The sequence below is a fragment of the Nicotiana tabacum genome, chromosome 12, assembly GCF_000715075.1.
Source record: "Nicotiana tabacum cultivar K326 chromosome 12, ASM71507v2, whole genome shotgun sequence".
NCBI classification, from domain to species: Eukaryota; Viridiplantae; Streptophyta; class Magnoliopsida; order Solanales; family Solanaceae; genus Nicotiana; species Nicotiana tabacum.
In genome coordinates this window covers 5,258,896-5,330,984 of record NC_134091.1, presented here as the reverse complement: position 1 = coordinate 5,330,984, position 72,089 = coordinate 5,258,896, and the positions used below count along the sequence as shown (strand labels likewise).

General features: G+C 38.0%; 4 protein-coding genes and 1 long non-coding RNA gene across 10 annotated transcripts; 3 read left to right on the top strand and 2 right to left on the bottom strand.

Moving 5' to 3' along the window:
• Window positions 1-21,690: 21,690 nt before the first annotated feature.
• LOC142166987 (uncharacterized) lies at window positions 21,691-23,122 on the top strand. The gene is made up of 3 exons (XM_075227134.1): window positions 21,691-22,179; window positions 22,269-22,461; window positions 22,548-23,122. Exons 1-3 carry the CDS (start codon window positions 21,691-21,693, stop codon window positions 23,120-23,122), a joined length of 1,257 nt encoding a protein of 418 aa, XP_075083235.1.
• Window positions 23,123-31,934: 8,812 nt separating this feature from the next.
• LOC107819877 (DEAD-box ATP-dependent RNA helicase 28) lies at window positions 31,935-40,027 on the top strand. Its single transcript, XM_016646053.2, has 19 exons — window positions 31,935-32,404; window positions 32,804-32,986; window positions 33,064-33,132; window positions 33,236-33,342; window positions 33,818-33,899; window positions 33,986-34,159; window positions 34,477-34,625; window positions 34,736-34,831; window positions 35,744-35,846; window positions 35,927-35,989; window positions 36,183-36,244; window positions 36,561-36,657; window positions 37,445-37,563; window positions 37,648-37,690; window positions 37,838-37,939; window positions 38,327-38,425; window positions 38,519-38,596; window positions 39,025-39,302; window positions 39,577-40,027. Exons 1-19 carry the CDS (start codon window positions 32,102-32,104, stop codon window positions 39,590-39,592), a joined length of 2,223 nt encoding a protein of 740 aa, XP_016501539.1. The 5' UTR covers window positions 31,935-32,101; the 3' UTR covers window positions 39,593-40,027.
• A 246-nt stretch (window positions 40,028-40,273) lies between these two features.
• Window positions 40,274-52,050, bottom strand: LOC107819885 (uncharacterized). 5 transcript variants are annotated; one of them, XM_075226065.1, is made up of 5 exons: window positions 51,915-52,024; window positions 51,731-51,820; window positions 51,195-51,274; window positions 44,868-44,952; window positions 40,274-43,681 (listed from the first exon to the last, which is right to left on the bottom strand). In XM_075226065.1, the coding sequence occupies exon 5, from the start codon at window positions 43,560-43,562 to the stop codon at window positions 40,590-40,592; it is 2,973 nt and encodes a 990-aa protein (XP_075082166.1). In that variant the 5' UTR covers window positions 43,563-43,681; window positions 44,868-44,952; window positions 51,195-51,274; window positions 51,731-51,820; window positions 51,915-52,024; the 3' UTR covers window positions 40,274-40,589. The 5 variants fall into 5 exon arrangements, with proteins under 5 accessions (XP_075082166.1, XP_075082163.1, XP_075082165.1 ...); XM_075226062.1 differs by lacking the exon at window positions 51,731-51,820 and having other exon boundaries at window positions 51,915-52,033; XM_075226064.1 differs by lacking the exon at window positions 44,868-44,952 and having other exon boundaries at window positions 51,731-51,840.
• LOC107817595 (uncharacterized) lies at window positions 46,067-46,957 on the top strand. The gene has a single exon (XM_016643446.2). It carries the CDS (start codon window positions 46,067-46,069, stop codon window positions 46,955-46,957), a length of 891 nt encoding a protein of 296 aa, XP_016498932.1.
• Window positions 52,051-61,372: 9,322 nt separating the features above from the next.
• Window positions 61,373-63,519, bottom strand: LOC107817594 (uncharacterized). Of its 2 annotated transcripts, none has more exons than XR_001655224.2 (4): window positions 63,247-63,519; window positions 62,973-63,069; window positions 62,582-62,654; window positions 61,373-61,662 (listed from the first exon to the last, which is right to left on the bottom strand). It is a non-coding gene; the product is annotated as an uncharacterized LOC107817594 (long non-coding RNA). The 2 variants fall into 2 exon arrangements; XR_001655222.2 differs by having other exon boundaries at window positions 62,973-63,066.
• Between the last annotated feature and the right edge of the window lie 8,570 nt (window positions 63,520-72,089).

Genomic DNA, 72,089 nt, shown 5'->3' with positions numbered 1-72,089 from the left:
ATATTAAAAGTAAGATAATTTTTTTTTAAAATATTAAGATTAGACCTAAAAGAAATATTTACACTAAACTAGTATAAAATTTGAGTGCGGTCAAAAATTAGGCGTTCACACACCATATGTGCCTATAACTGACAAATTAAAATACCTCGCAACACAGAAAGGTAACTCATAGACCTCCCCAGATTACTAATAAGCTCAATAACAATCGAATCAACACATCCCTCAACAATATAATTCAGAGCCAACCAAGCCGACTCAAGTTAGGACACACATCCACATTGGCCTGCCAACGAACTCCTTATCAAGGAAAATTGAAGTTGCTCCTTCCACTCCTATAACTCTGTCGGTGCCATACGATACGGTGCCCGTCATCAAATCAATACCGAAATCGACACCCTTGCCCGGTGGCATGCCCGGCCACAAGAAACACATCCGAAAGGTCCCTCACCACCGGAACTGAATCACTATGAGGAGCCTCTGCACTGACATCTATCACGAGAGCCCAAATAAGAAAAACAATACTTCCCAACCGTCCGCTGGGTCTTCGAAATATAAAACCACACCAATAGGACCTAATCCGTCAAACCTCGACACTCAATCCGTGGCATTTCCGGCATAGCCAACAGTGCCACCTTAGCGCAATAGTCCAAAATGACACAACATGGAGATAACCAGTCTGAACCCAATATCATATCCAAAATCTAACATACCAAGCATAAAATATCCGCTCGGGTCTCCAAACCCTGATAGTCACTAAACAGTGCCGATACACCTGACTCATAACCACCACATAGCCTGAATATGAGAACTCCCCATCTCCAACTCCATATGGCCCGTGAACCAACATACCTGATCCTAATTCCGTCGTCCAAATGCATACCACACCTCAAATGCCCAATCATTCCACAAGAGACAATCTAGAATTCCTCTGTGCCACCAAGCAAACTCGAATATCAGCAGTCGATCTAACAAGAAAATAACACAATATTACTGAAGTGCCATCAACTTAATCACATTGCCTTTTTCTGAGACATATACTCTCATCAAATCACTCCGATTAGCAATACCATTTCCTAAATCATCTGAAGATCATTTATCTAATTATCTGAAGCTCGTTCCTCTAATCATCTGAAACTGCCTGTGCTACCTCAGAATTTTATGACTTTCCATTTAGAACTGAACTGTAACCTCCCACACGCAAATCTTAATCCTCCACAACATACTACATATATCATACCATCTTAGGATAACATGAGAACTTCATCTTCCTTCCGAGCCACAAACATCTAAGTACTCAACTAGTTAAGTACTTTCCATTGGTCCCATCTAGAAGAAAATCACTACACATCCAATGCTCCTAATGCCCACAGAAAATATACATCTCCAACCGAGGTAGAAACTATCAAGAACTCTCTGAGTTCCCCTTGCACAAACCTAACCTGCCAGGACTGAATCCTTCTAACTCAACCAAGCTATGCAAGCCATCAAAACCTAAGAGCATTGCCGCGAAATACCTCCAGAGACTCATTACCCTGTAAGCATCCAGAGAGCTAATCATATCCTTACCATATCGATCCGACCCACTACCAAGCTACCCCATCTATCCGAGTTTCCTTCTGATTTACCTTCAACTTGATATTCCTTCTGGCTATATCATCATAATTCCTCAACCTAGACTTACCACACGGAACCCAAGCATAAAGCTACACCGTCTAAGGCTCATAAGTCGCTGAATACTTTCTCAGATATTCCCACGAGCACCATGCTCAATAATGCTTTACTCTGAAGAGATTTACTGCGAATCTAAATCCGTTACCTTTACCTTCCTGATACTGATACATAGAATCTCATAATTAACATAGAAAATACCACCAGTCTTGACATCTTCCAATGAAAACTCAGTTTCTAACCATATATACAACTTTAAAATACTCAATTGTTACAAGTAGAATCTTGAACACATTAGAACTATTCTCAAGAGTCATTCACTCTATTTAAACTGTAATAGCCTGACCAAACAAGCAGAATCACATGTGCCTCAATAGCACTCCGACACCGCTGAGTGTAACTTCATCCTAGAACAAACAAAGCCACTTCCTGCTCTATGCACCGAGCATCCATTACCAACAGCATCTCAAGACATTCCGTGATTCTCATACCCTATGAAGCATAATATAACCTTGGTCAAAATTTTCCTTTACTTGAGCCATCCTCGGTCTCAATTTCCACAAGCCATAACTGATTTACCCGCACACCTCAAACTGGAACCAACATAGCACCTAACCGTGCAATCGCCTAATTAATAGCAAACTCCCCCACTTGGATCGAAGTCATAGATCAAGATACACCCAATAACTCATAACACTTATACTTTATTGATGGTATAATACCATATCGAGATTAAACTCAAATCCTTTATAAGCTTGTGAAAACACAAATCATTTAGAATTTTAACTCTTCTGCAAATCTCGCATTCACTCTCGCAATAGTTACACCCACTCTCTAAGCGACCTAATTTACATTACAACACATATCTTTCACTTGCAAGTGAGATCTTCTAACAGACACATAAGGATCGCACAACCTCGAAACACTTTGCAGGAGATAACCCACCTGCTTTGCCTCCAACTAACATTTTTGTATACCTTCCACCATCATAAATTATACGCAGTCACTTAGTCTTCTTGATTCTGAACCCAAACCGCAACATGAAATTTACTTCACTCTCAATTGGGAAACATGAAAATATTCTTCATACGCCCATAACTTGGGCTATATCTCGATTCAAAATGGAATTCAAGCACCTAATAGTTCTTCTATCCTCCAGCAGACCCTTTTCATCGCTTCCAAATCATATGGATACATCTTGCAGTACTAACATACTCATCACATAGATATCCAGACGTCACTTCTCCTAATTAGGGGCACTATCGAATATATAAGTTCAATAACACGTGCCCACACAATCAGCACCTCGGTGCTCAAGCCATAGGCGAAGATCCGGCCTCAAGTCATTCGGACTGGCCCAACATCAACTCATAAAGATCACATCTCGCCCCTCAATTAGGGAATCACAAGCCATCAATGCACATCTGATACTGAGCACTCATGCGCACTTACGAACACGTGGAACGAATTTCAAAGAGTTACATTTCGAGCTGAATCAAGGACACATGATAAGAATTCAAGAATGTGAAGTTTTTCCTAAAGGTTCTGCAGCCTCTCGAGGATAAATACAGACATCTTCGTACCGATCCGCGAGACTCTACTAAACCTGCTCATGACTCGTGAGACCTATGTAACCTAGGCTCTGATTCTAACTTGTCACGACCCTAACCCCGAACCCGATCCTGATGGTGCCTCTCGTGAAGATAAGGCTAGCCAGTTTAACCCAATTCATCTTGTAAAGCAGTTAATCAACACAAAATAGTCTAGACATAATTTAATAATACTAAATAGCGGAAATATCGATAACAAGCGGAAATTCCAACCCGACACAACCTTAACCGGGGTGTCACAAGTCACGAGCATCTACTAGAGTATAAATACAATTGAAAGTCTGAAGTGTACAAATACAAACTAGTGAAATGAAGAGAGAGAAAAGCAGTGCTGCGAACGCCGGCAACTACCTTGTTAAACTCCGATGACTCTACCTCCGATCAGCCAAAACCCGCTATTGGGTGTATAAATACTTGAATCTGCACACAAGGTGTAGGGAGTAAAGTGAGTACTCCAACTCAGTGAGTAATAATCATAACTAAAGTATGAAAGGTAAGAAATCACGTAAAGCATATCAAGATGTTGTATAGAAGCAGTTCAAAACCAATAAGAAAGCAGTGAAGCTGAAAAAAATCTCTTAAAACATTTTTGCTCAGTTTAAACTTCTTTGAAAATGACTTTTTCAACAGTTACGCAAATGAATACAAAACAGTTAGTGCAGATAAGCACAGAAATCCACCCCAAGCACAAATACCATAGTTTAACAGGTAAAATGACAAGTAAATATGAAAGATAAACACATAGAGGTTCGCCCCTCGGGCACAGTGTCAATAACTCCGCCCCTCGGGCAATATCTTAGAACAATACTAGCCCCTCGGGCAATCACATAGAACGGTACCAGCCCCTCGGGCAATCACATAGAACAATACTAGCCCCTCGGGCTATTTCTCACATCACAATGGGTACCCGCGCTCACTATGGGTGTACAGACTCCGAGAGGGGCCCCTTACGGCCCAAGCGCAATATCAACCCATCTCGTGGTATCAAATATAGGCCCTCGACCTCATATCAATCAACAAGCCACCTCGTGGCGTACATATCTCAGGCCCTCGACCTCATAATCAAATCAGTATCTCACTGCTGTGGCGTGCAGCCCAATCCAAAAGTATCCTCACAATACAGGTCCTCGGCCTTACTCAGTCAAAATCACATAAGCCACTCGGGCAAACAGTAAAACATGACGCTCAGCCCAAAATATTATTTGAAATATCATTTCAATGTTAAAGCAAAATCAACTTGGCTGAGTTTTGAAAATAGTGGAAAATAACATGACTGAGTTCAAGTATAAAGTCAAAACAATGAGGAAATATCAACAAAAATCACCAAAGGGTTCACATAGCTGGCATTAGGCCCAAATATGGCATTCAGCCTAAATAATGATGATAGCAAATAGTTTTCAATCAAATACGCGGTAAAATTATCAAATTGGGACGGACCAAGTCACAATCCCCAATAGTGCACGACCCCACACTCGTCATTCAGCGTGTGCCTCACCTCAATATAGCACCACGATGTGCAATCCTGGGTTTCAAACCCTCAGAGCATCATTTACAATCATTACTCACTTCGAACCGGCTAAATCTCTAGCTCACAATGCCTTTGCCCCTCAAATTGGCCTCACCGCGCATCGAATCTATCCAAAATCAGAATGAGAACATCAAAATATACTAAGGGAACAAAGCCCAAGCGAAAATAATCAATAAAGGGCACAAATCCTGAAATTAGCAAAACCCGAGCCCCGGACCCGCTTCTCGAAACTCAGAAATTTTTACATCATTAGATTCCTTATCTCCCCACGAGTTCATACATATCAAAAGTACCAAAATCGGAGTTCAAATGGCCTCTCAAATCCTCAATTTAAGGCCTCTTAAACTTAAGCCCTAATCATCCATTTTTAGCCCTTTAATTCCTTTAATTTCAGTCTTAGTCTTTGAAATACTACTATAGAAATGTGTTTTAGGTCCAAAATCCTTACCTTAACGAAGCTCCCTTGAAATCCCTCCTCCAAATCGTCCAAAAGCTCTCAAGCCGAAGTCAAAAATGGTGGAATAACTCAAACTCGCGAAATGAAATAACTTATATGCTCTGCCCAGGCCTTTCCGCATCTGCGGTACCGCATATGTAGCCCAACCAACGCTTCTGCGGTCCTTCACTTAAAACAAAAAATCGCGTCTGCGATAGAACTTCCGCATCTGCGGCTTCGCAGATGCGGCCACTTGACCGCTTCTACGGTATCTGCACACATGACCAACTTTTCGCTTTTGCGGCCAACTATCCGCTTATGCGGCGCCGCACATGCGGTCCCCAAACCGCACGTGTGACAATACTAGAAGCAGCAATATCAGCTGCTGCAACACAATTCCAATTTCTCCGTTAACCATCCGACATCACCCCGAGGCCCCCGGGACCTCAATCAAAAGCACAAACATGACCCAATACCTTATTCAAACTTGTTTCAATCATCAAAATACCTCAAACGACACCAAATCTATCAAATCACATCGGATTCAAGTCTAAGTTTCTAAAATCTTCCGAATTACGCTTTTGATCAAAAACCCAACCAAACCACGTCCAAATGACCTAAAATTTTACACACACATCCCAAATGACATAATAGAACTACTGCAACTTCCGGAATTTCATTCCGACCTCTATATCAAAATTTCACCTATCGACCGGAAAACACCAAAATCTCATTTTCTCCAATTCAAGCCTAAACCTTCCACGGATTTCCAAAATTCATTCCGATCACGCTTCTAAGTCCCAAATCACCTAACGGAGCTAACCAAATCATAACAATTCTGATCCGAGATCATACGCAAACAAGTCAAATTTTGGTCAAACCATTCAAATTTTAAGCTTTAAACTGAGAACTGTTCTCCCAAATTCATTCTGATTACCCTGAAAACCAAAACCAACGATTTACAGAAGTCATAATACATCACACGGGGCATGTCATGCCTGAGAACTGGCGAGCCAAATGCAAAAGCTCAAAACGACCGGTCGGGTCGTTACAACATGGCATGTGAATGGGCCCATATTCACCTTTGATATTTCCAGCATTCATGGGATTCAGTCCCAATTTTAGTTGGTCTATTAATTAATACGAACAAGCAATGTAAGAGAATTCATAAAGAACTTTCTAGTTCTTTAATATTTACCTATGTGAATTCTCTATTATTTTTGCACATCATACTTAAATTGATATGGCTAACCCAAATGCCAACTGAATAAATTATCAATAATGATAAACTTCAAATTTACACCATGATGCGTGCAATTATCAATAAACTTCAAGTTTATTATGATATGAATTTTTATATCATAAAATTTCTACTTTATTATGGCATTCATTTATTTGTGTAGTACAAACTGGAGAATAAAGCAGGTAACTTTTCTCATAAATATTATCCCGCTACAAGTTGTAGTAATAGAAGATATTAAATCTTCCTTTATTTATAGTCTCAATATAACCAACTGCTTTCGCGAATACTTTAGAAACTCAATTAAGTTTCTTTGAGACTTACTACAACACAATAAATTGACATGATAATCAATTGTATTCCTCTAAAATAGTAATAATTGCTCTTCCAGAGCTCTCAATTAATTTGGTACTACCACATATTCATCAACATACATATGGTGAATATCTCTTTTAAAGAGAAAGTTATATCATTATAGTTATGGTCAAAATTATATGCAAGATCTGTTTCTTGCATTATCTCGTCTTTTAATAGTCACATCGCCAAAATATTTTGGCGTACAATAGGTATATGACCAATGACCATTCATGCCATAATAATGACATTATTTTCTTATTTCCCCTCAAACCTCATTCTAGAGGTGAGTGTGGTATATTTACTACCACTAGCACATTCATATTCTTTCAAGAATGAATATGTATTCATAAATCAGATATTTTCACATTCATATCATGAATGAACCATAGTCATCTGTATGCGCTTTACGAAATCTCATGTCAAATCGATGAAAAACATTAACTTCTCAGAGTGAAGGCTTATTTTGAGAATCCTTATTATTCTCATTACCACGATAATGATAATTATAATTTCGTCTATTACCACGTCCACATCCATTGATACCTTTACGGTAATAATTTTGTCTTCTTTCAGACTTATCACATACCGCTATCATATTCTCTTAAGGGAGTGAGAATGAAGCAAATTCAATAGGACGAGTTTCCACTTCTTCTGCCTATAATCATACATGGATTTGATCATGGCAAGACATAGAATTTTACCACTTCGGGTGGTTATAATTTCTCACAAATTCTACTAGAGTTATAATCAAAATTTATCGTCTTTGTTTGTATTTAAAATCAAATTATAGAATAAAAGAGAAAATACGGTAATACCTTAAATCCAGAATTTAATCATGAAGGAAGTTCATGGAACTATTGACATCATTATGCTCAATCCAAAGCTTCTACTCAATTGTTTAGAGTCTCGTGCTGATAACGTGTTATAAAATAATAAAAGAAGAAGAAGAGTATTGCAGAGCAAAGTAGAGAGAGGGAATTCTTATTGATATGGGATGAATTGCAATGAAATAGAACCCTCTATTTATAGAGAGAGGGTGACTTAGCCACCAAGTAATGAACCCTAGAATCTCTCTAAATATAGACATTCACCATAAATAAAATTTTATTTATAACATTAACAATATTTTTAAGTAGAATGAGAGAGAACTAGGAATGAATTAGAGGATCCGAACTGTAACTGAATGGAGTCAGTCGGCCAAAGCCCGGAAAATTCTCAACGGCCCAATTATTTTCTCACCACATTACCCGGCCCACCCAGAGAATTTGTTTTAAATTTCTCGCCCATATTGCGCTATATATTTATTTATTTAGTAAAATTTAGATGAAAAAATAGAATATACTAAAAGGCAGATGCAACTTGGTTTCTTCTGAAGACTAGAGCTTTTAAGTTTTACCAAAAGTTTCGTCAAGGCAAAATAAGACCTTTCATATCTGTTACACATGCAAATTATCGACAAAGCTCATAGACTAAACAGCGAAAATGCAAGAAAGACAAAATTCTTGAAGTTTATAGTAAATACGAACTAAACTACTCCTAAATTAAAACAAGCAGCTTAAAGTTAACTTTTTTTATAATGACGCATCAATTTCATTCAAAAGAGGTATGAGAGAAAGATATTATAACAAATAAAACCAGAAATTACACTTCTTATAATTTTTCATTACTCGTGATTGTATCTTAATGACAATTTACCTCCTAATTTTTCTCTCTCTTATGTAGTATCTTCATAGATAGCTCTCGGCCTTCTAGTAAAAAAATAACATCATAAAATGTAGGTGCAATATTCCATGTGTTATAAGAATCAGTACCTCTTCTCATGCGGTTGCGAGAAAATATAACAATCAACAAATCGCTAGCGGTTGAACGAGAGAGAGAGTTCAATGAAAAGAAAATTTTACATTAGAATAAAAAGAAAAAATTATGGATCATAAAATGAGTAAATTCAGGATTAATTATTGAGATACTTTTCAAATAAAAATATAATCAGAAAAAACCAATAAATACCTTGGTAGGATCTTGATAATGACAATATTTTTGTGCAGAAATGAAGTTTTGGGAAAAGGGGGAAAATGATACAAAGGCTATTAAAAAATAAGTGGTCTTAATTGCAGTCTGTTAATACTTCCGGTCCATTTTAATTGGTTTTTTGGTTGTTTCTGCGCATATTAAAAATTTATCTTTTAGCATTAATTAACAATAAAATTGATTATATTAACTTTAATTTATTTATTGAAAAATATAATAAATATTCCTAGGTTCTTTACTCCAAAAGAAACTTTGAAAAAAAAGAAGCTAATTGTTTCTTGATAGTTGAAAAAGGGAAAATGGCCAAAATTGTCCATCTGCTATTGAAAATTAATCACGTTTATACTCGTTTCTACTTTGCATCCAAAATCATACCTACAGTTAATATAGTATATAAGTTTGTCCCTAACCCTAACAGATAACCAACATGGCACCGGACCCCATAATAATTTGCCAACTAGGCAATTCTTGACCTATTCTTTGAGAAACCTGCCCCGCCCTTATAAAAACATGCCCCGCCCTTATAACCCGTTAGTTAGTCTCATTAAAATAGTTCCAAACCATTTTAATTGGCAAAACCTTTAATTGCAGATAGATAAAAGGAAAGAGCTCTCACCTACCCTCTTCACTGTAAGTTCGTCTTCATCGTTGGATGTATATGAAGGTACCAATTTTCATCTTAAAAATTGTAAATCGTCGTTCCTTTGCTTTGTTTTTGGTATCAACTGAAGCATACCGTCTCATTGTTTCAATTTAGAGCTAAACATAACATTGGATTTTCAATTTTTTGTTTCTTTGACTAGGGTTTTGAATGATTCATTTAGATATGTTTTTTTTAGTTACGAGATGTGTCTGTTTGTTGTTGTTTTTGTTTGCATGTGGTCTGTCCATACTCGATTTTAAACCCTAAATTTGTTTTTCTTCTTTTGATCTTTATTATTGGAGGTGGTTTGTGGGTTATGATTTCATAGTGGAATGATCCCTATCTGATATATTGATTTCTTATTTCGGTTTAGGGTTTCAATTTTGGTGGCCCGACATATATGGTCTTTAAAAAAAGGAGTCCTCTTTGTGTTGGACCTGTTTCTTTTGCTCTGATTTTTGGGTGTTTGGTCCCCTATTTTTTATACACATGCGCTGAGTTGAGAGATAAGTGGGTCAGAATTCAGTTATTTTTGTTTTGTTTATAGACTTGGGACTTTAGTTACTTTATTTTGGGGTCCCTCATCATCCCTTTGTTTATTGTAGTTTTGTCTTCACTGACTCCTTCATATGTGGCAGCCCATTTTTTTTGTTTCTTTAAGTGTCTTTGTCTTACCTTTATGTGGTTCTTTTGTCTTTATTCTATGGTGCAAATTTGGTTATTATCCTTGTTTATGGCTATCCATTTTGTTAGCATATTATATAGTTTGTATTGTTATTTTGTACTTGTGTTTGTACTTTTTATTTGTATAGTGCAATTACTTTTTGTCAATTCCTTTTCCATTGCTTATTCTGCAGCTAATATGCAATGGTCTTATTGGATCTGTCTTTCATTATGGTGGTGATTGGATATATATATAGTCCACAAGTGTTATACTCTAGGAAGTTTGTGCACATTGTTAACCAACTGTCTTACAACTATTTAGTAAATGAATTTACTTCTAAGCTGGGGGTTTTTGGAGTCCAACAAGTAACTGTGAATGGGCTTTCTGGTAGATATTATGAAATAGAGAGTGATCAAGGTGTTAGGAGTCTACTGTCTTTGATCAGTTTAATGTTCTTGACTTTTTTGTTGTAGGTGAATGTGAGTTAAGTGTTAATGTTCATAATATAGTCCAGCACATTGAGTCATACACATCAGAACTTGAGGCTGCTACGAACTGTAGATCAGATGACAATGAAGAACATGTCTGTCATTCTTCAGATTCTTTAGATTGTTCAGATAGTGATTTTGATTCATTAGAAATACTTCATACACAAAAAGAGAGGAAGATATCTGATAAGTTGACTGATCATAAGGAGTTACACAAGTCCATGACATTCAAAGACATTCCAGAAGCTAGAAAATTCATCAACATTTATTCTCTTGCTAATGGTTATGGGTTAAAACAACCTAAGAAGTCCCCCCAAAAGCTTAGGTACAGATGTTTAAATGAAGAATGACCCTTTGTTTGTCATATTTCTAAAGACTCTAAAGGTCATAGTGTTAAATTCAAGATTTTAAGGGAAGAACACAAGTGTAATACTGCATATAATAACCACAGGGTAGATGCAAAAACTATAGTTGCTTAATGATAATAGGCTAGATTTATGTAATTTGGTGACTATTGATGCCCCAGCTTGATTATGTTTCACTGTTATAATATAGTTAAATGATGATAAATTGGCTCTTATTGTGAATTTCACACGTTGCAGGAGTGAGTAGCATGTATGAGGACTTAAAACTGTGGTTGGAGCTAAATTGAAGCAAGAAAAGCCCCTAGGAGCTGAGTATGTGGGAAGACGAGAGAAAGAAAAGATGAAATGAAGACCTGGACTAGAGCGACCACTAGCGCGACTGCGCTAGCCCATAAAGTCGAGGCAGAATGATAGGCCATATGCGCAGTCATTAGCGCGTCCACTAGCGGGACCGCGCTAGCCCAGTTCCAGAAAAATAAACTTCAGGGGTAAACTTGGAAGTTCGAGGGTAAATCCACTTAACCTATAGAAGGTCCAGCTCGCCCAAGGGAAGATTATCAAGGTTTTCATAGCTTAGTTCAAGGCAAGGGGAGGCAAGAGGCAAGGAGAATAATTCAACATCGAGTTCTTCCTTTCTTCCTTTTGTTTTTTACTATTTATGATGAATTTGAATATTGTTATGATGAACACTAGTATGAGTAGCTAAATATTTAGTCTAAGGTTTTGATGGAACCTATTGAAGGATGAACTTCTTGTTATGTTAATATAGTTTTCCCAGTTTATTCATTATTTGTTCAACTATGTGCTTGTTGTAGTTAATTGACAGGATCCTCAATTAGCTGTGCCTATTTAGTATGCAAAACTTGGGAGAGAGTGCCTATGTAGGTAGTTGTTGAACAACACCACTCCCAAAGTATATGAAGGATCAATAACCGAGGGTTTAAAGGCGGGATTAGGGATAACGAAGCCTTGAGTGCAATCTAAAGTGAGTTGTAATAAATGAAGCCAGCTAGCGTAACTCGGGAAAGTGCGTTTAGTAAATAGTCGTGATTACTCAGGAGAGATTTACGGTAATAAGAGTGCTCATGATTGATAGAGAATATTTGGTGAATCTATGTGAAACATAACTGGAAAGGATTCCATCAATAAGGGAAATCATAACCTTAGATCTTTCTCGTAATTGTTTACACTTAATCATAGTTAGTTTTCAGTTGCTTATTTACTTTCATTCTTAGTTAGTAGAAATACCCTCAATTGTTATTTACAACGTTTGGGAAGTTGATTCCGCAGAATTTAGTATGTCTAATGAGAATAATTGATAGGTTAATTCCTTGTGGGTTCAACTCTGGTCTAAATACTCAGATTATATTTGCAATGTCCGCATGTCCTTTTTATAAGGCATAGTTGGGTGTGATCATATTTTGGCATCATTGCCGGGGAATTAACGGTGTTATCAATTACAATTGAAAGAAGTACAAAATTCTTAGTGTAGTCAGTTTTCTCTATACCCAATCTATACATTGAAATTTTAATGTTTGTTGACTTGGTTGTATAGGTGCATGCCTAGAAACTCATCGAGAACTGGTGAAGTATTTGAAGCATTATCAGATCTAGAGAAAGTTTTCAAGGCCTTGAATCGGGCCAACCGAAAAAACAAACAACAACAAACATCTGAACAATTCGAACTATACATGGGGGATCACATAATAGACCCAGCTGCATCGATAGTGCTAGTGGCACCTCTTGTGCCAGAGGCTGCGCTATATGACTGGGCACAACCCACAACAGAGAACTTGGACGCAATGATTTTAGTCCCGCAAATACAGGCTGAGTCATCTCAAATCACGAAGAACATGCTGCACTTATTGCAAAACAAGGGACTATTTTCGGGGTCACAAATCGAAGATCCTCAACAGCACCTGAAGAACTTCCTGTCAATCTGCAAAACTCAGAGGCAGCCCAACGTAACTCAGGAAGCAATCAAGCTGTTATTATTTCCATTCTCAGTGATAAGAGCTGGCCAGACCTGGCTAAACTCACTCCCCATCAATTCCATAACAACTTGGGAGGAGTTAGTCAAGCAATTTGTGAACAAGTTTCATCCACCCAACAAGACTGCCCAACAAATTTATGAAATCTTGAGTTTCAAATAGAGACCAATGGAGACATTGCAAGAAACATGGGAACGATTCAAAGGGATGTTGGTTATATGTCCGCACCACGGGATTTTAGATCAGATGTTGGGGCAGCGGTTTTACATGGGTTTGGTAGATGGCGTGAAGGGTAATGTTGATGCTTCAGCTGGTGGAGCATTTTTGAGCAAAACATGGAGATAAAGCCAGAGTCTGCTTGATAAGATGACACAGAATTCGGGATGGACAACCAGGAATGCACCTATCACTCCAGTAGTTCACTCAGTGCCTTTAGATCCATCCAACACTCTTGCTGAAAATATGGCCAACTTAATGACACAGATGAGTATACTCACCAAAAAAGTGGAAGAGTCGGGGTAGAAATAGCAGGTACACATTGTTAATACTACCAATGAGGGCTTATGCACATCTTGCATTAGTCAGCCAATTGGTAACCAGTGGAATGCAGAACATAATCATCATCACTACCCTGAGGACATGAATTATGTGTCTAATTATGGAGGCCAGAGACAGGGTGGTCAGAATTGGGGCCAGCAAAATCAGCCGTACAGGCCAGTCCATCCACAGTTTAACAATGGAAACATGAGAGGTATGAAACCTCCTAATAATATGGCACCTTATCCAAGGCCGCAGGGATATAATAATCAAAATCAGCAACAAGGGTATCATCCCCCTCAGCAGCAGTATGGTGGATGACAGGAAGATGGGTTTGCTAGACTTGAGGCAATGATGCAGCAGGTTATTGGGTCAAATGCAAAAATCAGTGAAAGAGTAGATGCACATGATTCAGCTATCAAGAATATTGAAGTATAGATGGGTCAGATTTTGATGTCTCTAAACAATCGTCCTCATGGGACATTACCTGCAGACGCCCAAAAGATCAAGGGCCGAAGCAGCTGATGGCAGTGAGTCTACGTAATGGCAGAGATTTAGACGTGGAGCAAGAGAGGGCTCGAGAAAGCAGACAGGCTGAGACATTCATACCAGTGCCCATTGAGCTAGATGAGTCAACAAAACTGACAGAGGTGACAGTCCAGCCTGCCCAGGAAGAACATAACATTCAGATTGAGACTGAGAAAGAAGCTGAGACAGGCCAAGAACAAGTAGTTGAGGTGGCAGCTGATAAAGAGCAATCCCAAATCATTGGGAAGAATAGACCTCCCGCACCATTCCTTCAGAGGCTGGCCAAGTACCAAAAAGAGGAGCAATACAAGAAATTCTTGGAGATTCTGAAACAAATCCAGGTAAATATTGCATTGATAGATGCTTTGAAAGAGATGCCTAGTTATGCAAAAATGATGAAGGACTTAATGTCCCGAAAATTCGATTTCCAAGACTTGGCCACGGTGACTCATACTCAGACCTGTAGTGTAGTGGTGACTAGACCAATTACTGAGAAGTTATCTGACCCAGGGAGCTTTACAATTCCCTGCACTATTGGTAACTTCGCTTTCGCCAAAGCACTTTGTGATTTAGGGGCCAGCATAAATCTTATGCCCCTAGCGATTTATAAAAGGTTGGGGATTGGAAAAGCTAGACCCACCTCTATGTTGTTGCAGTTGGATGACAGGACTGTAAAAAGACCCTCAGGTATCCTGGATGATGTGTTGATTCAGGTAGGGAAATTTGTGTTCCCTGCAAATTTTGTGATCTTAGACAGCAAGGTGGATGAAGAAATTCCCATAATTTTGGGAAGGCCGTTCTTGGCCACTGGAGAGCTCTCATTGATTGTGAGACTGGGGAGCTCAAGATGAGATTGAACGATGAAGAGATAACATTCAATGTGCAAAAATCTATGAGGCGACCAAGTGAATTCGCCAATTGCTCCCTTATTGATGTCGTGGATGTAATTGTAGAAACTGATGATGAGATGTTGACTATTGAGGACCATCTTGTTGCATGTCTGATGAATTTAGATGAGGTGAATGGAGAAGAACTGGCAGAATGTGTATTGGCGTTAGAGGGCAGAGGGTTCTGGGATAGAACTCTTGAATTTGAGCCCTTGCACTTGGAAAATAGAGAAACTTCTCCAGCCAATCCATCCATTGAAGAACCGCCAAAGCTGGAATTGAAGCCACTGCCCGCCCATCTCAGGTATGAGTTCCTTGGACCTGACTCTACATTACCTGTTATTATCTCATCTAGTTTATTAGATGTGCAGGCATAACAACTCTTGCAGGTACTTAAGGAGTGTAAGACTGCCATTGGATGGACCATGGCAGACATTAAGGGGATCTGCCCCGCCTACTTATGCATAAGATTCTACTAGAATAGGGACACAAACCTTCCAGGGAACACCAAAGAAGGCCGAACCCCAACATGAAGGAAGTGGTAAAGAAAGAAGTGATAAAGTGGTTAGATGCGAGAATCATTTTCCCAATCTCTGACAGCAGCTCGGTTAGCCTGGTACAATGTGTGCCTAAGAAGGGTGGCATGACGGTAATCAAAAACGACAACTATGAACTGATCTCAACACGAACTATCACAGGCTGGATAATCTGCATGGACTACAGAAAGTTAAATCTAGCCACCCAGAAAGACCACTTCCTACTTACCTTCATTGATCAGATGCAAGACAGATTGGTAGGGAGGTCACACTTCATGGGACCCTTCGTCAGCTCCTTTGGCAATAAGTACATACTTGTTGTTGTGGATTACGTGTCCAAATGGGTAGAACATGCAGTGTTGCCCACTAATGATGCAAGAGTGGTGGTGGGATTTTTGAAGAAGAACACATTCACCCTTTTTGGGACTCTGAGAGCGATTATCAGTAATGGAGGCACCCACTTCTGTAATCGAGCCTTCGAGAAGTTGCTAGCGAAGTATGATGTACGCTACAAGGTGGCAACACCGTATCACCAGCAGACTAGTGGACAGGTGGAAGTGTCTAATAGAGAGATAAAGAGTGTATTGACCAAGACTATAAATGCCACAAGAACTGATTGGGCGAAAAAGCTAGATGATGCACTTTGGGCTTATAGAACTGCTCTTAAAACACCAATTGGTATGTCACCATATAAGTTGGTGTTCGTAAAGGCCTACCACTTGCCAGTGGAACTTGAACATAAAGCTTGGTGGGCATCAAAACAGCTAAACCTAGACATTGAAGCTGCGGGCTCAACGAGAATCACTGAATTGCATGAGCTCGACGAGTTCTGAATCTTGCTTTTGAGAGCACAAGGTTGTACAAGGAAAAAATGCAAAGGTTGCATGACTAGAACATTGTCGACGACATTTCAAACCCGAGGACATGATATTCCTCTATAACTCAAGATTACAGTTATTCCCTAGTAAGCTTAATTCACGATGGTCTGGTCCTTTTCGAGTGGTCGAAGTATTCCCTTTAGGGGCTGTAGAGATCGCCTTAGAGAAAGACTCTCACACGTTTAGAGTCAATGGGCAGAGATTGAAGCTATATGTAGGCATGAAGGAACCAAAGGAAGTGTCAGAGATCCACCTGACGGAACCTCAGAGGTCGAGCAAGCCTTAAATGCGCTTGTTTGGGTCGTGCCGCGACGTTAAATCAGGTGCTACATGGGAGGCAACCCATTGAATTGTTGTAATCGTCGTGCCATAATATTAACTAAGGCGCTAGTTGGGAGGCAACCCAACGATAGTAGTAGTTGTTAATTGTGAGTTTTGAGAAGTACTAACCAATGCAGGTGATAATGGGCGAGTGATGAGGCCATCGAGAGTGGTAAGAATAGGTGAAAAGTATGAAAAAAAAATGTGCCCAGGAGCGCGCCCGTGATACAGGTCGCGCATATGGGCAAGTGTTCTGCCTCAGCCCAAAAATACTAGCGCGACCGCGCTGATGAACGCATATATGAACGCGCTACTAGCGCGACCGCGCTAGTGGATGCGCATATCGTCTAGTGTTCTGCCTGGACTAGCGCGGACACACTCGTACCGCGCTATGACCGCGCTAGTCCCGCCCAAGTCTGATGCGTTTTGTTTGTTCTTTAAATTTTTTTTATGTTAACTCTTTTACTTAGTCTAATTACCCCCCCATCTAATAACCCCACCTCATCTAATAACCCCTCTCTTCAATCCCAAATCCCCCCCGCCCCCACAGTTACAAACATTTCCAAACAAACTCTCCAACCCTAACCCCCCTTCTTCCTCAAAGAAGGGGCGTATTGTAGTGGTGTTGATGTTCTAACATGTGTGAAATGGGGTGTGAGTGCCAAATGCCCACCAGGTGTTTGCAGAAAGGCCTCAGTGAATGTAATTATGTAGTTGTGACCACTTATGCGTGTGAAGTCTGAGTAACCGCATTGCGTCACAATTTTGTGATTGGGTTGTGCTAATGTTCTCCCGTTTTCCAGGTACTATGGCTCCATCTTGGAAACGCCGCACCATAGGTGCCTCTTCTAGCAGCCAAGCTGGTTTGTCCAAGGCGCGCAGGTCCGCCCCTACTCGTCCCTTTGATAGCGGCAGGTTTGTCTCTGCTAAGGCTCAGGACCGCTTTGTGGATAAGGCCACAAAAAAATTGATTCCGGAAAGGGGAATTGACATAGGATCGGTCCAGCTTGGCTGCCCTCACATGTATACTGAGCTGACGAGAATTTTATGCTAATGTGAAGGAGCATGTCAATGGTATAGTCACTGTGCGCGGAAAATCGGTGGATGCCTCTGTTGAGGCTATACGGACGATGTACTAGCTGCCCCTTCCTGTGGACCCATATGAAGACTTTTATGAGATGTATGGTAGAAGATACACGTAGTGGGCGATGTTCTTCAAAACGATCTATGTACCCGGAAATGAGGTTGTCTAGATGAAGTATGGTTAGAAGTTTCACTCCTCGGCGCTAACCTTTGAAGGGAAGTGCTGGTTGTATATTATCAACAACCGTCTGATCCCGTCCTCCAATACGACAGAGGTAAATGGCCCCCGAGCGGCCTTGATTTGGTGTTTCATCAATGGTCACAACTTCGACGTGGCCAAAGTAATTCATGAGGAGATGTTCATCCGTTGTCCAGTTAAAAGGTATGGATTATTTTTCCTTTCTTTGGTTACTAAACATTGCAGAGAAGCTCGGGTGCCGAAAAATCTGGTGGTGGATGGGCTAGTACCAAAAGACCGCAAGTTTCGGGCTGACAAGGTCATCACTGGTAAGGAGCCGGTCGTAGCGGGTGGTGAGGATAATAGTGACTCTGATGACTCACAGGATGAGGAGGCTGAGCAGGAGGACGTGGGGGCCGAACCACAGGCCCATGAGCAATTTGCTGCATCTACAACACCATCTGGGACTACAACACCTTCTAGAGCTGCTCGAGTTTCCCGTCTCACCGCGTTGGAGCAGGACGTGGTGGGGTTGAGTACCTCAGTCACTAATTTGGGTGCTCATGTTGACGCGGTGGCCGACCGGTAGGTGAAATCAGAGAAGAAAATCTTAGGTTGGTTGAGAGCTCTGGGTAGTGCATGCTATTTGAACCCAGACACTATCTCCGATCAGGAGTGATCCTTCAGGGAAGTTCCTTTACCTCACCATTCCTTAATTTTTTATGCCATGAGGATATAGATATCTTTTAAGTGTAGGGTGAGGGATACTTCAATGTATGTATGTACATGTAAAAATTTGATTGTTTGATGTTTCTTCTTCTTGATTGTTTTTTTTGTGGTTTAAGTAATAGTTAATTTAGGTAAGTTTAAAGTAGGTAAGTTGGCTTGTCCCGATGACAGATCTCTTTCGGCGGGGTTCTTGAGGGACTAAGTCTATGTAAAAAGGAATATGGAGACTCTTCCTGATGACGGATCTTTTAGACAGTTTTCTTGAGGGAAGTAAGTCTAGAATTTTTTTTTATTTTTAGGTAGTGTAATAACTCCCCCTTGATTTTTCTTTGGGTCACGATTCTTTTTCAAGGGTTTAGCTTGAACCGGGTGTAGGTAGTTTTTGTCTATCTTGTTTTTTTAGTGTTTAGTTAGTATTGATGGGCTACGAGCTGAAATCGAAAGAAAAACCCTTGGCGTTGATACACCTGAACACAACAGACACTAGTGTGTAACGCTTAGTCTCAGTGGTTGATTATTGCGAAAGTGCCTTAAATTGTATGTTTGTCACTGACTTGAATACTTAAACGAGAGTGTCTTGATAAACTAATCTGGAGTGAGTCATGTGTCATGTGTGTGTGAGTTATACTGTATTCTACGCTTTATATTTGATGCCTAGAACTTGCCTTGTGTGTTTGCAAAGCGAAATAGTAGTTTCATTCAGTCTTAGAAGTGATATAGGCATTTCTTTGTGAGCCAAACATATAAAGTAGACCCACCTAAATGTAATCCATCGTAGTCAACTCCGTTGAGCATATAAGCCTGTTTCTTTGGCAACCGCATTGTGAACCCTACCCAATTGTTTGAATGGACATCTGTTTGAACCCTTTACCTCCCATAAGCACTTGAAGGATATTGAAATTATGCAAAAGCAAAAGTGTGTGGTGGTGGTTTGGTTTTTGAGTGGAACCGTTGAAATAGAGAAGAGGTGCAGTGTTTGGAAAAGTAAAAGAATAAGCACCACTGAAAAGAAAAAATGAGTAAATGTAGTAATCGATAAGTGATGGTTTGTTACAATTGTACCTAATGGAGTTGGATGTTGTAAATAAAAAGTGGTGGATTGGTTGGTTGACATAAGTATAGTTTTGAAGGTTAATGTAATTATATTAAAAGTGCTTAGAGAGTTTAGTCATTATATCCAAATATATCCTACCCGTCCCTTAGCCTACATTACAACCAATTGAAGTCTTATTGATCTTAGACTGAGTGGGGTCGATTAGTAGAGTAGTACACTACAGGCAAGCCTATGGTGCATCTTTGTGGCATGTGAATGTTCTTTTTGAGAGTGCGCGAATTTTGTCTATCTAAGTTCCTAATTGTTCTAAATATCATTATATGTGGAACTACACTCTTGTGTAAGGTGAGGGCATGTGATTCACGAAAGAAGGGCAAGTCTTGACTTCTGTGTAGAGTAATTTGAGTAAGTATGAATATTGCATGGCACGTGAGAGTCAGCTTTTGAGGCAAAGATTGTTCACTACTAGGCGTAACTTATGTGATTTGTTCTTGGTGTGATGCGTTAGGGAATAATGCTTAGTGAAGGAACCTCTATAGAGTGTGGTGGATTGCTCGAGGACTAGCAATGATTTAAGTGTGGGTGTTGATAATAGGCTAGATTTATGTAATTTGGCAACTGTTGATGCCCCAGTTTGATTATGTTTCACTGTTATAATATAGTTAAATGATGATAAATTGGCTCTTATTATGAATTTCACACGTTGCAGGAGTGAGTAGCATGTATGAGGACTTAAAACTGTGGTTGGAGCTAAATTGAAGCAAGAAAAGCCCATAGGAGCTGAGTACGTAGGAAGACGAGAGAAAGAAGAGATGAAATGAAGACCTGGATTAGCACAGCCACTAGCGCGACCGCGCTAACCCAGAAAGTCGAGGCAGAATGATAGGCCATATGCGCGGTCATTAGGGCGTCCACTAGCGCGACCACACTAGCCCAATTCCGGAAAAATAAACTTCAGGGGTAAACTTGGAAGTTCGAGGGTAAATCCACTTAACCTATAGAAGGTCCAGCTCGCCCAAGGGACGATTATCAAGGTTTTCATAGCTTAGTTCAAGGCAAGGGGAGGCAAGAGGCAAGAAGGATAATTCAACATTGAGTTCTTCCTTTCTTCCTTTTGTTTTTTATTATTTGTGATGAATTTGAATATTGTTATGATGAACACTAGCATGAGTAGCTAAATATTTAGTCTAAGGTTTTGATGGAACCTATTGAAGGATGAACCTCATGTTATGTTAATATAGTTTGCCCAGTTTAATCTCTATTTGTTCAACTATGTGGTTGTTGTAGTTAATTGACAGGATCCTCAATTAGTTGTGCCTATTTAGTATGCATAACTCGGGAGAGAGTGCATATTTAGGTAATTGTAGAACAACACCACTCCCAAAGTATATGAGAGATCAATAACCGAGGGTTTAAAGGCGGGATTAGGGATAATAAAGCCTTGGGTGCAATCTAAAGTGGGCTGTAATAAATAAAGCCAGCTAGCGTAACTTGGGAGAGTGCGTTTAGTAAATTGTCATGATTACTCGAGAGAGATTTACAGTAATAAGAGTGCTCATGATTGATAGAGACTATTTGGTGAATCTATGTGAAACATAACTGGAAGGGATTCCATCAATAGGGAAAATTATAACCTTAGATCTTTCTCGTAATTGTTTACACTTAATCATAGTTAGTTTTCAATTGCTTATTTACTTTCATTCTTAGTTAGTAGAAATACCCTCAATTGTTATTTACAATATTTGGGAAGTTGAATTCGTAGAATTTAGCACGTCTAACGAGAGTAATTGATAGGTTAATTCTTTGTGGGTTCGACTCTGGGCTAAATACTTAGATTATATTTGCAACGTTCGCATGTCCTTTTTATAAGCATAGTTGGGCGTGATCACTTACTTTAAGAGAGGGTTGCAAGATAATCCTAAAATTAAAATTAAGAAGATGATGGCAAGTGTAAAATCTCCATTTAATATCAATGTTATTCATTCAAAGTGTAAGAGAGCCAAGAGAATGATCCTAGAGAAAATGGAGGATAGTTTTGCAGATGCTTACAACAAGCTTGAGGGTTATGCTAATGAATTAAGGTCTAGTAATCTAGGTACAGATGTGGTGATTAACATATCAAATGATGCACTTAGTGAAGGAAAAAGAAGATTTTTAAGAATGTATATATGTTTTCATGCATTGAAAATGGGGTTTAAAAGTGGGTTGAGACCATTTATTGGCTTGGATGGAACCTTTTTGAAACGGAAATGCAAGGGTCAACTGTTAGTAGTTGTTGCTCAAGACTCCATGAGGCACTTTTATCCCCTAGCTTGGGTTATTGTTGATAAAGAAACCAAAGTGACATGGAGTTGGTTCTTAAGACTGCTACAACATTCATTGAACCTCAAAATAGGAGAAGAGGTCACATTTATATTAGATATGCAGAAGGTATGAACCTAATAATTTAATTGATTCATATCTTTTACTAATGCATCGCTTTTTACTGATGCATCTCTTTTATGTTTTCTCATTTTCAGAATTTGATTGATTCAGCTCAGTTGGTTCTTCTTGAGGCACACCACAGATATTGTGTAAGACACATAGAGGCAAATTGGTGCAAAAGATGGGGAGGTGGGGAATATAATAAGTACCTCTGGTGGGCTGTATGGGGCATATATGAAGAATATTTTAAAGACCAATTAAGGAATATGGGAGAAGTGGATGAATATAGTAAGGATGTTGTTGAAGATTAGATGAAGTACCCACCCCAAGTTAGAGTAGAGCATACTTTGACACTTTTTGCAAGAACTACTTAGTGGACAACAACCTAATTGAGTCCTTCAATTCATGGATCAAGGAATCAAGATTCAAGCCAATTATCAAGATATTTGAGGGTATCAGAGTAAAGGCTATTAACATGCTAAGGGAACATGAATCTACTGTAATGTCATGGAGTAATGACTTCAGTCCCCAAACCATGCAACTGTATAGCCAATACTTGAATATTGAAAATAAGTGTCATGTTCATTACAATGGTCAAGAAGGGTATGAAGCGAGTGAGGATGGTGACAAACATACAGTGAATATGGTGGTGAAGAGATGCACATGTAGGACATGGGACCTTAATGGCATCACATGTCCTCATGCAATCAAAGCAATACAATATAACAAGATGAATCCCCTGACTGAAATACACCGGTGGTACACCAAAGAGGCTTATTTCCTAGCCTATTCACATAAGCTTCAACCAGTAAAGGGAGAAATTTTTTGGAAAGTAGAAGCATCTCATGCAATGGAACCACCAAAATTTGTGAAGATGGTTGGCAGGCCTAAAGTCAAAAGAACAAGAGAAAAAAATGAAACAGTCAACAAAGAAGGTGAATGGATGTAGTCCATGAAGGGGAGGATAATGAAGTGTTCCACATGTGGTCAGCCTGGACACAATGCTAGGGGCTGTGCAAGGGTAACATTCTTTATTTTTCAAATACCGTCTATTTTAATTTTTTACTGATTTACTCTAACTATGTCTATTCTATTTATTTTGTTAAATAACATTCTAAGGGAAAACAACCAATGACAAGTAAGAAAAAGGGCAAGTAGGCAAATAAACAAATATGTTTAAGAGATGAAGACAATAATGATGAATAACCCATGTCACTACTTGCTGCAAATATACTAGCTGAGGAGGAAATACAACTTTCAGCACCACATATCATTCAAGAAAGTCAGTCAAGTAATCCAATTCAAGATACAAACTTCTAGTTTATGCCAACTCCTGCAGTTGAAAGGAAACTTTCCAACATTTGTGTCCTTCTAGATTTTGAATTTCCTGATTTTGAATCAGATTCAACCCCAGATATTAGGCCAAGGAGTTTCTCTGAAGAAAGGACAAGACTACTTATGAGACATCAACGAACCATACCAGCTATAACAAAGACCATCAATTTTGTTGGTGACTCATCTGGTGTAAGAGTGCCCTCAAACCTACCATACTCAGCTAAGAATCCCACCTGGAATAGTAAGAAAGTTATAACATGAAATAAACTTGAAAAGATGGCCAAGATGAAGACAAGAAAGGGGTAATGGCAAGTCACAAACTAATGTGACTTGAACTAAAGGTGGAAAGTCAGTTAAGTGTGGACGTTTTTGCGAATTTTAAGTTTAGAAGGCTTGTAATTACTGCTATGATAGTATAATTGTTATTTTGCTGGTTGATATAATTACTACTATAATAGTACATTTAATTTTGTGATTGGTGGTGTGGACTTCTATGAAGTCCATTATGTGAATGTTATGACAGTTGGTGTTATGAAGTAGGTGTACTATGACAATTGAAGTTATGAATTTCCGTCAATGTTAGTAAATTCTGAACAGTTTGTGGTATGGATTTTCAAGTACGTCTTGTTCCCTTTATTCTGATGTACTATGACATTATTTTCTTGTTAATATAGATTGAACACATAAAGATATGGTAAAAGTATAACTGTTGCTATAACAGGTATTTGTGCAGATTAACACCTATTAATTCAAAGTGGAGAATGATAAAAATCGAAGCCTCATATTCATTTACCATTTCAGATAAAAAACAGAAGCATCATGCTATTACATCTCTAATTGGGAATACTCCAATTCGTAAGAGAATTCCCTACTTCACTGAGCAATACATGCCAATTCACTGCACAAAGAGATGACTGAACTAACACAATGATAATCAACTAAACAAGGAAAAACCATAATGAAATCTACTTCATTATCTAGTGGCAAAGAATCCAACAAACAGTGTCCAAAACCAATTATCACTGTCATTAATTATACAACTTTTTCTTTCAACTTCTTGACTTTAGTAGCTTCATATTTGTTCATGGCTTCCATGGCAATTACATTTTCCCTCAACTTGTCTCTTTCAATCGTAACTGCAATCAAAGACGACATTAATTCTCTTATTTCAAGCTGGGAACCATCCGCGGATATTTGATCTTCCCATTCGAAATAACCACATGAATTATTTTGCTAAAGAACCATTTAAAAGATTCAATTTTCAAATCAAAATAGCTTTATATAGTAGAAAGATTAAACAAATCCACATAAAATACTTATCTTAGGCCGTGTACATTGATAATATTTCCTACCGGAGTTAACTGGAGTGGTTGATGTGAAATGGTTGACAATAATGACACCTCAACACCTTCTTTGAGAGGAAGTACTACTCTGCGACATTTAATCTCACCTGAGAGGACAAAGTAGAGCAAACGAGAGGAAATGAAATTTTGTGCTTGAACCCTAATTTTTCATCGACTGAATAGGGTCCTATTTAATTGACGAAAGAGACTAACTAACAGGTTATAAGGGTGGGGCGGATTTCTAAAAGAATGGGTCAAGAATTTCCTAGTTGCCAAATTATTATGGGATCCCGGTGCCATGTTGGACATATGTTAGAGCTAGAGACAAACTTATATACTATATTAACGGTAGGTATGATTTTGGATGAAAAGTAGAAACATGTATAAACGTGACTAATTTTCAATAGTAGAGGGACAATTTTGGTCTTTTTCCCTTTGAAAAAGTCAAATATTATGGACCACGAAAAAGGGCCAAAAAATCAATTAAGTGTGCTGAAAGGAGGTTAAAGGGTAGTATTCAAAAGTTAGAGGGGTTTCTCCATGATTTAATGAAAACATAGTGGGAGAGTCGCGAGATTAATGAAATTAAGCAATGAAACATCATGTTTCGTTTTAATATCTAGAGAGAGAAGCTCCAGCTTCTCTCTAAGCTTTCCCCTTTGTGTCGATATTTCCAAGAAAAACAACGTTCCTATAACGGTCAATTTAGGGCATAATGCAACCAAGCTCTACCATCGGAAAGGTGCTAGGCCCATCGCCGATTCCGCTGGATCCATGTAACATGCAAATTAGTGATTTCCTTCCTCTAAATCTCGCAAATCCAACAACTTCCAAGACTAATCAGACCCCAAATTAGCTTCTGGTATATCTAAATGGACCTACTCCGGTCATTGGAACTTCAATGATAGGTGAAAATCAAAACAACTATGCATCAAGAATCGGAGGTTCCGGCACCCATAACAACACCTCTAAGAAAAAGATCCATCTCAAACACAAACCATACGAGATTGTCGAAGGAAAACCAGTGGTCAGTTTCACAAAAGAGGAAAATGATTTGTTGGCTGAAACATGTCGCCTCACCATTGTGGGTATATTTCCAAGAACTAGACCATCTATTGAGCGGATTCGAACTGAAATTCTTAGAACAGTACCAGTCAAAGGTGCCATCAAAATAGGAGCTTATAACCTCAAAAATATTTTCATCGATTTCGATTTGGAGGAAGACCACAACAATGTCTATGGCAGAACCAACTGATAATCGCCGGTATGTAAATGAAGCTGCAGAAATGGACTACGGATTTTAAGCATGGAATTGAGACTACTATGGCCCCAGTTTGGATAAATTTACCAAATCTCTGGTGGCATTTCTTTGAATGGGCGGCTCTATATCGTATTGCAGAGCCAATTGGTATTCCAATCATATGTGACAAAGCAACCTTATCAAAAATTAGACCTACTACGGCAAAAATTAAGGTTGAAACTGACATTACCAGGCCCCTCGTTAAAGAGGTCCTGATTGACATTGTCAATAAGGAAGGTCAGAAGGAAACTAGGATTCAAAAGGTTGAATATGAAACTATTCCCGAGTATTGTGGTCATTGCAAAATGCAGGGTCATAGTGATATAAACTGTGGTATTCTTCATCCTGAGTTGAGGCAATCTTCAGCAAAATATGGGAACCAAGTTAACAAAACTTCTATCCTAGAGAACAAGAGTATGGAAGCTACAGAGGGGAAGGTCAACAATAAAATGGAAATTGATAAAGGGTCTAGTTATAGTAGAGACAACAAGGAACATGGTTTAGCCACTATGGAGGTAGAGAATATGGATAAAGAGGAAGGGTGGACTACTGTGACAAATAACAAAGGAAAGAAGAAGGCAAAGAGTGATTCTAATAATCTTCAAGGCAAAAATATCTCAATTGCCAACTTAAATACTATAAAAGAGGCTCTGAAGGATACAATTGAAAGTAATATGTTTGTTTCTGGAGAAAACAATGCTACCAAGGAGTTGACATCAGTGAACGAGCAGCTCAAAATCACTTCATTGAGAGAACAAAATCAAGGGAATGGAGGGCGACATATGATACAACCTGAGAATATTAGGAAGATTAAAAGATCAAGAAAAACTTCTCTACTTGAAAAAGGCAGCTACACCTTATGCGAGGAACAAGCATCAACAAGATCCAACAAGTAGCAAAAGGGATAGCAAACCCAACAAGGAAGAATCATGGAAGTTGGATACAGAGCAAATTCAACAAGTTATGATGAATGATTCTCATACTCACAATTTACTCGATATGGCTGAGAGAATAAAGCCCCTGGAAGAGCCAGACATTGCTATGGAAAACATAGCAATAGAGTCAAATTCTCAAGAGGAAGATAATGAAGTGGATGAATATTCTCACTTCGAAACAGAATCAGAGGAAGAAGTTGAAGAGACTCAATTCCAAAAGAGCAATCTTCAATTTCTGATGGCGAAGCCTGCACCAAAGACAAGAAGGCTATAAATATGGAATGTGAAGCAATCAGGAGGTTAACTCATGACCAAAAGATAATTGTTGATATGAACAATCTTTCTCCAAGGGGTTCAGATGGCAATCAAAATGGGTGGCCTTCCACGCAGAAGACCAAAGCTATCAAGAAGTCAAACATAGTTCTTACTCCAATAGTCTCCAATGATTAACACTCTTTGTTGGAATATTAGGAGTATAAAAACTCAAAGTGCCTTTGAGAGAGTCAAAACTCTCAAACAACAATGTAATATTTTCCTCATTTTCTTACAAGAACATAAAGTCAAGGTGATTCGAATGAGTCAGTACATGAGTCAGCTTGGGATGTATAACTGTTACTCTAATATCAACAACAAAATATATATCTTTTGGTCAAATGATTTTGATATTGACATTATCAAGGACACTGATCAACTAGTTAATTGCAAGATTAACTATAAAGTTACTAATACTGAGTTTCACCTCATGTCTATGTATGCTAAATGTAGATCCATTTTGAGAAAACAATTGTGGGCTGATTTGGTTAATTTTACAGGCTCCCTCAATGGACCTTGGGTAGTTATAGGTGATTTTAATGTCATCTCTGAACCTGAGGAAAAAATAGGAGGCAATCCGACAAAAGCTTCGACTTTATAGAATGTTTGTCAGATTGCAGCTTACAAGATGCTGGTTTTCTTGGTAATATTGTTTCTTGGTGCAATAACAAAGGGTCTCCTGGTACAATATGAAAGAGGTTGGATAGGATGGTGTATAATTCTAAGTGGTTTAGTATATTCAATAGAACCACTGTTACTCATCTGGCCAATGCTTGTTCTGATCATGTCCCTCTTCTGATTCAGTTTAGCCATAATGAAGAAGCTCATGTCAAATATTTCAAATTTCTCAATTTTTGGACAGATCATGTCGACTTCCTTGATGTGGTTAAAAGTACCTAGCAAGAAGAGTGTAATAGCAATTCACTATGGATCCTTCATCAGAAGTTGAAAAAAACTATATTTAGACTTAGTTCCTGGTCGAGAGAGGCTTATGGAGATATTCATGAAGAACCTAAAAGATTGGAATTTGAAATCGCCAATCTTGAAGTTCTTAACATAAATGACAGCAGTGATGTCAATAGAACTAATTTGAATAAAACCAGAGCTGAGTATATTAGATACCTCAAGATCCAAGACTCTATTTTAAGGAAAAAAGCCAGAGTAAAATGGCTAAAGGATGGGGATTCTAACTCTGCCTATTTTCACAATGTCATTAAAGATAAGAGAAGGAGGTTGAATATCAATAAGATACAAAATGAGCATTACCAATGGGTTGAAGGGACTAAAGATATCTCAGAAGTGGCAGTGAGATATTTTCAAGGGCTCTTTTGTCAGAAAGATGAACAAAATGATTTCTCAGATTTGGATTTCATAAAACCTTCTATTTCTGAGGATGTAAACTCTAACTTGATTGCATTACCTACTGAGGAGGAATTGAAAGTTTGTGTCCTTTCTATGGACCTAGATAGTTCTCCTGGACCAGATGATTTTACAGCAAAAATTTTCAAAAATGCTCGTCCATTATTGCTTCAGATATTGTTAAAGCTTTTATTTTTATTTTTTGTGGAGCAAATTTACCTAAGTGGTTTACACATACCTGCATAGTCGTGCTTCCCAAGGTCCCCTCCCCCAACATATCAATGATATAAGACTCATTAGCCTATGTAATGTTATTAGTAAGCTGTTTTCTAAGTTACTTAATTCCAGGCTGAGCATTATTTTACCAGATTTGATCAGTTGGAACCAAAGTGATTTTGTGAAAGGTAAAGCTATTACTAAAAATATTTTACTTGCTCAGGAAATCATCCTAAGATATTGGAAAAACAAATGAGAAAAGAAATGTTGCATTAAAACTAGATATGGCTAAGGCATATGATAGAGTGTCGTGGTCTTATCTATGTGTTCTAATGAGAAATTTAGGTTTTAGTGAAACTTGGATTGACATCATTTTCAGGCATATCTCTAGCAATTGGTATTCTCTAATTGTTAATGGCACTAGGCAAGCCTTTTTCAAATCTGAGAGAGGTCTAAGACAGGGAGACCCTATTTCTTCTTCTCTGTTTGTTATTTGTGCTGAATTTCTTTCTAGAAAATTAAATCACATTGCTTCTCTTAATGCTTTTAAAGCTGTTCATATGAGTAAGAAAGGCCCTATTATTAATCATCTTGCTGTTGCTGATGATATCATTCTCTTTTCTAGTGGTTGCAGGAAATCATTAGGACTTCTTATGGAGGCTCTTACTGATTATGAAAGATTTTCAGGTAAACTGGTCAACAAGCAAAAATCTTGTTTTATTCTAAATCCAAATGCTCAACCAGAGGAAATTTCAAGGGTGGAAAGCATAATTGGGATGGAGCACAAAGCTTTACCTATAAAATATCTGGGATGTCTACTATATGTAGGGAGGAAAAAGATAGTTATATTCTCAGAAATGATAACCAAGGTCATCAACAAAATTTCAGGATGGCACACTAAATTTCTATCCTCTAGTGGCAGAGCAGTGTTGATCAGACATGTTCTTCTTGCATTACCAACTCATATTCTGGAAGATATTCACCCTCCCAAAGGTGTGCTTAATCAAATAGAAAGAATTTTTAACATATTCTCTTGGAGAGGGTCTGCGAAAAGAAGAAGATATCATTGGTCTTCCTGGGATAAACTTTGCTTTCCTTATGAAGAGGAGGGAACAAATTTCAGGAAACTTTAAGACATTTGCAATGCCTTCACAATAAAACAATAGTGGAATTTTAGGACTGGTCAGTCCCTATGGAAGAAGTTTCTTATGGCCAAATATTGTCAGAGGGTTCATCATGTTGTGAAGAGATGGTATTCAGGTCAATCTCAATCCGGGAATGCCATGTGTAAGATCAAAAAAGTGGTGAATAAACAAATTCTATGGAAGATCGGAAGAGGAGAAGTGTCTTTCTGGTTTGACAATTGGTCTGAGCTTGGTCCTCTTTATGACTGCCTCCCTCCTGGTCATAAACCAAATAATTTGAAGCTCGTGGATATGGTATTAAACAATCAAATCAATTGGAAAGGTTATGATCAACTTCTTCCTCAATAGATTGTCTTTAAAGTCAATAGTCTCCGGATCCAACTGAAATCATTTATTCTTGATAAAGCAATCTAGAGTGCGGATAATAATGGGTCATTTCCAGTGGCCTCTGCCTGTCATTTATTTAGAAAAAAATAGCATAAAACTTGGGTTAATACTATGAATTGGCAGAAAGGTATTCCTTTCAAGATGAACTTCATAGTGTGGAGGGATTTGAGGGACAAGATTCCAACTGATGCGAGAGTTACTAAGCTGGGTTATTCGATATCATCTAGATGTTGTTGTTGTGATTCCCCAGGAGTAGAAGATGTTGATCATTTATTCTACACTGGCTCATTTACAAAGAACATATGGAAAGTATTATGTGGACCTTTGGGAATTGCACACAGTGAGATACCTTTCAGACAACTTATGATGAATTGGTGGAGGTGCAAGGTAAATAATCCAGTTCATGCTTTCTTAATTAGGTGTTTGCCTGCCATTGCTTCTTGGGAAATCTGGAAAGCTAGGTGTAATGCCAAATATGATAATGTTAGAGCTAATGTGAGAAGATCAATTTCTTTGATTGCTTTCTCTGTTGCACAACTGGTGAACAATTAATTCCAGCAAGTACAGTTGTGCCCACATTGGAATGATATCAGTCAACTAATGAGGAGCTCAATCCACTTTGAAAAATCCATGGTGATTAAATGGATCAGACCTTTCATCCCCTTTCTCAAATTGAACTCTGATGGTAGTTGCAAACAAGGGAATTGTGGCGGTGGAGGTGTGATTAGGGATGAAAAGGGGTGCCTAATTTTTGCCGATTCCTTATCTCTAGGCACATATACTAGCAATTGGGCAGAAGTTTCTGCTCTTCATTATGGCATAAGATGATGCATGTTAAATGGAGTACAGAACATCAATGCTGAGAGTGATTCTAAATTGATTGTTGATTGTGTGAATGTGCAATGTACAATTCTAGAGGATATCTAAAGAAGTTGAGGAGCTTAAAGAATTCAAGATTCAGTCAAGCTATAATCTTAAGCATTATTACAGAGAGAGCAAACAACTTGCTGATAAACTTGCCAATTATAGCCACACGCTCGCTCATTCTAAAATTTTTCATGAATTTACTGAACTCCCTCCGCAAGTTAGAGGCCTGATGAACATGGATAGATGGTTTTTCCCTTCCTTTCGAAGGATCAAATTAAAGAAAGGCAACATTTTATTTCAGCCACCATGATCATCAAGTTTTTGTATTGTAGTAAGGTAGTTAGTACTAGAGGCAACTTTTGTATAGAATGGAGTATTTATGCATACTTCACAATGTTAATGGATTCCCAGTCCAAATGCATTTACCTCATCTCAAAATGTAAAAAGATAGGTTTGTCTATCTTTCAAGATGAACTAAGGAGGAGATGTTGGTACCCCTCAGCTCAATGTACTCTTTTGGAAAAGAATAAAATGCGTTGTTAAAAAAAAAAACGAACGAAATTAAGCGAATAAATAAAAAAGAAATAAAATACACCAGTGTCTAGGTTACAATTCTGGTCCAAACTCCAAACTCCAGACGACCAACTATAGTAAAACCCTGTAACTCAAAACAAATTCTAAAACCCTCACAAAAGCACGAACCAGCAGTCATCTTAGTACCGTATTCCAATGGCAGATTTTGTTTTCGAACAACCAAGTGACGAAGAAGTGGAGTACGAGGAGAATGACGATGAAGAAGAAGAACAAGAAGAAGCAGAAGATAACGAAGATGCCGACAACAAACCTAAGAAGAAGACACAATCTCCATGGGATTTCTCTTCTTATTCCGAATCCGTCGCCGATGAACACAATCGCCGTAGCACGACGTCTATTGATTTTAAAATATCAAAAGCCCGTCAACAATTGTCTGAACCTATAGCTAAACCAGTCGAAGAAGATTCTGATCCCGATGACTCAGAACCTCACCGCCAAGTAAAACTGTTCCCGTTTTCTCTATTTTTTTTAAATAGAAGTATCTTTTTTTGTTGTTGAAGTTTTCCGAAATAATTTTTGATACGTTTAGCTAGGAACAGAATGTATACACTTTTGTGTGACTATAAATTGAAATAGGAAGCTTAAAGGTAGCCTTTTTTCTCTTTAAATATAGATTAAATAGGAAAGTGTGCCCATAAAACGGGACAGAGTGAGTATCAACTAGTTGGGACTGAATTTTTAGTCCAGTTAGTGAATGTTAGTGTTAAGAGAACTTTTATTTGTGTCAGAAGTTAAAATTATTTATTACTGGAATGAATTGGGCCTACATAGATTGGAATGGATATGTTTAAGATTAGTTGATTAATTGGTTCGATTATATGTCTTGCATAATATTAGGAAGAGTATAGACCTGAGGATGGTGATGATGAAGTAGATACCAATGTTGGCGAAAAAAAACCATTTTTTGCCTCATCAGAAGGAGTTTCATTTCAAGCCAATTCGTTTATGGAGCTCCATATCTCAAGGCCGTTGCTTCGAGCTTGTGAAGCATTGGGTTACAGTAAGCCCACCCCGATTCAGGTGTTTCTCTTTGCCAGCTTCTGTTACCCCTGAATGTAGTCTCAACTTGTGTATTAATGTGCGTTACTCCGATGTAGGCTGCTTGCGTTCCGCTGGCCTTAACGGGCCGAGATATTTGTGGGAGTGCTATAACAGGATCTGGAAAGGTACAATTTTGCGATGTTAGATCTAATGTACTTATATTTAGCTAGTTGTGTTAGTTGGTTGTGTTTTGATTTGTGCTCCTTCTTCTATATTTTGCCTCTATAGACAGCTGCCTTTGCTTTACCGACACTGGAGAGACTGTTGTACCGTCCAAAAAATAGGCCTGCAATTAGGGTTCTTATTCTTACTCCAACAAGGGAGTTGGCTGTTCAGTACGTCTCCTTATCTTCTCTTTTATAAAAAATATGTGTACTAATTTTAAGTGCTGCTTTCTCAACCTTGTTCTGTTCTCATTCATTATATTTTCTGGTGCTTCCGCTACTCGTGTGCCAAAGCAGGTCCCCTTTTTGTGCAACTGAGGCTATTACTTATATTTGGCATCAGATATGCCTTCGATCAAATAAGAAACTATTGGGTTCCAAACTGCAAATACGTTTTCCCGCTACATGAAATTCCATCCAGGAATACAGATGACGTTAATTATCCAGCAATTATATAAGGCTTCAATGTCCAAAATCATAACTTTATTAAAAATTTAAAGATCAGAATTGTTTGCCCCTTGAATGAAAATTTAAATATTTTGCCTAATGTATATACAAACTACTATTGTTTTGTGTGGTATGTCGATTAATTCTTTTCAGGCTCTACTATGGATTGACTAGGTTATGTCTTAATTGTGTTATCCAGGGTTCATAGTATGATAGGTAAACTTGCGCAGTTTATGACAGATATCAGATGTTGTCTGGTTGTTGGTGGTCTGTCAACCAAGGTATGTTTAAAGCTTTTCTAGATCTTTCCTAGGAAAAGCTTGGCTACTGCTTCCAACAATTACGGGAATGTCGTGCTCTATTTCAGGTGCAAGAACAAGCCTTGAGATCAATGCCTGATATTGTCGTGGCAACTCCAGGACGTATGATAGATCATCTACGGAACTCCAAGTCAGTTGATTTGGATGATCTTGCAGTATTGATTCTTGATGAGGCCGATCGACTACTGGAGCTGGGTTTCAGTGCTGAAATTCATGAACTGGTATGCCTTCAACATCGTGGTTTCCTTTCCTATAGAGCTAAGATAGCTGTGTGAGAAATAATTATCTTATAACCATCCAAAAAAAAAGGATTACAACTATCTTATTTAAAACTTAACTGTAATTCATGTCAACAAACTTCGACTCTAATACAAAGCTATATCTTCAATCTGGAAGGACAAAGTTTTAGTACATTCGTTTACTATGGAGAACTTTCAAGGTATAGAATATAATTAACTGTTTACTCTATAGAAAAGGATGTCCTATGGGCATATACATGCTTCAGCTCTTGAAATGACATGTCCTGGGTTATACACAGGTTAGATTGTGTCCAAAGCGGAGACAGACCATGTTGTTTTCTGCGACAATGACTGAGGAAATTGATGAGCTTATCAAGCTATCTCTGAATAAACCTTTGCGCCTGTCAGCTGATCCATCAACGAAACGGCCAGCAACATTGACTGAAGAGTAAGACATCGGCAAGCTCTACATTGCAATTAATATTTGTTCTTTTCTCAGAAATGGAATTTCAATCATTAAGTTCTCAAGCGCGAAAGCTGATATAACCTTGTTTGCAGGGTAGTTAGAATACGGAGAATGCGTGAAGGAAATCAAGAAGCTGTTCTTCTTGCATTGTGCACCAAGAGCTTCACCTCCAAAGTGATTGTTTTCAGGTTTTTAGCTAACTGTACAGAAAGTTGCATTTTCTATTGTGTTATGGTACATCTTGCTGGGTACCAATTTTCATGCACTATAACATACAGTTTCTAGCCAGATAGACTTGGAAGTTATTCTTTTGTCTAGTCAAGCATTGGCAGGGCATATGAAATTTGGCCTAAAATGTATTTAATCTTTTATGAGGTTTACACCTTTATGCAGTTCTCGTTGGTTGAAGTTCCTTTGTAGTATGTTCACTTTTATGCTTGTGTTTTCATCAACCTGAAAGTTTAGGTTTCTAATGTGAGCATACTCAAAATACGTTCCAACCATGCAAATAGTTAGTCATTGTTTCGCTGTCCTTTTTTTTGATATAGTATAATAGTTCAGAAAGTCAATTTTGCATATTCCAATATGTTACCATTTCAAATTCCAAATGTGCTCATTAGTTTTTTCGTGGATGATGAAAAGCATTTTAGCACTTGATTTATTAATTTTACCAAGACAAACCAGAACTATCTAATTAAATTGGATGGTGTAGTACGCGTTATGAATTGGGCAAAGTTCAGTGGAAGATATTGAAATAATAACTGATGTAACGGTCCTAAATATTGACCATCAACAGAGGAAAGTGCTGTAAAATGCACTTTCCTTGTGACCCTTCGTTTGAACAAGTTGGACTGTTTCATATAATTTTGAAGATAAGTCTAACAAATGTGATTCTCTTCTCCTACTAAATACTTCTTTGAAAATCCTTCTAATGCTTTTCCATCATTTTAATAACCAGGACTCTTGATTGGCGTAGAGACTCCAATGTTCATTTTGATTTCGCCAAAATTTGACTTTATCACTTCTCTTATCTATCTTCTAGACCTCCACTTGGCTTATCTTTTGGTCAGCAAGGCTAAGTTTTGTGGTTATCTTGACAGTGGTACAAAGCAAGCAGCACATAGGTTGAAAATTATATTTGGTTTACTTGGCTTCAAAGCAGCTGAGCTGCATGGAAATCTTACGCAAGCGCAACGTCTAGATGTATGTTCCGTCAAATGTTTTGTCGGAAATCATATAAATAATCTGTCTAGATGCTTTCTTACCGATTGCTTTATCTGTAGGCTTTGGAAGTTTTCAGAAAACAGGAAGTGGATTTTCTGATTGCAACTGATGTTGCCGCTCGTGTAAGATGTTCCTATCCGATTGGTTTCATATGATCATTATAAGCATGAACTTGTAAAAGCATGTAGTCTTCCTCTTTTATGTCCTGCTGATATATCTGTATTCCTGCTGTTATCCTTGGAGCAGAATTAGAATTATGTTCTCTTATTATGTTCTAATATTTTACTGTTGACTGTATTTTTCTTCCTTTATCAGGGCCTTGACATTATTGGTGTTCAAACGGTTATAAATTATGCCTGTCCACGTGATCTTACTAGGTAAGTTCCAACTCTGGTTGCATATGCTGGTTTACTGACACTTAACAACTCACTTGCTTATAATGTTCTATTTTTCTTGATCTTTTCCTAGCTTGACGATTCCTTTTTTTAAAATACTTCTTTAGATGTTTTTCTTTTCATTATGCCTATTGCCGGTTTTAGTACCTATTGTCGGTTTATTACTAAAAACAGCAACAACCCACTTAAAATGGAGTGCGGATTGTAGAGTTCGTTTTTACCTTTTTCCATCTTCTAGTTCTTAATGAGTTAACTCCTTACGTACTTCATGTAGTCCTGATTTGCTTTTCCTTTGCAGTTATGTTCATCGAGTGGGCCGCACGGCTAGAGCTGGTAGAGAAGGGTATGCCGTTACATTTGTCACAGACAATGATAGGTCTCTTCTAAAAGCCATTGTGAGTTCATGCCCCCTCTGTTCAAACATCTTTTAGCTGTTCGGTCACTTAAGGAGTCCTACTCCATAAGTCCTCTTTTCGACTGTTAGGATATTCTATGATTAAAATCACTGATCAATTAGAGGTCTTTGGTGAATTTCTAATATCTTTTACTGTTTTAATCATATCTCTGACCATGCAGTACCTTTTTTCCTATGGAATTCTGTTTAGGATCAGCTTCATGGGATTATTCCTTTGCGACCATTTCTCTAATCAGGAAAATTGTATTTTGGGAACCATTGATTAGTTAGATGTATTCGGTGCTGCTAGTTCTAATATCTTGCCTTTTAGTTCTTTGACAAAAGCAACATATTGACGATTTTTCTTTTGCTTTTGGGGATAAGACCTTATTGATCATTCACTCGATGATTTATATAATCCTATTTGATTGGTCTTAAACATGACACAGCATTTGTGTGGCTATTAGACCTTTTGGAACTTGTGGTCTTCAAAATTCCATAACATTTGTGTGGCTATAAAAAAATGTCATTAAGGGTAAAATGGAATGTTTAAGCTAAATTATTTTCAAATTTAGAAAGTAGTCATTCTTTTTTAAATTGAGCTACAAAAGAAGTAGGTTCACATAAATTGAAACGAAGGTAGCACTATTTATGGTTTAAAATAAAAATAATCATTTTGATGACTATGCACTATCTGGTATAAGAACCATATAGACCCACAAACTGCAACTTTTTCTATGCCACCCTGAAATAAAGATGTGCATGGAGGCTAAAAAGTTATGTTACAGGTTAAACGAGCTGGTTCAAGGCTGAGGAGTCGAATTGTAGCAGAGCAATCAATAGCTAAGTGGGCACAAGTAATTGAACAGCTGGAAGATCAAGTGGCTGCAATTATGCAAGAAGAGAGGTGTTACTTCATCACCTTAAATTTGTACTGAATTTGAGAATTAGAGCTTATTTATTAACTAACTTAAGTTTTCGTTTACTGCAGGGAAGAGATGGCACTAAGAAAAGCTGAGATGGAAGCAGCTAAGGTAATGTATCACAACAGAGTTTTGGGAACCCTACAATGGACAATTGCATGTAGTTTTAGACGTCTAAGACCCTTCTCCCTCCAAAAGAAGAAAATCATTAGATAAATGCTGCATAACATAGTTTGACGTGTTGTTTTAACGTTGCAGGCTGAGAATATGATTGCCCACAGGGATGAGATTTATTCACGCCCCAAAAGAACATGGTTTGTCACAGAAAAGGAGAAAAAGCTTGTCCAGAAGGCAGCAAAGGTGACCTTTTACTTTGTTGTTTATCTGGATTGCATGGATGTTTCTATAGGATTGCATGAAGTCCTAATTGGCATTTACTTATAGTGCTTGTTCTTTTTGTCCTTGTAAAACTAATTACTCCTACATCATTTTAGGATACACATTCGCATGGCTCATTGAATAAAAAAATTTAAATTCTTGGTTGGCCAATGTATCGATAGTAAAAATAAGGAATAACAAGCTTGAATCATAGTCTGAATTGACCAGGTGTATTGAGAAGGTCATGAGCAAGAAATGCGAGGACAGTATGTTGCAGTTTAGCCCGTGCAATTATTCCTTTATATTATACTTGAAACAATACAGTACTGGTTGATTAAAAGTTTTGCTGAAATGCAAATGATATTCCAGGAATCATCAGCTAAAGAAAATGGTTCCGAAAGCAAGGTGATGAGTGCCGAACAAGCGGAAGACCTGAAGATGAAGGAGAAGAGGAAGCGAGAGCGGGAGGTTCTAGTCATCTTTGTGCTTTTTGTTAATTTGAGTACAAATTTTTGTTCGACCTGTCATTCATCGTTCTCATTGTTTATCTGATTGTTATAGAAAAATCTGCCGAGGAAGAAAAGGAGGAAGCTGGAGGCTGCCCGAGAGCAATTAGAAGATGAAGATGATTTAGATGAAGTAAGCTTCTCCTCTTCACTTCACTCTTGTTGCATATTTCATTGTCGTCTCTAGCAATCTATAAATGCCAGTTTTTTAATATGAAACCTGGAAGATATGCTGATTTTCCGATGATATTATGGTATTATTCCATATTTCTATATATCGCATCTTTGGATTTTGGTTCGTTTCTGTAAATGTTTTCCAACATCTTCAATTGTTGAAGGATATTTTAAATGAATCTCTATCTCTTGAAAATACTTTCGAGAAAATGGGAGCTATTGGACTGAGAAAAAATCAGTTGAGAATGAGGGCTGTTGCAAACATAATAATCTATGTGGTCCCGAATTCATGAACTAAGCAATTTGAATACGTACTTTGCTTGCTATTTAACATATTAATATTGTTCTTTGGTAGTGTTACCTATCTTGCTCCTTCAACCATTTCAGGGCAAAGGGAAAACAAAGAAAGACAAAGAGAAATCTGGGATTTCCCTAGTTGATCTTGCTTATCGTCGTGCAAAAGCAGTCAAGGCTGTGAACAAGGCAGTTGATGCTGGCAAGATTGTTAGAAAGACGGGGAAAAAATTGAAACCAAAAACCAGAGTATCTGAATCAAGGAGAGATGAAATGCAGGATCTTTTTCAAAATGATATGAGTGAGAAAAAACAAAGGAAACCACATCATGGGGGTATGAAGAAGAAGTCTTCATTCAAGAGCAAGTCACGGTATGACTATATTAAAAACTTCTCTCATTCTTAAGCTCAGATGGATATGTATGCGAATCTGTCAAGAGTATAACTTGCATTTTACTATTTTCCTTGAAAAATTATGAACTTGATTTAATTTGATAAATTATTAAATTTATTTTCGAAAAGTAGCTAAATACTTAAATAGGCCACGGTGATGTAGACTCGAGACTGGAGTCTCAGTTCTCCGAGCATGGTTTTAACGTACTTCATGTTTATGTACGAGATTTTCTCAAGGGATTTGAATGTGCAGGTACAAGAGGAGGTAACACTAGCAATACAGCGGTGATGAACTGAAAATCAGATAACTGGAGCAAGGTAGGCTCATCGGACATGACTATCGTTTCCTAACGAAGGAATGCCCTTTTGGTGCTGACATGAATTAAGATACCATCCTGCTGCAAGTAGTTTCTGAAAGTGTTGCTGACATTGGCCTTGTATCGATATTTCTGAGAAGCTTGTACGAGGGAATCGTACATGTTAGTTTATGAGTAGGTCCTCGGTTGTTCTTAGTTTCATTTTTTGGAGTGTATTTATCTCATATTTTCTTTTTGGACTTGCGCATTTACTAGATGTAAAGCATGTATCTGTACGTGTATTCAATTTTGATAACACACCGTTGATTATCTTAAATTTAACTTCATTGTCCTGTAGTATATGAGTTAATTACTTTTGACTCTAAGCTGTATGATTATGCACCAAAATATCCATCTCACCCTTACTTTTGATTATAAGCTGTCAATAGTCAATTACTCTTTGTGCCAAATTAGCCAATTTAAGTTATCTCAGATTTAATGAACTTTCTCTATGCTTGTCATTACTCGCTAAAATCTTACGTGGAAACTTTCTATTACTCTAAATTTACCTCTTTTCGAGCTAAAATTTAAGTTCTTCAACACTTAGTTATCGAATTTAGGGGACACTTTGATTATGAATAAGAGAACATAATAGAGACAAGAAACATTCTTCTAAATTTCTTTGATGTAAATGAGAAATTACAGCTACATGTTCTCTGTGCTGGCAGAGACCCTAAATGAAACGCTAAGTAAATAACAAAGTTAAAATTACACTTTTGAGACAATTAAACCTAGCACCTTCTCTATGCCAAGTAATGTCAAGAATCATATCACATTCAGAAATTGAGTCTTTATTCAGCTATATAATGGCCCCCCACTAAATCACTAGTCTCTCCTACCTGGGATTCACCTATTGCTATAAACACTGGCCTGTTAACCGAGCCCGCGAGGAAAACCAGATAAATTAAGTCTACTTCCAAGGTGGAGGATGAAGTTTAAAAGGGAAAGGTTCCCAACCATCATCTGGTTCTTTGCGTTTCCCACCGATACTTGAACTGGTTGAGGGTCCTGAGGTGGTCCTAAAGTGGTCGTCCATTGACCTGGTCGGTCCTTGATCAAAAAGCTGCATTGTACCTCTGTGGTTTCTAGTTCCTCCCTCAAGTATTGAGCCGGTATTGAGATCTAGACTTCTCCTTGGTGGCATCACCCCACTAGAAACAGGTGCACCAGTCATGCTTATAACAAATGGTTGGTGGTAGAAGGATGGTGGTATTGCTGAAGCAGAGCCCAAAATGTGAGGCACAAAAGGTGCCCCCCGGGAATCCACCATGTAAGGGACGGAACCACCGGATCCATACATCGCCGAGGGAAAAGGCATGGCAGGAGCCGGTGTGATGCCATTGTATCCAGTGGCAGGAGAATGGGTATACGGAAATGGAGATCCCATTCCCAAGAAACCACTTCTTGCAGTACTAAGATCAACTGCATTTTCCACTATCCTGCCATTTGGTAACATAACAGACCGAGAAACAGGATCTTTATGGTTGACGTCTACCTTCATGCCCATGATGGATACTACAGAATCACCTGAATTAATAGCTCCAGAGGTGTTTGTATACTGAGACGGCTTCTTGAAGAAAGGTAGATCTGAAGAATCATGGAGAAAAGTCGGCTGGTCATTTAGATCAAAGTTTCTTAATGATGGTTGTTTTGATGATGACGACGATGATGGAGAGTGACTCCAATCGCCCCTATCCGGGAAGAGTCTTCTTTCCACCCGCCAATTTGTTGGTGCTTCACCCTCCTCACTAGCACAGTTCAGATCTAACTCGAGCCTAGCCAATTTTTTGGGGCTAGCTTCAACAGAAGATTCCCCTGAAGGAAGAGTAGATGATACTGAGGCTTGTTTTCCAGTAATTAGATCGGCGAGTCTATCATCCCCACCTTCAGCTACATTCAAATCAATATCAAGGCAACTTTGCTGTTGTTTTGAGATGCTGTCACTCCCACCAGATGAAACAGCCTTGTCACTTTCAGGAATCTTGCGAGGTGATGCTGGCCGAAATGCACTAGTTGCAGCAGATCCTTTCCATCCAAGAGTCCCTTCAAACTGCAAAGGAGGAACAGGGACTCCAGGAGCAGCTGCTGCCCTTGAAGCAGAAACAACAGAGATGGAGGTGGAGATTGGATTTCCTGGTCGATCTATGTCGTCTGAGCTAACCTCTAGATTCAAATCAAAATCACACCCTTTTTGGTCATTGGATTCAAGATCCAAAGCAGCATCAGTAATCTGAGAGGACTCTAGCTTCTCTGTGACATTAATTGGGCCAGCTTCTGAGTATGCAAGTGAAACCTCAGGCCGAACAGGCATTCCTTTTGGTATTTCCTCATTGGAGCCATTTGCGCTCCTAGAATCTGGGCTATCAGGCTCATGAACCTTACTCTCCCGTGTTTTCTCAGAAGAACTGCAACTCTCTTGGACTTCTCTCTCAACTTCTATTGCAACTTGTCGAGCAACTTCTAAAGGATCTATGATGCCATAGTCTAATTCAATATCACCTTTCTTTTCAAGCACATTACATATTGTAATACCTCTTTGTGGTACTTCAAATTCAGTGTCAGTTTCCAGATCATCCTCACTTTTATTACTAACACATTTTTCATCCCCACCAACATCCACTTTCATCAAAGCAATACTCAAATCCTTGGGATGCTCCACATTATGCTTGTTGGGAGAATCTTGCAGTATGTCAATGTCGTACTTTCTCTCTTTTTTAGCTCCAAGCACTGTATTGCCTCTGTCATGAGTTGCAAAGACACTGTTTTTTGGTATTTTTCCCTTCGAACTGGCCACTGATACATTATCAACAGAAAATATCTCTTTACCGTCATCTACATTTTTGGCATCATTTTGTCTTTGTAAATCTTGACCAGAGACAGCCTCTGAATCTTCTCTGGCATCAGGACCTGAAGAGAAGGTTTTGTTATCTAATGGTTTAGGCACTGCTGAGTCTAATTTTTCTGGACTGCCGACTTCTTGCACGTGGTTTAAACAATTAACAGACTCTGAAACAGGAATATCTTTCTGCTTATCAAGACTACAGTGTCTCTCCACTGCAGAAGTGGATGTATCAATAGCAGTGGCGCTACTCTCTGCATGATAAGTCAGGTATTTTTCCTCGTCTTCACTAGCAGATTTTGCCAAAGACGGAGAATTTGGAGACCCATCTTCCAACATTGTATGCTGCAAATTTCTGTCCAATGCCTCAGTATAATTAACTATGGACGGATGAATGTCACCGGACCTTGAAGATAGCAGTTTATTCTCATTGATGTGTTCCTCGCTCTTCTCTTCTCTGGATCCAGAAGGAGAAACGCCCCCGAGAGAAGGTTCTGAATTTACAACTTCCCCCACAACATTTGTGATCACTCTTGTCTTGTCATCAATGGATGCCTGTACTTTTTCCTCGCCCACTGAAACTGCATCCTCATCTGTTTCTTTTTCCCAACTATCAAACAATACTTTAGACCTCTCTTGTATCTTAGAACTTTTGTGGCCAAGGAGATTCTTCACAGTCATCATGATTCCAGAGGAAACTGATTTCTCCTTGTCGACATGCAGTCTTTCAATCGCTCGTAGAAAATGAGTGATTGTCTCTTCGGCTACATTGTCACTTGTGTCACTGCCCAACTCCTGGGCATCCTTTAACCAACTGTTCGTAAAGTGAAGACCATCTAGCTGGATAAAGAGTTCAAGACACTCTTTATTCTCAGTTGCAGCTATTGTGCTTGCAACAGCCGTCCAATGTCTCATTATTTCAATAGTATTCTTGACACCACGCTCTTTTTCCTTCTGCATGATAGAGACTAGCTCCTGGACTCGAGCAGGCGCTGTAAGCCCATTACTCATCTCAGTCAAGGTAAAGAAGTCCTCGAGTGTCATGATGTATTATTGCCTCAAAGGATAGGACTTCCAAGAAGCAAAGTGATTTTCTTAACATGCTAACCCGTAATCTTTCATATCCGGCAAAAGAAAAGCAGAGGAATTTTCTCCAACCTTCCCTGCAGGAAAGAAGTTCCAAACATGATTTCAATAGGTTAGAGACAATGCTTTCATAACTTATCCCTCTGATCCAAAATGAAAAATAAAAATACTACTTCCCGTACAATTGAATATCTAATGATAACATTGTTGGCGCAAGAGATTATTCATTCTATTTTACATGTTAGATCAATTTCCATCCTTCAAACACAGGAGCGGAATATTCATAAGAGTATACATGTCGCTAACCCCAACTAATTTTGAGACTGAGGTGTAGTTAATTGATCCTTTTAGCATAGAGAAGTAGTAAAAGCATGCAAATTAGAAAGTTCAAGATTTCCTACAAGGTTGCAAACCTAAAAGTACTAGTCGAAGACCTCCTACATCACTAAACAGATTTGACTATGCTATAAATAGAGTACATACCTGTGCTCATTTTTCAAAAACTATAATGATTGACTATGAGATATTTTAACAGATAGAATATAAGTTTTTTGCATCAGCCGATAACAAATTCTGGTATAAACTGAGAGAGGAGGTCCCAGTTAGTCCACCACCACAATATGCATCTAAAACACATCATAGATGTATATATTAAAGGATCCAAATTGCCTCATGTTCCACCTAATGCAACTAAAATTTGGTGACAATCTGGACAAGAAAATCTACAATAAGCACCTACGACACGTGAAAAACTGCCTACATGAGAAGAGCAAAAACACGATGTTCCTAACACGATGGACCTACATGGTGCCAAGGGGGTTCAGCTGAATCCCCTTGGTCAGAAAATTTCTCAGTTCCTGTGGGTGAATTACATTTAACAATATATTATAATTGTTTGTATACACGATTGAATCTCCATGATGCAAGCAGAGTGAGCAGCGGTCAAAAAGGTTCAAAGAATTTATGAGGTTCCAAGTTCAAATCAGATACTCCAAGGGACGTCTTTTTTCTAGAAAAATAACTTATATAATTTAACTGGAAAATAAAACTTCAAGAGGAGTAAATGCTTACTGGCTAGAAAATAAGGTAGTGTTTAAGTGGATGGGAGATATGTCTGCAGAGGCGGATCCAGGATTTTTACACAATGGGGGCACTGTGTTCTGCTCAACTAGTGCCCCCTAAAGGCTTTTACTGTTCAGGGTGCCAAGTGCTTTAAATTAACTATTTTCAAGGTATATACATGTACATATACAAAAAATTTACCGAAGCTTACGGGGTCCGGTGACCCCTCATTGCAACATGTAGGTCCGCCTCTGTATGTCTGCACCAAACCTTTTGATCAGTGTGTCTGCGCAAAATTACACTCGTAACTATGTTGGGGTATGTACTTCTAATCGGTAATGATGCTCTAAGATTTTCATTTTTTTATATGAGAGAGATCAGCTATATGAATCATCACTATCCATTTCGATCAATTTATACCGGTGTCATCCCCATAGTCAATAAAAGAGAGATATTGAGTTTTCAAGGTATCATAATGAGAACAAACATAGATTAACTGTGCAATTTCCACACAAAAAGGAAATTTCTATGTAGTTCCTACTGGAAAAAAGATATTAACTCTATTAACTCCATCTGTAAATAAGTTTAAAGGCACGCTTGATCACAGTGCCATATTCAGCATTATACAGATAAAAAACAGCCTAAACAATAAATGAGCGTGTCAATGGAATATGATTTTTTTTTTTTGTTATTTGTGGTGGTGGGGGTGGGGTGGGGTGGGTGGGGGGGACAAAAATAGTATTTGAAGAAGAGGATCTTAAACCAATACAGATCAAAAACAGCCTTAACAGTAAAAAAGCATGCAAATGGCATCTGATTTTGAGGGGGAGGGGGGGGGAGAACAGTATTCCAAGAAGACGATCTTACACCTATGAGTTTGCAATTAGATGCAAAAATCATCAAGCACGTGTAGAAAAAGAAAGTCACATGCAGTAAGTGGTTGTAGCTTATCTTCTGAAGCATCCCAGAATAGAAATGGAGAATAATCATTTCAGCATGCAACATATCGCCTCAAATAATTATGCAAATATATGTAGAAATTCATGTCAGATTAGGAAAAGATTTGTTATAGCTGTACAACAGCTTTGGGGAAGATATATTTCTGTAAATAGCTGAGATATTTTTTCCATATTTATCCTAGGAAGATCAGATATGATATGTATCCCTGATTTGTAGAGATATCCCTAGCTGGCTTTATTTGTAATCTCTATATATAAACCCCTAGTTTGTACATTGTGAAGATGAGAAAGACAATACACCTTTTCCTTCTCCTTTTAACATGGTATCAGAGCCAAAAGCTCTTTCCTGAGAGAATTCCTTCTCGTTTCTCATCATTCTATTAGGATTGAAATTTTTTGTTTCCCTTTTGGACTTGTTGAAACCTGAAAGTCAAGGATAAAATGTCTGAAACAACTGAGACCAGTCCAGCTATCATCACAACCGGTGATTTGCAAAATGTCCAGGCAGCTTACCGGTTGAACGGACAAAATTTTCTGAAATGGTCACAGTTCGTTCGGACATTCCTGAGAGGCAAAGGGAAGCTAAGTCATCTGCTGGGTACAGGTCCGTCTAAGGAAGATCCCAAGTTTGAAGCCTGGGATGAGCAAGACTCAATGGTCATGTCTTGGCTCTGGAATTCAATGATTCCAGAAATAAGTGATACAGTGATGTTTCTTAGTACGGCTAAGGAGATATGGGAAGCAATCCAACAAACCTACTCAAAGGTAAATGATGCAGCCCGAATCTATGAACTCAAAACGAAGGTTACATCCATGAAGCAAGGGGCACGATCGGTCACTGAATATGCCAATCTCTTGCAGGGACTGTGGCAAGAGATTGATCACTACCAATGCATTCAGATGCGATGTCCAGAAGATGCAGTAACCTTGAAGCGCTTTATAGAAAGGGAACACACATATGACTTCCTTGCTGGACTTAATGTTGAACTTGATCGAGTAAGGGTACAAGTATTGGGAAAAGAGGAACTTCCATCACTGAATGAAGCAGTTTCAATAGTACGGGCTGAAGAAGGGCGTAGGAGTGTTATGCTTGACACTCAAGCTGGAGAAGGATCAGCACTTGTTGCAAAGGGGGCTGGGCAGAAGGAGAATGGCATGCTACAGTCATCAGACAATTCTACCAAGCCAACAAATGCTTCAAAACCGATCAATAGAGATTCTCTCTATTGCACCTACTGTAAGAAGCATCGCCACACAAGAGAGAGGTGCTGGAAGCTTAATGGCAAACCACAGAACAATAACCATACGGGCGAGACAGGCTTATGTTGCTAGCACTCCCCAAAATGACTTAGATAATTCTGCTAAGTCAAATCCGGAGATCAGTCAAGAAGATATTGAAAGGCTGAAAGGTTTGCTTAGTTCTTTAGACAAAAGTAATCCAGCCGAGACAGGTAAATATTCTCTAACATTCTCAGGTATCTCTTCTCTTTGTTGTACTGCTAATATCATGACAAGTAATTCCTTCCCGTGGATAGTTGATTCTGGAGCAACAGACCACATGACCTCTTCTTCTAAATACTTTTCGTCCTATACCCCTTGCCTAAGCCATAGAAAAATCACCATTGTTGATGGTTCTGTTGCTACTGTGACCAATATGGAAACGTTCGCTTAAATTCCCTATGCCTTAAAAATGTGCTTCATGTTCCAAAATTGTTTGCTAATCTTATTTCAATTCAAAAGGTTACTCAAGATTTTAATTGCCGAGTAATTTTTTTCCCTTCCTATTGTATTTTCCAGGAACAGGAAACCAAGAAGATGATTGGGCTTGCTAAGGCTAGAAACTGGCTCTATTACCTGGAAACCTGAACCTAAAGAATGAAGCTTTGAATTCTCTCCCTCGGTCCTTCATATCTGAGTCAGTCATGTCTAGTGAAGAAAGAATTTGGCTTTATCATCGGCGTTTGGGTCATCCTTCTTTTCAAATTGTCAAGATTATGTTTCCTCTATTGTTTAAGGGTTTAACAGTAGAGTCTTTTCATTGCAATGATTGTGAACTAGCCAAACATAGGCGAGTTTCTTTTTCTGTCAGTAATAAAAGAAGTATGTTTCCGTTTGATCTCATTCACAGTGACATTTGGGGGATCTACAGTTTCAAATATTTCTGGTACTAAATGGTTTGTGTCTTTTATTGATGATTGCACTCGGGTAACGTGGGTTTACCTATTGAAAAACAAATCCGATGTGAGCTATGTCTTCCCCAATTTTGCCAATATGATCAAGACCCAATTTAACACCCCTATCAAACGATTTCGTTCAGACAATGCCCGAGACTACTTTAACCAAATCATGTCTTCATTCTTCAAAAATGAGGGTATCATCCATGAGTCGTCTTGTGTCAACACACCCCAACAAAATGGGGTGGTTGAACGAAAAATGGGTCATCTTCTCAGTATAACCCGATCATTGTTGTTTCACAAGAATGTTCCTAAAAACTATTGGGGGGAAGCCATTCTAACTGCTACATATCTTAGCAATCGGGTTCCATCAAAGGTTCTAAGCCTGAAATCTCCCATCGACACCTTGAGAAGTTTCTTTTCTAACTTCAATGTCTCCGAGAACCTAACACCAAGAGTATTTGGTTGTGTTGCCTATGTCCATATCCATTCAAACAATAGAGGGAAGTTAGACCCACGTGCAACCAAGTCTGTTTTTATTGGCTACTCATCAACACAAAAGGGTTACAAATGTTATCACCCACAAACTAGAAAATTCTGTCTTAGCCGATGTCACTTTTGTAGAGTCCGAGTCCTTCTTTAGCACCTCCTATCTTCAGGGGGAGACTAAGAATAAAGATAGTCCCAAAAATGTGTTCTACTTAGATATTGCCGAGTCATCTAAAAATGAAGTATCAGTTGAGTCTCCAGGTCCCATTGAACCTTCAGTTGAGTCAGTTGAGACTCCAGACCCCATAGTTTCCAACAAATCATCAGAATGAAGAGAGAATTCAAAGTAACGGTCAACCACCTCTTCAGGTTTACTCCAGAAGAAAAGAGCGAGTACATCCACCAGCTCAAGCTCAATCATCGGATCTGGCTCTTGTTCCAAGTTTAGAATGTGTTCCAGAATCTTTAAACAATCAAGAACAACCCTCAGACCAAGTAGATGACCTAAACCTACCCATTGCTCTTAGAAAAGAAACCAGAAATTGTACAAAACATCCCTTCTCACTCATGACCTATCAAAATTTCTCACCGAGCCATAAAGCCTTCCTTAGTAACCTTCACTCAATACCTATTCCAAAAAACTTGTCAGAAGCATTAGCGGACAAGAAATGGAAGGATGCCATGAGAGTTGAAATGGAGGCACTAGAGAAAAACAGAACATGAGAGTTGGTTGATTTATCGAAAGGGAAAAAATTAGTAGGTTGTCGCTGGGTGTTCACAGTGAAGTACAATTCTGATGGATCCGTGGAGAGATACAAAGCAAGATTAGTTGCCAAAGGGTATACACAAAACTATGGCATAGACTATCTTGAAACATTTGCTCCGGTGGCAAAGATGAACACGGTAAGAATCATACTCTCACTAGCTGCCATTTTTGGATGGACTTTGCTGCAATTCGATGTGAAGAATGCTTTTCTCCATGGAGACTTGGAGGAGGAGATATATATGGAGGTCCCGCCGGGATTTGAGTCCAAGGCAGGAAAGGTATGCAGGCTTAAAAAGGCTTTCTATGGACTCAAACAATCGCCACGAGCGTGGTTTGGAAGATTTGCCAAGGTAATGATCACACTAGGGTATAGGCAGAGTCAACGGGATCATACTTTGTTCGTGAGACATTCAGGAAATGGAAAAACAACGGTCCTACTGGTATATGTAGATGATATCATAGTCACTAGAGATGATGAAGATGGTATACGATATCTAAAAGAATGTCTGCTTAAAGAGGTTGACATCAAGGAACTTGGGAAGTTAAAATACTTCCTAGGAATTGAGGTAGCCCTTTCTAAACAAGGCATATTTGTTTCACAGCAAAAATATGTCTATGATTTGCTAAAAGAGACTGGGAAATTGGGGAGTAAACCAGCAACTACACCTATTGAGTACAATCACAGGCTAACTGAAGCATCAGAAGATCTATCCGTGGATAAATGGTCATATCAGCGACTTGTTGGAAGGTTAATTTACCTATCCCACACTAGACCTGATATAGGCTATGCCGTGAGTGTGGTGAGCCGGTTTATGCACAATCCGAAGGAAGTCCACCTAAGAGCAGCACATAGAATATTAGAGTGTCTAAAAGGGACGCCCGGAAGAGGACTTTTATTCAAAAGGGGTGGCACCTTGACTCTAGAAGCTTATACAAATGCGGACTATGCTGGGTCGCTAGTTGACAGGAAGTCAACCTCAGGGTATTGCACTTTCTTGGGTGGTAATCTGGTGACATGGAGAAGTAAAAAACAAAATGTTGTAGCAAGGTCAAGTGCTGAATCAGAGTTCAGAGCTATGGCATTAGGTGTTTGTAAGCTATCGTGGCTAAAAATAATTCTTGAAAACCTGAAAGTAAAGTGGGAGGCACCTATGAAGCTATATTGTGATAACAAGTCAGCAATAAGTATAGCCCATAACCCAGTGCAGCATGATCAGACGAAGCACATTGAAGTTGATCGACACTTTATCAAAGAAAAATTGGATAGTGGGTTGATTTGCACTCCATTTGTGTCTTCTAAGGATCAACTAGCAGACATTCTCACAAAGGGACTACAAAACAGCACTTTTGAAGGACTTGTTACCAAGCTGGGAATGCAAGTTATCCATTCACCAGCTTGAGGGGAGTGTCAGATTAGGAAAAGATTTGTTATAGCTGTACAACAGCTTTGGGGAGGATATATTTCTGTAAATAGCCGAGATATTTGTTCCATATTTATCCTAGGAAGATCAGATATGATATGTATCCCTGATTTGTAGAGATATCCCTAGCTGGCTTTATTTGTAATCTCTATATATAAACCCCTAGTCTGTACATTGTGAAGATGAGAAAGACAATACACCTTTTCCTTCTCCTTTTCACAATTCAAAATAAAAAGAAAACAAGTAACATCTACTTATCAAAAAAAGTTAACATCCGCCTCTATCCCTTCCTATACAACTACGTCTGAATCTCAAATTAGTCAGGTTGGCTATACCATTCTTTGTTTCACCTGTATTAGGCACATTTCTTTCCAATACTAAATAATTACTCCTAGTACTTTGAGTCAAGTAGGGATTGCTTATAACATAGAGTTCTCTAAATCTCACAATTATCCCAGTTCACATCCCTAACCACTCTGAAAAGACTCCTCACAAACACCAAACCCAATGTAAGTCAACAAAAAACTAATCGCTAAACCTGGACTATGTGCAATTGCAATTTTGTGCTAAAATACAAAAATCTTACACATCAGATCACGCCATAGGCAACAGAGAAAATACCAACTAGAATGCCCCAAAACCTAATTTACAAATGTATTTGATTAAACCCATGCAATAGAGAAAAGTACAATCAACAGAACAAGGACACGAGAACTCACCAGACCCTCAAATGCCTTTTGGATCAAGCACGAAGATTATAAAAACTGAATCTTTCCGAGAACTTTTACTTCTTGTCAACCTGAAAAGAAAATTTTCAAACGAAGGGAAAAAAAATTAGTGTATAGCAAATGCAATAGTAGGACCAAAATCTTCACTATCCAAAACTAAAAGGAATTTTGGGTTTACAAATTCTTCATGAAAAGGAAAAAAATAAAAAGACTTAATTAGACAACTGGAAAAACAAAACTAAAGCTAAACCCTAGAACAATTTCAACCTAAAAAAGACCACAAAATAGGAAAATGAAAACCTAGTCAAGAATTGGACTACTGTAAGCCTAAAATGCGTAAAGTTCATATTTTTCTAACATATAAAACAAGAAATAGCACACAAAGGATTGAATTAAACACTATATTGCAATTAATGCAGCAAAACAATAGAGGAAAACACAATCACAATCACAGAAAGCAAAATATACTCAAATTAAATTTCAACAATAATTGCAGTAATTAATAACTTTAAAAAAATGAACTTTACCTTGATTAGTTGATCCCTTTAATTGGAAACCCCCCCCCCCCCCTAATTGAGAGCTTCACTTTGGAATCCCAAAAGCTCAAACTTTTGCTTCTGCTTACCAAAACAACTTGCTAATTACCAAAGCTCAAATTATTTTTTGATCTTCTTCGAATTATTAAAAAAAATTAAGTATTATTTTTCTCACCTTCCTCTTTGGTAATTTTCATAAAACCCTGCTTTGTCTCCCTTTGAAAACAGTGAGAAAAAAGAATGTTTCTTCTTCAGAAATGTCTTTTTTTTTTCTTTTTTTAGAGTGGGTCTTCCTTCATCCAATTTCTTTCATATTTTATATTTTAATTTTGAGTTTCTTATCACACGTGTCGGGTCCTACAGGCCCAAACCCGGATATTTCTCTATCAGAAGATACGAATCGGGTTGAGAAAGTGAGTGGACTGGTGTGGACTGGTCTTGATGGAAATTGTGGGTCCAGGTAGGATGTTTGGGCCTTGGGCTTCTCTATGAAAGGATGGTGCATAGCCATTTGCGTCTATACTCGTTTTTTGGGTCACGTTTTAATTTGTGTCGCTTTGAAAAAAATTTGCAAGCGTACCTATTTTTCGCGTAACTTCAGTATACGGGACTGAAGTAGCAAAGACAATCACGCAAAACTTTAGTATTCTAGTAGATGGGCCTGAAGTTGCAAGTGTGCTGAACCAAGTGTGCTGAAGTTTTTATTTGTAATTGCTGAACTTAAGCATAGTAGCTGAAGTTTTGTTCTCTATTTGTTGAAGTTTTTATTTGTAATTGCTGAACTTAAACATAGCAGCTGAAGTTTTGTTCTCTATTTGCTGAAGTTTTTGTTTGTAATTGCACTGATTAAGCTGAAGTTTGTTTTGTCCTGGATTCATTAGTTTTGTCATTAAGTTTTTTCAAAAATTTCAGCAGAAGATGCTGAAGTTATTTAGTTCATTTATAAAAACTTCAGCACTAAATAAGCTGAAGATTTTTTGTCCTGGACAAGCTTTTTCAAAAACTTCAGCAGAAGATGCTGAAGTTATTTATTTGTAAAACTTCAAAACTAAATGCTGAAATTTTTTTGTCCTGGATTCATTAGTTTTGTCATAAAAGCTTTTTCAAAAACTTCAGCAGAAGATGCCGAAGTTATTTAGTTCATTGATAAAAACTTCAGCACTATATAAGTTGAAGTTTTTGAAAAAGCTTTCTAACATACTAGATAAACAATCAGATTGTCAACAGTATCTAAATCGTAAATTTTGGAAACAATAAACGTGAAAAGAACAGAATTATCATTGTCTACTAACTTAGTATGTGAAAATATTCACAAATTATTGTCTACTAACTTACGTAATTATTTATAATTTATCTTTAAATAATCTGATAAACATGTTTATGGCAATCATCCCATGAACTGAAGTTTCATAGCAGCACCAACAGCAGCAAAAGAAAGAAGAAGAAGAAGAAGAAAAAGAAGGAAAAAAAACGAAGGAGGAGAAGGAGGAGGAGAAAGGGGTTGGAGTTGTTTGAAAAGTGGGTTTGGTGTTGGGAAAAAAACACGACCATATATGGTTTAGTTTGGTTTTAACTAAAAAAATCAAACTGAAACCAAACCAGACCGATATTATATGTATAGAAGTTTTAAATATATTTAATGCATAAAAATATTTATTGTAGTGTAGTTTATAAATATTTCATAAGATTTTTCATAGTTTTATCTTTTAACTTATTATTTCAAGCTTGAACTATAATTTTTGGATGCTCCAATAAGTTTTGTAACCCATAAATATTAGGAATTCAAATAAATCCTAAACCAAAATCAAATCAATACTAATACTAATAAAAAAATATTCAATTTAATTGTACTATGAATGCAAATAGGGTTGGATATCTATTTTTTTAGTTTTTCTATGGTTTAGATAAAATGAATAACTTGTTTTTCTTTTAGTGTTTAATCATGCAAATAATAGTACTAATTAGTCGTACTTATTTCAGCAACTTATTAGTAATTTTAAATTATGTTTGTTTTCATTATGGCTTATTAATAATATTTATTTTATGCGATTATATTATCTTTATTGTTGAATATTTTAGTATAATGCCGTGACTCATATCATATTTATGTTATTTTATTGAAACCCACCTTATATAGTTCTGTCTTACTATGACTAAAAAAATATTTGGAGTACAAATTCTATGTTTTGTGCTATAGAAACTTTATGACAATAAAAATCGAAAAATCCGAAAAACACGAGAAAACTTGAGATTAAAAAACCGACTTTTATTGGTTTTGTTTGGTCTTTAATTTTAATAACCCGATATAATTGATTTGGTTTGGTAATTAGAAAATTCGAACTAACCCGACTTATGTACACCCCTATTAACCAAGCATCCATCCTCCCCCATCCATACCTGTGTTACCCGCCCCACAAAATTTTCCTCTTTTTTCTCTTCCAAGTTGTCTTATTTTTATTTTTTTTATCTTTTCAGTTATATTTATATATGGCATTGCCAATCTAAAAGTTTCCATCGTTCTAGTTAGTAGGAATTGAACCAATAACCTTACACAAGTTTTGAACCCCTTGATCAACAAGCTATGCTTTTGAGTTCTGTCAAGATGATTCAAAGCATAGTATATTAATGTAAAAAATAGATTTTGCCTTATATATATACACTATAATTTTTTGCCGAAAGGAGTTCGGGCAAACTGCCTTCCGCCCCTAAATTCGCCTTTGGCCGTAACTAGGGAATAACTATAAATCCTACCGAATGCTATTAGTATGTCATTCTAATAATTCATATTGTACAATGTAGTGAGATCATATACAATATGCATGAACCTAGCTTAAAATAAATTAAATATATAGTTAAAAGTGAGATGTTGGAGCAGTAAATAAAATACATAAAACAAGTTGTTCTTTTTAGTGATGCAATTAGCAGAAGTATTTGTATTTATAATCAACTGAATAGACGTCCACTATGAATCGGTTTTTAAAAAAGTAAATCAATTTGAGACTACAATGATCCAATTCGTAGGAGAACAGAATTACAAGTCCAAAACTGGAAAACAAATAATTTTTGGTTGAATATTAGCGATCGATAGATGAAAAGTTGTAATTGTTTGAAAATTTGAAATCTTAACCTGCACAATTATGTTTAACTCGCACCGCCTTGCATATGTATAAACACGTACCGTCCCGCACCCACATCGCCTTATTTTCATCCCTAAATGGTGGAAAGATGAGAAAAATACTCACTAGTAGTCAATGTTTGTATCAAGCTACATTAACTTATCGTAATTTAATAATAAAAATATATATTAACGAACTAATCTTAATACTGTAAAAATTAAATGCAAACATTATCATGAACCCAAACTATTTAGGTTACATATGCTCATTCGCCTTTGATCTAGAATCGTTACTAATCATTGTGAGCACGTGATTTTTGCCTCACACGAATTACTCCAAAAGAATTCCCAAAATTAGGTCTTTCTTTAATTATGTGTTATTTTTTAGAAATTATTGTGTGATTTCCCTGATTGTTTGCATATATTTGTGTGCATGTTTAATTTTATTAATGCATTAAAAATACAAAAAATATAACGTTTGCATTTAAGATTTGATTTTTACATTTTTTTTTGAATTAATTAATAATTAGGTGTTTTACAAAAATAAAAATTCAAAAAAAATAATAACATATTTTTGAAATTTTAGTCAAATTGTGTGATTTTTCTTTTAATTTGGCATTTAGTTATTTGTGATAATTATTAGTTGGAGTTAATTAGTATTTTTAAGTTAATTTGGTGTTTTTATAATTTAATTTATGATTTTGGTTTTAATTTTTGAGAAAAAAAAAAGGGAAGAAAAGAAAAGGAAGAGAATTAAATCAGAATTGGGCCAAATTCAAGTTAATTTAAGAAGCCCAAAACCAAAACCCAGCCAAAAAACCAGCCCAGACCCGTCCCAACCCGGTCCGCCCTTACCAAAACCAAACGACGTCGTTTGGACACGCTTTGATCAGGGTCGTCAATTTTATTTGATCGAACAACCCAAAACCTTGCCCATCACCCATATCCGACCCATTTCATCTGAGACCGATCCGGTCTTCAGCTTACTCAAACGACGTCGCTTCATTTAGTCAGATGATCCAAGTCGTTGATCTCGTTTGATCGAACGGCCTGGATCCAATTCCACCCTTGTATATATACATCCAAACAAACCTCGCCCCCTCAGAACCCCCCCTCATCTCGTATATTGTCTCCCTCACCCCAAACCCTAGAGACCAGCCGCCACCATTCCCCACCGTCTTCCGGTGGTGGCGCCGGCTCCGTTCCCTTCCAAAATACACCCCAGAACCACCCCAACCCCCTCTTTCCAAATCCCCGATCTGTTTCCCTTGAATCACCCTAGTACTTCTCGAATCTTCAATCGAAGTTGTCCGGTCCCAAAAGCTCCGAACCCTAGCCTACCCAATCGACCCCAGTTTAACACCACACAACCCCCATGACTCCCTCATACCAAATCCATCAATGGTTTCCTTCGAATCAGACCAGAACTCGTCGAATTTTAAATCTAGGTTCAAACCTAAAAGTTCAAAATCAGTTTTCGTTGAGCCTGAGGACATGCAACGATCCAAGCCCCTAGTTTTGTGATTATAAGGTCGACTCACTACAAAACCGATGTTGTTCATTTGTTCTTGATAAAGAACAAATGATTAGCATCAGTTTGGGGTGAGTCACAGTGTCAAAGCCAAACCCAAGTTCGAGCATGTCCGGTGAGTTCTGTCTTAATCTTTGTTTGATTACATTAGTATTATTCTGATGTTCGTCTTCCTCATCTCTTTTTCTTTTCCTGGTCAATTTCAAATGAAATTCGATCAGTACTCTGCTATAGATTATTCTGTTCACTGTTTGTTTCCTTAAGATTGGTTTCGTAGATTTTGTTTCGTATAATTGGGATATCAGTGAACTTTGAAATCGTATTTCGTTTAATCACTTAGTTAGAGTAATTAGGATCAGTGCAATAATTTGGTTTAAAATTCTTGTTTAATTGTGTCGATAAGAACTGATTAATATAAGTAATTCAAGTGTTTACCTACTTAAGAAGTTTCTAGTGGATAGTAGGGTTAGGATTGCACTAATGGATTAAATAATTAAGTGGATAATTGAGTGGAGGATTAAAGAAAGGAAAAGTTAAATTGGTAATGGAAAATGCACTAATTGAATGCCCATTTAAGGGAGCTGAAATTCAGACAGAAGAGAGGGGAGAGAGTCTAGTACTTTGAAAAGAGAGAAATATACACTGAGAGAGATTGGAGGATTGACTCTGAGAGAGATTCAAAAGAGGAGATTTGGATACAGAGAGGAGTGAGAAGTGAGGAAAAACTGAAACTACTAAAAAAGCTACTACTGTTCCATTGAGTTTGTCTTTGACTTCTAAAATTTTTGATTTCTGAAGCACTTTCGGATTCATCTGGGTTTAGAATAAATGGAATTTTAGTTTGTAAGATCTTGGTTTGAAGTTCTGGTCGTGCTGTGTTGAGTATTGCATTTCATTTCTGGGGGTAAAGCAGATTTTCTTGGTTGTCTCTGCGGTTGAAACACTGCTTCTTGCTACTGTTCTGCTGCTGCCTCTTCATTTACTGTGTTGTTTCTTTCGAATTCCAGGTATTCTCTTGAAACTATGTTGGAAATGAAGCCTGATTAAGTTTGTGTAAAGATCTGAACCGAGCTGGAGTTTAAATGACAAACACTAAGTTCTTGTTGTAATTTCTGCTCGATGCTGTCATTTTATTGTTTATGCTTTCAGTTTAGTTTATTTTGGATATTTCATTCCTAGATGTATATTTGATTTAAATGTTGGGTGAACTTTGTTTGGATATAGGTGATTCAGAAATGTTGTAAACCTCGTATAATCATGTGTTAATTGAAGATTATGATCCTTAATTAATTAGTTAAGATTGGATGATTTGGATGTACGTTTCATGGGTGTGGTTCGAATTACAAGTTTAGACCCTTCATGTGGTTGGTCTAGTAAGCTTGGTTTGGATTTATTTCCCACTGTCCATTTTAGATTTGTTCCTATATAGCTTGAAATACAGCACAATGGTTTTAGAGTTGTCCTTGAGTTCTGTTGTTGCTCATGTATGGGAACTTTTTATCTAAAAATGGTTTTTGAATAGGGTTTGAGCTTGGTTTTTGACTTGAAACCTTTAGATTCAGATTAACCTTTCATATTTATTTTTTCTTTAGCAGGTTTCTATGACATGTGATATGTTTTAAATGTGTTATGCTTGAATCAGAATTTAATATAAACTGGGGGGGGGACCTTTGAGTTTTGTTAATTGGTGAATAATTTGTGTAAAGGTGTGTTGTTGCAATTAGGATTGTATCCTCATTTTGGAACCTATGTTAGCATAAAAATGTGTTTTGCATTTGATTCAAAGATTATCAGTATTTGTTCAATCCCAGAATTTCTTGAATGATGCAATTTACTTCAAACATATTTGTTGGGTCGTGTATTGGGCTGCCATCATTGGCCTAATTGCGATTGTCTTCCCCTTCCGCAACCAGGCTGCCAAACTGGGCTTCAAGTTGAGCCCAGTTATTTCACACGCTGAGCCTGCAGTAATGGGCAATCAAACATGGGTTTTTGACTAACTCGGCCTTTCCACAATCAAATGTGATGGTCTGCTACCAGTTCATTTTTTTAAATTATTAGCTTAAGCTTGGGCATAACATAAGTAGGAATCCCCCTACGTTCTTTGATGAATTAGTCACGTCCTTTTAATTAAAGTCGGGATGCGCCGTGCCAAATAAATATGACAAATGCGTGGCCCTCATATAATTATTTCTTTTAAAAAATACTTAAAATTTGAGGCGTGCCATTTAGCTAATTTTCAGGGCCCTCGCAAAGTTGATACCGCGTTAGTTGCTTTAGGCACGTTTAATATACTGTCGTGGTTGTGGACACGTTCGCGTGACATGATTACAATTCTAAAGACAATTCGAAGTATGCGTTCGCGCAACTTCGAACAAATCTTCTCAATAAAAATAGGTTTTCAGAGGTTATTAAATTAAATTAGCTCATATAGTCCGAGGCACGCCGCCTACCATTTAATCATACAAAAATGACAAATGTTCGTAGTTCGTTTTAAGCACGCGCAACTTTGTCCAAATTCATATTTATAATAAAAATGTTATTAATTCAATTGTGTACACGTTCGCGCGACACGATTACAATTTCTAAAAAATGAACACTCGTAGTTTGCTTTAGGCTCGATTTAGACTAGTGTTGTAATTACGTATACGTTTCGCGTAACATGATGTCAAATTTGATTCTAAATAGTGACTTGAGGGATGCGTTCGCGCAACTTCAACCAAATATTTCTTAATAAATCGACAAAAGCGTTATTAATCGAGGACACGTTCGCATGACATGATTTTGACGCGCCAAAAGTGTTATTAATTATGTACAATGCAAAAAATAAAACGAATATACGTACGCGTGATTCGTTTCAAGACAATTCTATAATTACAAATAACCAAGCTAAAAGCAGTTACAAAAGCTAAAAATACACGATAAATTTAAAACGTGTAATAAGTCAGATAATTAGGCCAAGTATAAATTGTTAAGCGACCGTGCTAGAATCACGGAACTCGGGAATGCCTAACACCTTCTCCCGGGTTAACAGAATTCCTTACCTGGATTTCGGGCTTGCGGACTGTAATAAAGAGTCAATATTTTCCTCGATTCGGGATTCTAACCGGTGACTCGGGACACCATAAATTATCCCAAGTGGCGACTCTGAATTTAATGTAAATTATCCCGTTTCGATTGTCCTTTAATTGGAAAAACTCCCTTATACACTCCTTCACGGGGGGTGTAGGTAAAAAGGAGGTATGACAATCATAGAAGAGTGTTTAGTCATTCAATTTATGTCAATACTCATTTTTTATATGATAATATAATGTTGGCACAAAAAGAATGAATGCCTAATATAGGACCGTGCACGGATCGGATTGGATCAGATTTAGCATATTTCGGATTCAGATTTCGAATTTCGGATTCTAAAAAGGGCAATCCGAATCCGATCCGAATTAACATTGGATTGGATCGGATTTTAAACTTTGGATCGGATAATTTTTCGGATTGTCGGATCGGATAGTCACAAAATTTTTCAACAATTTAAAGTTCATTCGGTGTCTCTATCTCATCTTCCATCTACAAAAACAAACAAAAAAATAAAAATAAAATCAAAAGTTGAAGAATAGAACATGAAATAGACATAAAAGACAGAAGAGAAGAGAAGAGAGGCGGAAGAAAGAGACATAAAATCTAAGTAAAATCGGAAGTTTGAGTCATTGAGACTCTTTTAGTCTTCACTGAAGAGAAGAGAGGTGCAAGAGAGGCGGAAAAATCTAAGTGAGTGAGGGGGTGTGTGAAAAATGAATAAGCATAACCCTAAAATTTTAGTGTGTATTTATATAAGTACATATAATTTTGGATATCGGATCGGATTAAAATCATACCAATCCGAATCCAATCCAAAAATCCGAAATTTCATAAAATACAATTTGTATCCAATCCGAAAATCCGAAATTTGAAATCCGAAAATCCGAAATAAAGTGGACGGATCGGATTTCGGATATCCGATCCAAATGCACAGCCCTAGCCGAATATAGTGACCATATAAGTGTATCGTTCTAAAAATATATGTCTCGTATTTATCGGTTTGACGAGGATGTGATTTGTTTCTTTGGAAGTGCACATCTTTGAAAAAGAGAGGAGCCTATTGGTGTCCCCACACAAACTAGGCTGGCAAATGCCATTTCCACTTTTAAGTTAAGAAGTAGGAATATGCCTAATACTACTATTGACTATTGAATTGAAATAAAGCCTTAGCTTTGTACCAAACATGTTAAATATACAGATTTTGACATCCTATTTCAATGATTTGGACGTTTGTCTTTATTTCCTGTGGGTGCAAGAAAAGTTTGGTAAGTCTTACATTAAATTTTACCGTTGACAAGCTAAGTGCAATTATGATTTTAAAAGTCTATCTCAAAATAGAACATAATTGAATGGGACAAATAGCGACATAATATAGACATAATTATTTAATCTGCTACTTGTTATTGTGTTAAGTGCTAAATTTCAACACTTAGCATAATCTATAACCTATTACTTGTATCGAAGGGAAGGAACTAATCATCCCCATATTTACTATTCCTTCCGGTCCACGCTAAGTGACTATTTTGTTTTTTTATTAAGGTCCAAAATAAATGTCCATTTATATAATAAAGAAAGAATTCAATTTATTTTTACAAAATTACCCTTATTTACATATCCCTAAGAAGTTTTCTTACTCCTCACATTAAATATTTAATTAAGGATAGTTTAGTCATACTAGGTATTTTTTTTTATAGAATTTCGTATTTTCTTAATGGGCGTGCCAAAAACAAATTGGTCACTTATTGTGGATGTCACGACCCGGATTTTTCGCCCTCGGGAGTCATGATGGCACCTACTCGTGGAAGCTAGGCAAGCCGAATTTTGCAAATTTATCTCCCTTTTTATTTAAACATACTAACCAATGTAAAATACTAAGTGGTTAAACAACAGAATAAGATTAAACAATCGGAAATGCGGAAGCCGAAACATAATATTCCAATCAAACACTGCTACATAATTTGGAGTACAATACTACCTAGAATTTGGTGTACAATACTACCCAGAATTTGGTGTCACAAGTTACGAACTATTTAAGAATACTACAAACAAAGTCTGAATGAAATACATAAGTCTGTCTCTGAATAAGTAAAAATAGAAAGAGGAGACGCCAAGGCCCGTGGACGTCTGCAGGACTACCTCGGGTCGCTTGTGTGGACTGAAGACAACACCCTCACTGCGGTCCAAATACTCCGGTATCAGTATCTGCACACAGTGCAGAGTGCAGTATCAGCACAACCGACCCCATGTGCTGGTAAGTGCCTAGCCTAACCTCGGCGAAGTAGTGACGAGGCTAGGACCAGACTACCAAATAACCTATGTAGTTAAATCATATACACCGAAAATAGAAGCAGACAATTACAACTAAAGTTGGGCGGGGGAAACATGCTGTGAGGAGTAACAAATAACAACAGAACAACAGTAGAGCAATATAAGGAATGCCATAAATTAATTACCAGCAAGGATAAGGAAATAGAAGAACATGTACACATGTAATACCGTTGCAGGAGTGCAACCCGATCCCATTTCATATGATATCGTTGCAGGCATGCAACCCGCTCCCATTTCATATACTATCGTTGCAGGCGTGCAACCCGCTCCTATTTCATATATTACCATTGCAGGCGTGCAACCCGCTCCCATTTCATAGATTACTGTTGTAGGCGTGCAACCCACTCCCATTTCATAGATTATCGTTGCAGGCATGCAACCCGCTCCCATTTCATTTATCAACACCAATCATAAAAGAATCCCGGCAAGGGAACAATAGCAATATAACAACATCCCCACAAGGGAACAATAATATTACAACAACATCTCGGCAAGGGAATAATAATATCAAAAAAACATCCCGGTAAAGGAACAATAATATGACAATAACATCCCGGCAAGGGAACAATAATGATAATAACATCCCGGCAATGGAACAATAATGATAATCCTCATATGAAGCGTAATAAACCACAACAAAGTCATAACAATTACAATACAAGACTCACAGGCATGCTTGACACCGACGTATAGATACTCGTCATGATGCCTATACGTCGTACTCCACAGTTAACACGTAGCAAATAAGACACGACTCATAATCCTTCAAGCTAAGGTTAGACCAAACACTTACCTCGATTCCACGGACAAAAATCAAGCCTCAATTACTGCTTTACCTCTCAGTCCCACCTCTAATCCGCTCGTATCTAGTCATAAATTATTTAATAACATCAATATAGGCTAAACAAACCAATTCTAATGCATGAATATAGATTTCCCAATATTTTTTCCAAAATTCAAAATTGACCCCGGGTCCGCTTGGTCCAAACTCGGGGTTCAGACCAAAATTCGTTTACCCATTCATAGTTGAATTATATTTAACAAGAACAATGAGCTGGTAAAGCAGTGTCGTCCATACTTTTCTAATATGCATGTTCTGTAATAATCAATGTCAAAGAAAATTACGTTTTTCTAAAAATTTAAAAGATGAGAATGTATGTTCCATTCTATGATCTTATGTGTACCTTGCACCGTTATAAAGATGTGATGAATTTGGATGTTTCCTTCTATCACTCCAATCAACTTCATGCTAGAAACCACATGTATTCTTATTTGCACCTACTAAACAACAACGTACAAAGAGTGACACAACTTTTTAAACTAATGCTCCAATATAAGTACAATTAATGGCTTGGCATAGTCATATGCAACACAGGAATAACATACAAGAAATATGAAAAACTTGATTCAGAACATGTGCTTATACCCATACTAATTAATGCGACAACAAGCACTGACCCGAAGAAAACAAGTACTTTAATTTGGATCCGAAAAAGTCACTGCAAACTCAAGCGCAGTAATATGGTGGCACACGAGATCTTATTTGAGGAAGAGGGTCTGAAGGTTCTGTGTTTTTCAGCTGTAGAAACTATTTGCTCCGTGATTTTAGCTGATGGGTTTGCCTCTAGTAGGAAGAAATTCTCAGAATCAGCGGAAACTTTCCAAGAATTTTGGATATTGTTTGTGGAGGAAATTAATGGTCGATGAAGAGGGCGCCGTTCTAGCCTTTTAGTAATTAGGAGTTATAAGATAGGGTAGGGCTTGGTTATAATTGGGTCTAAATATGGGTGTAAGAATTGACATGGGCCATTCGGTTGGAGGGGAATCAGCGGCTAAGATTAAATCTCAAAACTTTCAAAGTTTCAAATTTCACAAATACGGATCCAAATCACATCAAACGACCTCCGTTTCTTACCAAATTTTACAGACACAACTCAAACATCATATTGAACTTTTACTGGGATCCGAAACCAAAATACGAGCCCGATACCATAAGTTTCAAATGTAATCCAATTTCCAAAAACTCTTATATTTTCAGTAAAATAATTTCTTTCAAAAATTCATTTCTCGGGCTTGGGACCTCGAAATTCGATTTCGGGCATACGCCCAAGTCCCATATTTTTCCACGAACCCCTCGGGATCGTCAAATCACAGGTCCGAATCCGTTTACCCAAAATATTGACCGAAATCAACTTAAATTCAATTTTTAAAGGCCAAATTAACATTTTCAACATATTTCCACATAAAAGCATTCCAGATATACGCTCGGACCGCGCAAGCAAATCGAGGTGAGGAAAAAGGAGGCTTTTAAGGCCTCAGAACATAAAATTTCCTCACCTCTAAAACAATCGTTCATCCTCGAACGAACATAAGAAGGAAGTACCTGAGTCGGGGAAAAGATGGGGATAACGGCTCCACATATCGGACTCGGACTCCTAGGTCGATGCCTCAGCAGGCTGACCTCTCCACTGAACACGAACATAAGGGCAACTCTTCGATCTCAACTGATGAACCTGCCGGTCTAGAATAGCTACCGGCTCCTCCTCATATGACAAGTCCTTGTCTAACTGAACAGTGCTGAAATCTAACATGTGGGATGGATCGCCTTAATACTTCCGAAGCATGGACACGAAACACTGGATGCACAACTGATAAGCTCGGCGGTAACACAATTCTATAAGCCACCTCTCCCACTCGATCAAGAATCTCAAATGGGCCAATGAACCTAGGGCTAAGCTTGCCCTTCTTCCCAAATCTCATCACGCCCTTCATAGGCGACACTCGAAGCAATACCCGCTCACCGACCATGAAAGCCAAATCACGAACCGTATGGTCGGCATAACTTTTTTGCCTGGACTGAGCTGTGCGAAGCCTATCCTGAATAGTCCTAACCTTGTCCAAGGCATCCTGTACTAGATCTGTACCCAACAACCGAGCCTCTCCCGGCTCAAACCATCCAACCGGCGACCGACACCGCCTACCATACAAAGCTTCATAAGGAGCCATCTGGATACTCGACTGGTAGCTGTTGTTGTAGGCAAACTCTGTTAACGGCAAAAACTGATCCCACGAGCCTCCAAAGTCAATGACACAAGCTCGGAGCATATCCTTCAAAATCTGAATAGTCCGCTCGGACTGCCCGTCCGTCTGAGGGTGAAATGTTGTGCTCAACTCAACCCATATGCCCAACTCTCGCTGAACTGCTCTAAAAAAATGTGAGGTAAACTGCATACCTCGATCCGAAATGATAGACATGGGCACACCATGAAGGCGAACAACTTCCCGGATATAGATCTCAGCTAACCTCTCGGAAGAATATGAGATTGCCACAGGAATGAAATGTGCTGACTTGGTCAGCCTATCAACAATAACCCACATTGCATCGAACTTCCTCTGAGTCTGTGGGAGTCCAACAATGAAGTCCATAGTGATACGCTCCCACTTCCACTCAGGAATCTCAATCTTCTGGAATAAACCACCGGGCCTCTGATACTCGTACTTAACCTACTGACAGTTCAAACACCGAGCCACATAGGCAATAATGTCCTTCTTCATTCTCCACCACCAATAATGCTGCCGAAAATCCTGATACATCTTAGCGGCGCCCGGATGAATAGAGTACCGGGAACTATGGGCCTCCTCTAAAATCGACTCTCGAAGTCCATCCACATTAGGCACATGAACTCGACCCTGCAATCTCAGAACTCCATCATCTCCTAAGGTAACATGCTTGGCACCTCTATGCTGCACCGTGTCTCTAAGGACACACAAATGGGGATCATCATACTGTCGATCTCGGATACGCTTCAATAAAGAAGAATGAGCGACTGTGCAAGCTAACACATGGATGGGCACAGAAATATCCAACCTCACGAACTGATTGGCCAAATCATGAACATCCAAAGCAAGCGACCTCTCACCGACCGGAATATAAGCAAGACTACCTATACTGGCTGACTTCCTACTCAAGGCATCTGCCACTACATTGGCTTTTCTCGAATGATATAAGATGGTGCTATCACAGTCTTTCAACATCTCCAACCACCTTCTCTGCCTTAAGTTTATCTCCTTCTTCTTGAACAAGTACTGTAGACTCTTGTGATCCGTGAACACCTCACATGCCACGCCATGCAGATAATGCCTCCAAATCTTCAACGCGTGAACAATGACTGCTATCACACCTCCTTTTTGCGCGCCTACCTCGGAGGATAAATGCGTAGGGATTTTTTCCAATTTAAGTGACAATATTCGAAATGAGATTATTTATTTAATTCAGAGTCGCCACTTGTGAAAGGTTTGGCTTTTGGTGTCCCAAGTCACCGGTTTATCTTGAATCCCAATTTGAGGAAAATATTCGACTTTCCAAATGAAGTCTGAGAACCAGAAATTCTAAGTAAGGAATTCTGTTGACCCGAGGGAAGGTGTTAGGCACCCCCGAATCCCGTGGTTCTAGCATGGTCGCATAAATTGTTGTAATGGCTAAATATCTGATTTTATACATGTTATAACTTGTGTGCTTTTATTAAGTTTAAACCGCTTTTATTATTATTTTTAATAGAATTGCAATATCGTGAAAACGCGTCTCGAACCACGTCGCAATCAATGCACCCGTGGTTGTTGACACATTTTGACTCCGTTGAGACTTGGATTTGGGTCACATAAATGTGCACCCGGGTTTAGGGAGGTAATATTATTAAGAACGCGCCTAAAGAGGCTAGCGTATTATTATTTTGGGGGAAGGTCGTGAAATTCGCTAAACGGCCATTCCGAATTCTAAGTATTTTATTATGACCAATTATTGAGGGCCCCGCAATTTGCATTTTTATTTGGCGAGGCTCGTCTCATCATTTTTATTTAAAGACCAATCCTGGAGTGACTATGATTTTTCTAATTATTTGTCTTTAATAGCAACAGACAAGTTCTAATTAATTAATGTATTTGAAAAGACCCAATTTTCATGATTCAATTTCAGTTCAATTAATTCTAACAACATAATAAGTAACAAATAAAATACTTTTAGCAATTCGTTCTAGACAGCCCAAATTTATATTTCATGAAAGTGACTAGGCAGTTATAGGATCAGGCCCAGGCCCAAATAGATGTTGAAATCAAATTAGAGCCTGGGCCACTCATTATGTTACTAAGCCCAAAACCAACAAAGACAAGGTTGTATAGCCTGAAAATTTCTACAGGCTTGCACCAAATAGAATTTAAAGTTAACTAATGCCCAAACTTGTTCCAAAGCATTCCAATTATATCTACTGGTTTTTGAAATAGAGTAAAAAAATGTTCAACTCATTCCAATTAATAAAATACTAATCATTTGAATTCCAATTCCCTACTTACATGGTGGCTTCTGATGAGTTATTTGGACGTCACTAAAATAAATAAAAAAACTGGAGTGTGAACTTAACAACATTGATCATAAAATGCAGGCTTCATGTTTTAGGAAAGTTTGAACTAGTGTTACTGAATTGGTGCTCAAGTGGTTCATGACTTCAAAATTGGATTACTGAAAACGGTCTATTAAAACACCAAACTGTTTAACCTATTTTTTGGTAATTACTGAGAAACAAATTCATTTATCCTATATTGCACTATACTACACCAGTGATACAGCTCAATCAAATCAACGTTACCAACTCACAAAAGAGAATTCAATAGTTCACGAATTTAGACAGTCCAATCGATATACACATTTTTTAAAATTTCACATGAACATAAATAAAACTGTATGCAAGCTAAAGCAGGCAAGTAACTGCCACTTCAGTTTCTTTTTCAATTGGCTATATCAAGCTTGACATCACAAACATTAGTCACAGTCGAGCCAAGTACCTGGAAGTTGAAATACAAGTAAGAAGAAAGGAGGTCAGCTACAGATTGAGTAAATGGCACAACAGGTCACAACAACAGCCAATCAGATTCAAACCAACAGCAACACCAATTCCAAACCAGAAACACACTCCAACAAAGCCCGAAATGATATGTAAAACCCAACAGCAACAAACAACACCCAAAAAGACTCAACTGAACTTGAATTAAACCAAAACTGGACCAATAGATCTCAGAAGAAGTTCCAGCAAATTGAAATTAGGCTAGAAGATCAACATCAACTACTGAAACTCGAAACTGAACCAAAATTCAATGGAATAGTGTTTTTTTTGCTTTGGTTGTCCGACTATCTTTGGTTTTCAACCCTCTTTTAACTCTAAAAAAAAACTATCTAAAAACTCTCTTTTCCTCAAGCTCTCCCTCACCAAAACTAGTTCTCTCTTTTTCTTTTCTGTTTTCTGATGTTTCTTTTATATCCCAAAAACTGGCTTCATTTCCAGCTCTTAGGGCACTTAGTGAATTAAAAACTGATTCTCTCCCATGTTATTCCCTCTGTTTTTCCACTCAAGACTAAAAATTAGTGTCAGTTTCACCACTGATCTTTCCTTTCTTTACTAAATCACAGGGGGGATGGGCAGCCTATTTTCCTATTCACTTAAATATGGGCAACCTTTTTTTTTCTATTCATTTCCCTCAAACTTTGTAACATGGTGCCCATGTGATCTCCTTTTCTTTCTGACCTTAAAAGTGTTTTAAACAGTCAGACCTCACTATTGATTAAACAATTTTATTGGTTTAATTAGTACTTTAATACCCTACTGTCAGCCCACTAACACTAAATTATTTGTCAAACTTTGACACCCCAAATTACCCCTGAATCCACTGATTATTACTGTATTACCCTAAGTTTTAGAAATCTGAAGTTACAACCTATATAAACTTACACTAAACACTGATTTCAGGTTGAACTATCAGATTACTACAGCTATATCCAATTCTCAACTTAGGTTCAAACACATCATAACACAAAAGGGGTGTTAATCAAATGGCATGAGTTGGTCATATTGGGAACCAATCCTGACCAACTCAAAACCAAACTTGATCAACAAAGAGTTGATAATGCAAACTAAGGAATGAGGCAGTATCAATCAGGTCTTAGCACAGACAAGAGAAACATGCAAGTAATTACACTGACATGAGCAAGCTCATGCTTCTCTAGTTTTTCAGATGATTTTAGTTAACGACATTTATATAATCGACTATACGAGCTATAATAGATAGCAAACCATCGATAAACAAGCTAGACAAAATAGGTTACCATGAGGCTTCAGTGACTTTAGACATAATAGGGAAACTATATGAACTAACTATTCGACGACTCTGAACATGTTAAACACATAACTCACAACAGGTACAATTAACAAACAAACAGAAGGATCAAATAAAAAGGTCTTATGAAGTCAGGCAAAATTAATTAAAAAAAAAGAAAAATCATATAATCTAAACTAAACACGTAAAGAGATACAAATAGAATCACTAACAGAACAAAAGGAAAGGAAAAATTACCTTGGAAGCTTAAGAACAAAGAAGACCCAGACTCGAACTGGACTTGACTTCTTTAAGGTCGAACGGACTTCAATCGAAATGTTCTCAACTGAGAACACCTCGATTGAGGTCTATTAGACCCCAACTCCTCTTTTAATTGGACAAACCCCCAGGATCTTGAGTTCTAGGGTTCATACAGGCCGATTTGGGGCTCGAAGGGTTCTACCTAGATTCGAACGGAACCACCTAGGGCTGTTCATTCGGATCGGATATCCAAAATTCGAACCGATCCATTCAATTTTGAATTTCAGATTTCGGATTGGATCGAATTTCGGATTACGTTTATTAAAATTTCGGATTTCGGATCGAATTTCGGATTGGTATATTTTAATCCAATCCAATCTGAAATCCGAAATTATTAGGAAATGTATAAATACTACACTTTAATTTACATCAACCTCCAAGTTATTACCTTTACAATTGCTAAATTTAGCTATATTGGCACCATAGTACTCTCATAATTGCATAAACATGAATTTTTTTTAATGTATTGCCTCTTTTACAAAGAAAATATACATATTAGTTTAACTTTGAGGCATAATAAGACGATCCGATATCCGATCCGATCCAAACTTTAAAATCCGATCCGATATAATTCGGATCGGATTCGGATTACATTTTCTAGAATCCGAAATCCGAATCCGAAATATGCTAAATCCGATCCGTGCACAGCACTAGAACAACCGTTGATTAGGGTATGAGGGAGGTCAGGGGAGCAACTGGTGTGAATTTGGGGTCGGTTGGTGTAGGTTGAGGTTTGGTTCGAATCTTCAAATGAAGATTCGAGAAGCTAGGGATTGATTCGAGCCAAAAGGTTTGTGGATTCGGATTCAGGGTGGTTGAGTAGTCCTAGGATGTTAAGATGGTGGCCGGCGGCGTTGATGCCGCCGGGTTTCAAACGGAAGGGGACTAAGGCGGCTAAGGTTTAAACCTAGGTCCGTCTCTGAATGAGAGAGACAGAGGGACAGTGAGAGAAGGGGGGGGGGTGCTTGGTTTGGGGGCTGGGGTAGGCTTTAGATTTATATATGGGGTGGGTAGTTTGATCCCGACCGTCGAATGAAGTGTGGTTGACGGACATGATCTTTCGTTTAGGGGGAACAACGACGTTTGGTCTCAGAGGGGACTGGGTCGGGCTAATGAGGCGTGTTGGGGACCGTAGGATTGAACAAGATGGACAGCTTCGATTGAACATCCTATACGGCGTCGTTTGGTTTTAAAATGGGAGTTGAATTGGACCGTTAGATATGTTTGATCAACAGTCCAGATCCGATAGGCCTTAAACGACGTCGTTTGGTGAGGCCATAGAGACCAGGGAACCGGACTGGGTCATGAAATGAATTGGGCCTGGTCCTTGGTCTCAAATTTGAGCCCAAACCCGGGTTTCTTCAATTTAAACTCCTTTCTTTTCCTTTTTTAATTTCTAATTTAAACAAAATTCCCAACTAATTTGTAAAATAAAAAATAAAGCTATACAAATATTAATTAATACTTAAACAACAATTATCACACACATTAAACATTTAATTAAAATAAAATCACTCAATGACAACAACTAGAATAAAAGATGCATATGTTTTTTGTGATTTTTCCTTTTAAAACCAAATTATGGTTTGATTAATTCCTAATAGTAGAACGATATCCTAAACTTACACGCGACATATATTTTTTGTATTTTTATTTGACAAAACTAAACAATCACAGATAAAAACTACAAAAATGCCAAGCAAATTCACAAAATTATACACAAAGATAATTTATTATTATTTTTTCGATTTCTTTTGGAGTAATTGTCGTGTAAACAAAAATCACGTGCTCACAGCTGCCCCTCTTTGCTCGAAAACATGCGAGGTTTTCGTGCAAAGATAAAGTGAGTGGATATGAGCGATTGTTGCCCGTTGGACTACTCCGTGTGAAGCATATTTTGAAAGATTTGACCGAATCTTTGCTTTAAGGATTTCCTACATATCCTGGGCTAAACAGGAATCAGGTCAATGTAGTTCGGGAAACTTTGGTAGCTGGGACTACCATGGGATTGTAATGCTTGCTGTTACTGCTGTTGCTGTTGCCACTACTGCTTTACTGACTTCCTTATTACAACCAAAGGAAATTGAAAACTGAACTAACTACTTATGCCTGTCAACCGCTAGTTACAAGATTCCTATCTATAATTCTTTTGCCACTTGATCTTGGGTCTTAGCTGATTCTGCTTGTAGACTTCGATCTGAATCTTGATGCTCGCAAGTTATAGGTGCTTGTTTATTTCTGCAGTATTGAATGAAACGGGATTGGCGGAGCTCGGGAATTTGATCAAATTTTTGAGCGGTCTGCCCTTTGTTTGTTCCAATATTTGGGAACATCTTCTTTTTGTTCTTTTTCTTCTTTTCTTTATTCTGGATTGAGACTCAAACCGTAGGTCATCTCGATCCATGCGCCTTGAGGTCAGACCAGCTGAAACAACAAAACAAACGAACGAAATTTTCTTCCCCAGTTTCACTAGGAAAATTTCGTGAGTTAATTGCCATGAAAATTTACAGAATTGATGAGGGGATTGGAAAAACTCTAGTCTACAAAGCGCAACTCAGGGATTGGAGCCCTAATGTCGCAAAAGGTAAAATGCGCAACTCAGGGATTGGAGCCCTAATGCTGGCTTAAAGAAAAATTGCTCAACTCAGGGATTGGAGCCCTAATGCTGGCTAAAGGAAAAAACGCTCAACTCAGGGATTGGAGCCCTAATGTCGGCTAACAGCAAACTGCTCAACTCAGGGATTGGAGCCCTAATGATGGCTAAAGGAAAAATGCTCGACTCAGGGATTGGAACCTTAATGTCGGGTAAACAGGGAAAAACGCTCAACTCAGGGATTGGA

What these genes read in the sequence shown, in the direction of transcription:
- LOC107819885 (XM_075226063.1), bottom strand. Translation starts at nt 43,562, where the DNA reads ATGACACTCGAGGACTTCTTTACCTTGACTGAGATGAGTAATGGGCTT.
- LOC107819877 (XM_016646053.2), top strand. Translation starts at nt 32,102, where the DNA reads ATGGCAGATTTTGTTTTCGAACAACCAAGTGACGAAGAAGTGGAGTAC. An exon ending in GTGCTGAAATTCATGAACTG is followed by an intron (nt 34,160 to 34,476) that starts GTATGCCTTCAA and finishes GGTTATACACAG; the next exon opens with GTTAGATTGTGTCCAAAGCG. An exon ending in CGCAAGCGCAACGTCTAGAT is followed by an intron (nt 35,847 to 35,926) that starts GTATGTTCCGTC and finishes CTTTATCTGTAG; the next exon opens with GCTTTGGAAGTTTTCAGAAA.
- LOC107817595 (XM_016643446.2), top strand. Translation starts at nt 46,067, where the DNA reads ATGTCTGAAACAACTGAGACCAGTCCAGCTATCATCACAACCGGTGAT.
- LOC142166987 (XM_075227134.1), top strand. Translation starts at nt 21,691, where the DNA reads ATGGCAAGTGTAAAATCTCCATTTAATATCAATGTTATTCATTCAAAG. An exon ending in TTATATTAGATATGCAGAAG is followed by an intron (nt 22,180 to 22,268) that starts GTATGAACCTAA and finishes TCTCATTTTCAG; the next exon opens with AATTTGATTGATTCAGCTCA. An exon ending in GGGAGAAGTGGATGAATATA is followed by an intron (nt 22,462 to 22,547) that starts GTAAGGATGTTG and finishes AGAACTACTTAG; the next exon opens with TGGACAACAACCTAATTGAG.